The following is a 72,089-nucleotide window of genomic DNA, read 5'->3' on the forward strand; positions in this document are numbered from 1 at the left end:
CATCAGGGATACCAAAGTGGGCAGAGAGGCATGTAAATATTATATTGCAACAAAAGTATTATATTGAAACAAACATAGCTCAGGGGATGTAATTATAAAGCATTTGTGATTGTTTCCAGGAGTCCCTTAAGATGAGCTCTATAAGGGTAGTCCCTCCTCTTCTCCCAGATGAAAATCAGGCAGGGACTATGACTTAGGATTCAGTCTTAAGGCACAAAACCCACTCTTAATTTAGTAATTAGAATGTCCTGTCCTAAGGACTGTCACAACCAACCCTCTACCACCTCTTATTAATGGGATTTCTTTCCCCTTCTGGGTCTGGTGGGGGAGGAAGGTAGGAGGAGAGATAGGTTGGGACAAGGTATTCTTTCCATTTCTTTATTACTGTTGTGGGCCATGTAGTGCTGTTCTTCAGTCCTCGTGAAAACTTAATACTGGCACTTTCTCTCACAAGTGCTCTCGTGGGTTCTTTGGAGCCTCCACTCCTCCAATTTCCCAATTTTCCCAGCATTCCTTCCCTTGCCTCAACCAACAGCTGAGGACTTGTGTGTTTAGTTGGGCTGGTCATGTCCTATTCCCTCAGCTCTAGGAATCCTATGATACTGCCAGTTTCTCTCTGTCTTTACTTTGGGTAACTTTCTTTTCTTTCTTTTTATTTTAAAGATTATTTATTTATTTGCCAGAGAGAGACATAGAGAGAGAGGGAACACAAGCAGGGGGAGTGGGAGAGGGAGAAGCAGGCTTCCCGCTGAGCAGAGAGCCCGATGTGGGGCTAGATCCCAGGACCCTGGGACCATGACCTGAGCCGAAGGCAGATGCTTAATGACTGAGCCACCCAGGTGCCCCACTTTGGGTAACTTTCTAAGCCAGGACCTAAGATGATCCTAGATAATTGCTCTTTCACTCATTTGGCCACATCTGTTCCAAGGGAAGCTTTCATTGATTCATTGCTTACTTCCTCTCCTCCATCCTCCTATCACCCCATCACCCCAGTAAATATTGGGTCTACATACTGATCTCAAGTCAGCAGCAACTACTTCACTCTTTCACAAAGAACCTGCCAACCCACCTCTAACACTTTAGGTTTCCAAGCAAGAATTAGGTGCTGGTCCACTGTATCCCCCAGTAGTGTAGGACATATATTGAATCCTTCTACTTGTGCCTTTAAAACTCTGTCTTTTGACTTGAGATTGAGAGTGAGCACCACACCCTCCCCCTATAGCTCTCTCCCAAAATCTTCCTCAATATCCACTCTCACTTTTCTTAGCTCTTCCTAATTTTTTAAAGGGATGCTGTCATCTTAAGGGCCACAAAATTTATTTTCTGCCATTCTAATTTTTCAAACCTTACTTTGAACTATAGCATCTGTAATTTTCATGCTTCAGCTAAAACACCGATAGAGAATCTCATTTCAATACACAATTATGTAATTATTATTAAGAAGGAACACTTATTCCCTGGCTTTTCTTATTTCCATGGTGGGGAGATGACTTAGCTGCTTTCTCCAGGAAGGGGCAGTACATCCTTTCCCGCTGCTACCTAAGGATAGGTATCAACACTGGTTGATGAAATTGGAGACAGCCCATATCCTTTTCATTCTGGACATATTTGTCCTTAACATCCCCTGGGGAAGAGTCTCTTCTGTCACAGCACTGAGATTTTAAACCATAATGGGGGGTAGGAAGTCCCACTCTGCTCTCTAATTTAGTTGATACTGGACAGCTGTATCTAGAGGGAATACATTTGACTTTTTAAATTTTATTTATTTATTTATTTGTGTGTGTGTGTTTAGGCTCTTGGCTAGAAATTCTGGGTGGAATATATGCTAACTAACATCCTAAAACTAACTCTTCACATTGGTTAAGTGTGGCCTAATTTTTGATGGGTAAGAAAAATATTTTTTTCTGTGCAATAATTCAGTATTTCTCACAACAGTTTGAAATAAGTGGACATTTTATTGACATTTTCTTTAGACATAGGTGCTTTTTGAGGAAAATAATCAAAATGTTGAACAAGCAAAGAGATGAGAAATCAGGTCTGTAACCAATGAACAAAAGGGTGGATGACATTAGAGTCTGAGAGTTTAGCTGGAATGAAAACATGTAGCATAGGAAAATACATTGGGGGCTGTTATATAGTGGGCTCAATAGAGTAAGAGCACAGAGTACATAATGGGCTTTGTGAAGTATTGTCAAGCTACTTTGGTCTGAGATTTTAATAACCGTTAAATCCCATGTTAAGAAGCTTGGACTTATTCTCATGGGCAAAGAAAATGTAAGGCTGGGCAAATATATGAGAAAAGATGAGGGTCTCCAAAAACTGAATGATGTACTAGGATATTATTTTAAGCCCAGAACACAGAATGTTGTTGAATGCCATTGGTGTGGATGGATTTTAATAGTAATGTTTCTTACTACCATCCAAGGTGGGACACCCCACTGTGGATTGAAAGTGGGCACATAAATCTTCTTTTTAAAATGTATCCTGCATGGTTGGTAAGAATATTAGCAATTGTTACCATTTATTAAATGCTTACTGTGTGTCATATAAATAATTACCAATCCTCACAACATGGCAATTTATTCTCATGTTTCCTTTATAGATGAGGAGGCAGGTGCTCAGAACAGTTAAGAAAATTGTCCAAGTTTCCAAAACCATGCCTGAAGCCTGGTATGGTCTAACGTCCTTTCTGGGTGGAGACTCTGATGCCCAACTTCGTCCCTGCTACCCCCCAGTATTGAAGTCTCTGAAACAAGTGGAAACAGGCTTACTAACTTAAATCTGTTCCTCAGATTGCTGATAAAAGCTGTGGTCTGAGAAGTGAGCTTGCATTGTTACCTGATTGACTCTTAAGTACTATAAAAATACACCCTGGAAGTTTATGGGTCTGGACATAGATTGCATCCCATTGCAGTGAAAGCTGCCACTACGGGTGTGGTGGGAAGGGCTAATGAGAGACATGATGCGGAAGCAGATCTGGGGATCAAAACATGATCTCGGGCCACATTCTCTAGTTTTCTGCAAGTTGATGATAAAAAGTGCCCTAGTTGGGGCACCTGGGTGCCTCAGCCAGTTAAGCGTCTGCCTTCGGCTCTGGTCATGATCCCAGGGTCCTGGGATGGAGCCCCACATCGGGCTCTCTGCTCAGCGGGGAAGCCTGCTTCTCCCTCTCCCTCTGCCGGCTGCTCCCGCTGCTTGTGTTCCCTCTCTCTCTGTCTCTGTCAAATAAACAAATAAAATCTTAAAAAAAAAAAAAAAGAAAGTGCCCTAGTGGCTGGTTGAAGGGTGAGACCAAACAGCGGGAAGTGCCTTTGGTTTGCCCCCAGTTGTGAGAAGAATAGGAAACACACTCCTCTCCACTCTTCCCTAGCAGACTTTTGAAAACAGAACCAACTGTGCATAGAAACCATGCTAACATTTTCTGGCCCAATACTGTACCATAAAAACCTGAGAAAATAGGAAAAACAAATTCAACTGCATATCAACCACCCCCCTCCAGCTGCATATCATATGCATATCATAAGTCTCATACTTTCTCTCAGGACTAACTGACAGTGAGGTAAAATCTATCTGTAACCCATTAGTAACTGGTCATTATGCTTCTCCTAAATTTCTACTTCCCGCATTCTTGTATGTCCATACTTTGCTGTATTTTATTTTTCTGCCCACGTTTTTCTTTTCTTTTAACCTTTCCCATTTTAGGAATGATTTTTTTAAGTATTCTTCTCTATTTTTCAAAAAGTCTCATCTCGAGAAGCCTGCATGGTTTCTCACACTTCATGAGTTGTCCTGGTAGAAATGTTAATTGCTGGGAATGCTATTTGCCCTCCATTCTGGGATGCTGAAGTCATTTTGCAGTGGCTGTCATCAGAGGAAAAGGTAAAAAGTTATGCTGGTCCCTCTTTCCCTCAAAACCTGAGACAATAAGGATTAAGACACATGGAATGTTGAAGTATTTTGGCATGACATGTAGAGATGAAAGGCATTTAGAAATTGGATATGAATATAGTTATTAGTCAAAGAAAATCAGATCTTATCTTAAAGAGGAATAAAGTAAGTGCTAGGTTATATATTTTGTTGTAAAATAGATTAAATGGCCTTTAACTGTATACAAACTATAAATACATTAACAATATTAGCTAGAATCTAATTTTAGGAGATGAGTGTTTTCTTCTGTCAAGGTAATGGAATAAGGCTATAAGATGAATAGTGTCAAAATATGTACAAACTCAATGGCTCGCATAAATCAATTTTTGATCTATGTGCTTGGTTATAAGGCATTCTCCATTTCAGAAGATTGTTGCAATCTTCTTGGTGGGTATAGAAAATATTTTTCCTGTACAATAATTCAATATATCTCATAAAAGTTTGAAATAAATGGAAACTTTGTTGACATTTTCTTCAGGCAGATCTAAAATTTTTCCTACCAAACGTTTCTAGCTTCTGCAACTGAGAGATTTCCTTGGAAATTCTTGTCAGCAAGGGCCCCTTTCTGCCTTCACAGACAATGTCCTTTCCGTGCACGTACTACCAGAAGCACAGCTCAGCCACTGAACACCTGGGACCATCTCAAAGTTCAGCCCAGTCAACCTTAGTAAGGTCAGTCAATTACTGGAGGAGGTTGGTGGAAGGTGGGGGTGGTACCTGCCATTTGACCACAGTCCTGGCAAGCATGACTCTAATGCCAACAAGCTCAATGCTCCTCTGTGGGGCAGCTTCATAATTAAATGTTACAATAAGAGTGCTTTTCTAGGAAGGAGCACACTCTCCTTCCCAAATCCTAATTTCATATTCATTTTCAGAGCTCATAGCTTAGCAGAAAATTAAGCCTTAAGATTCTGCACCCTTAAGCAGGTAGTATGTGATTAAGATGCTGCCTTGGTGGTGAGTCTTTTAAATCCAGTGCTCTTTGCCACATGTATGGTTTATGAGTCTGGGCAATTGGCTGTCTGTATTCCTTCCATGTTATTACCATACATTATCGTCAGCATGTTCATGAATTCACCCTGCAAGGATAGGGACCGAGGGAGTGAAGTATGCTGATGGTCTGAGGTTGTCTAGGGCTACAGGGTGATGATGTTAAGATCCTTACACACCAACCTGGCTTCAGTGTGATGGAGGTGTCTCTCCTGAGAGGTAGTGTGATGAAAATTCAAATCTATGGATGACTGCCCAGTGGCATGTGCAGAAAAGGAAATATGGGAATGATAACTTCAAGGTGGGGGAGAAGTGAACCAAAGAATAGAAATGAACCAAAAAGCCAAAAATGAATAGAAAGAGTAATGACAAGGGATGATTCTCAGAAACTGGAGACCTTCATTATGGTTTCAGTTCTGTTCCTGAATGCTGTGTGACTTAGGACAAGGCGCTTAACTTCTCTGGGTGCCAGTTTCTCTCCTGAGCATGTTTTGACAATATGATTCATATGGTATTTTATAATCCTAACATCCTACTATTCTATTATTTCTACCACTCATTTTTATTTTAAGATGGTCATAGATTTTATTATAGCAAACCCAAACGAGTCTTGATTTTTGATGACATATGATAATGACTTAGCAAGAATATTAGTTTAAAAGTGGACAAACAAAAAGACTTACAATTCACAAAGTTCCTCTACCTTGAAAATGAACAATGTGCCACATCAGTTCCCAACCTACCCAGTTGGAGATATCAGAGGAAACATAGACTATAATCTACACAGAAAAATCTGTTCTGTGTAAATCAGCTAAACTGGTTAGAAAGTGTCTTCCAAAAATTCAAGACTATGTTGTTTCAATACTTACTATCTTCTTTCAATGGTTACTTCATGAATATTCTAATGTAAACCAGATGCTTTCCTTTGATTAATAAAACTACTAGGAAGACATTATTGGCATAATCAAAACTTCTACGAAAGCCTCATTGCTATTACCCACTGAGCCATAATTTGGAAAAGAGCAAAACAAGTAAAAATGCATATCAACCCAATGGAATAACCCAAGAGTTTTGCATTAATCAATCATGAAAAATCAATTCATCCAGACGAGGCGTAAACTAAAGATTCATACTATGTTTCCACGCAGACAGTCCTTCACAGGTATTTTGAGTTTTTACTAATTAATAAGAGAGCATATGTCAATGGTAGACTGAACATTAGGCTAAAAGTCAGGGGAATCTGGATTTTATTCCGGATTCTCCTGTTTTTTTTACTCCATGGCTCTACTCTCAAACTTTGTGCCTCTGTTTCCACAACGGTTAAAATAAGGATAATAATATTCACCTGACCAACGTGAGATTAAATTATGGACTTTAAAAGCACTAAAGCCCATGCATTTCTAGAAGAAAATACATGATTATTGCTATTTTACTGAGACTGAAGCTTTTGCTAAAAGTATCATCTATAAGTGTGTATAAAAGTCCTGTAAGTTTCTCAGAGCCCTTCAAAATTTCCAGGTGCGCCTATGATCTTGTAGTGGATGGACTCACCCTTTATGCCCTCTGGCCTTCCAGCTGACCTATGCCTTTTAGTCCCACAGTGAGGCTGAATACCAGGTACAAAACCTGGGGCTGGCAAATCCTTAAAACAGACTCAGACACAAAATGTCTCAGAAGCAGAAGTAAGAATGTTGTTATTCTGAATGTTGAATAAGAGCCCTTTCTCACAGAACGAATGTAAAGTAGTTGATGATTCTTGTAGAACACAGGACTCTCCCAGAGGGTGAGTAAACTGGCCCACTCTGCTAAAGTGATCCTTTTCTTAGAGTGAGAACTTCATCCTCACCTGAAAGGCAAACGATACCACAGTCTTCCTTCTCCATTATGGAACAGGAGTGTCAGAGGCTTCTTCTGGCTGTGATCAAGTTGCTGCTAATTCATCTCCCCCCTGACAAAGAGAGAGAGTGGTCCTATGGCTACAAGCCTGGTAAGTAATGGCAGCTTTGGAGGTCAGGGGAGTTCCTTTGAATGGGAATATCACTGAAGGGAGTATGTGTGAAGAGTCTGCCCTGCACCCTTGTTCTTGGCTTTCAATTATATACTATGAAGCCCAGAGAGTTATGAGCTTTACAGTGAATGTAAAATATGTCATAGAATTATGACATTTCCATTCCAACAACTCAAACCTTATTACCTTATATGTTTGTTTTCACCCACCGTAAATAAGACCTTTTAAGGTAAGCATGAACTCCCTGAAATGTGAGGTAATATATTCATTCCATCGTCTTGGTCATGAGAGCAGAGGTTTATGAAAATTCCCCTCAACTCATCAAATTTCTCTGTCTGTGGAAGAGGACAAGGTACTGCATATATCAGACTTCATGGGGTTCATGGTTTTTCTCGTGGGCATGTGCAATCCACTTACAACCCCTTGCAACACTTTTGTAAGATCAAATGTGTGAGGCCAGCCCGACCTGGTATTTTTCACACCATGGAGAATTCGGCTTCTTGTTAATTGCATCTACAGTCTCAAAGCTCTTTATAGAATCTTTCCTAAGTGGTATTAATAGTAATGGTAGTCCTTTATTAATAATGCATAATAACAATAGCTCTCATTAAAACAACATCAGTTAAGTGATAAGAGAAATGGTTAGAGTTGTGGTTAGGAAATGGGTCTGTAGACATCGATATTACTACAGTCATTTATTCTTTCCCTCACAAAACAAATAAATATAATGACTAAGATCTTAATGAAATTCTGCCACAGTCGCAAAACTGCAGACTGGTATTTCATTTGTGGGAGAGTTTCCTTGGTGGTATTGTGTGATGGGGCATCCCCAGGAGAAAAAACAAAGGATTATTTGTGTCATGTCTCTGTGTACCCTGTGGATTTCTTTCATTCTTCCCAGGTTGGAGTCCCATCAGTAGCGAAATTGTGAGCAGGGGGGCTGGTTCCTTGTCCTGAGTCTGTTATGTAATGCCATTTGGCTAAATGATAACATCCCTGTCTCAGTTTTTCTTATCTGTAAGATGGGAAGGATTATATCTACATGTTAGAAATTTCATTTCGTTTGCAAGGTAAAACCACACCCAAGGATGCTTTGTAAAGTGCTCCAAAAGATCACACCTCCGCTTCCAGCTTCTCTCCCATCTTACGGCGTTCACACCATTTCAGACACCCAGAACGCTTAGACTGCATTCAGCACCCATACAAGCTCAGCGCCCCCCAGACCACCACTCTCACTCCTTCTTTCTACCATCCAAAGCGTAAGTGAAGATAAATGTTCTTAACGAATTAATCACAAGATGTTGAGTGTTGGTTGAGGAAAGGGTCCTGTTACTTCTTCCCCACCTCCTTTCTTCTCCTCCTTCCCTTCCTTCTAAGTGGGTACACCACACCAAAATGCATGTGAGGTAAGAGACACAGCAGAAAGTACAGATGTGTTAAAACTATAAAATAATTAAAACAAGACAGGAAGGCATGATTTGAATAACGTAAGATGGATGGAGGAGAAATTATTTGAGAAAATCTAAGCTAGGGAAGCTGCTGAAATTCATGGCGAAGTTTAATATTGAGCTTCCAGGCAGACAAGACAAAGAGGAAAACAGCAAAAAAGTGTTTAAGGGAGTGACCAGTAGAAAAATGATCATATGCATATTTCTAGGTGCCTAAATTAGGAAGTGAATAGTATCTTCAATGCAGGCTTTTGTTGTTTATTGTTGTTAAATTAGAGGTAGTCTACATATGATTCTGTTAACAAAAATATTAATCATTGATAAAATACAAGCTGACTTCATTCATACAGAGACTCCTGGGGCATCTGCATTTTTAGAGTGGACTCTGATCTTAACTGAGCTTACTTACAAAATCAACATCTATGGTGCTAGGACATGGAGGTTGGTTTTGCAAGTGGGAATCCCTACCAAAATAATCATTTCCTACACTCGCTCTGGCTTTGCATTGTATATTTTCCCCATCGTGTGGGATTCAGTGTGCCTTCTGAGAGTTTTATGTCCACATCTGGTTTTTGGAATGGGGACTCAGAAATGGAGATACAGCCTTGGAGAGAATGGCCCAGAAATCATCTACACCAAGCTGTAGCTATCATTTTAACTTCCCTCGGAAGGCGAACTCCTTGGAATTATTTCACATATAACCTCTCAAAAATATTTTAAAGTAAGCTTTATTAATCATTACTCGGCTCTTTCCTAGGCCTTATCCCAAAGGTCTGGTAAGCTTTAAATCCCTAGTGACACCTGCTGGGCAGACCTCAGCTCACTGCTGCAGGCTTTCCATCAGCTGGCCTCTTCTTTAACATGCAAGTCTGCAGGCCCTGGGGTAGGGGGCTGGCGGCCGCCTCCTCAGCTTGCAGCCAGGCTGCTCATTTCTCATGCAGGTGACCTCTGCCAGAAAAACTCTGCACCAGAGTCTCCCCAGTATTCTCTTGGGGATTGACGTCCACCCTGTCTAGCCCCCAGGAAACAAACGAGGATTTATCAAAGTTGGAGGGAGAGAGAGAGGGCCAGCGAGAGAGAGAGAAAAAAGAGATCCAACAGCATCCGCCCCCACTCCCAGCCCCAAGTTACTCTAAGCTGCTTCTTTGTCTGAAAACTCCAAGGTGAAAGATGCTACTTGAGCCGTATGTTTTGTTTAAGCACAAACCAAATTATGCTATACTTGCTTATATCTGAACATATTGGTTTATCTTACATAGAGTTTAATTGATGCAAACTTGAACTTCAGTATGTTAGAATTTCAGAGAAAACACCATCCCTGTGATTTAGATTGCTGTATTTTTCCTTGAACAAAGCAAAAGAGGAGCAAGGCAAATTACACCTCAGCTTCTGTTTATTTTGTCCATATTCACCAACCATTACAAAAATAGTGTTTAACCTCTTGTAGTATTACCTCTTGTGTCCTTTACTGTCCAACTGCAAAATTTCTTTCTGAGCCAACATCTGCATCCTTGGACAGATCAACTAGTGTGTAAAGTCCGTGTTAGCTGATCAAGCATGGCTTTGTTTGCACTTACTCACTGCGCATCCAGCACTGCGTAAGTGGTTTTGCATATTAACTAAGTGCACAGTAACCTTCCTTTACCTCCTCAGAGCTCCACCCCCTCCCACCCAGCCCTCCTCGGGAAATCAGCACTGTTACTCGCCTCGGAGGAAGCTGCCAAGAGGTTGCCATGGCAACTGTTCTGCTTTCAGCAGCTACTTTTCTGGTTTAAAGGGTGGCGGGGGGGGGGGTGGGGGTGGGAGTGGTGGGTGGGGGGGACAAAAGAAAAAAACCTGAGGAACACTAGGCGGCTTTCTGATCGGAGTTCAGATAAAGAGGGTCACGGTCATTTTCGGGCACTGCCTAAAATAATCCAACGGTTAGAGAGCTCCAGCAAAAGAAGCAAACTGACAAACTAAAAAAGGTATGTACAGTGAAAGGGCAATAATTAAATTATTTTGGTAGTGTTCTGAAGCTGAAGCATTTCAAATTGGTATCAGTCCCTCTCATCTAGGATGCTAGTTTACGAGTCTCTTCATTTTTGTCCAGAGCAAACAAAGATGATGAGTTTTATGAGATTATAAACGGCAAGGGGGAAAAACAGCACCAGAATGGGAATCTAACATCTGAAAGTCATTTTCTAAAACTTCATTCAGCACAGGAACAATGCAGCATTCAGGCATAATGAGCTGAAAGTGCCCGGTGCTCCAGGTCAAGTCGGCAACCTCTGAGCTCCTCTCCAGGAGCCGTTTGCCAAGGTAGGCCACGGAACAGTCTCATTTCAAAGGAAGGGCTGGGCTTAGGCAGGGAAAATTGCAACAAGTCAAAATATGGAAAGCTGGGCACGCCAGACTGGTGGGTTTCGGCGACATACAGAGAGCTGTGCTAAAAACTGCGCCAGACACCTGGTTCCTGGGATTTCGGCAGCTATCCGTGAAAGAGCTGAGCAGTTGGGTGATTCCTGGCAGAAAGCTGGCAGGGTTTGGGCAGGGCCAGGTCGTGCGTGTGGCATTGATGCGGGCAGCCTAGGCCTCGTCCTCCCTGCTTCGGTTTTGCTCATCACCCCAGCACACACCGGCTCCCCACCGGCCAGAGAGCTTGCCAGAGTTCCTCCTCTTCCTTTCACCTCCTCCTGCACTATTTTATTCGGGGGTGATGAAAACCTAGTGCCCTTAACCTTCCTCCCACAGCCACTGTTTTCTGAATCTGTATCGTTTTGCTCGGAACCCAGTAACAGCTACAACACCTGGATAAATTTAAAGGAACTGTAAGATGGAGAGGCAAAACAAGTCAAAAGAGACCAAATGGGAAAGTAACATGGAGTGTCATTCTGGTGACAATGTCCTTAACGTTTGATGACAAGATTATTGATATTCTTAGTGAAGTAGCACTAAGATCTCAGAGGTGAACAGCTCTTAAGGACACATAGTAGAGGTGCAGCAAGGAGTCCTGAGTTTGGAGCAAAGATAGCTAGCTCTTTGCATGGAATGACTTGTTTCTGACTGCAAATATAGCCATTTCTGCCTAACCCCATGATAAGGTCTGAATGTTTGTGTCCCCTCCAAATTCATACGTTGAAATCCTAACCCCCAGAGATGATGGTATGAGGAGGTGGGGTCTTTGGAAGGGAATTAAGTCATGAGGGGGGAGCCCTGATAATTAGGATTTGTGCCCTTATAAAAGAGACCTTGCTGAGCACCCTAGCTCCTTCCTCCATGTGAGACTACAAGGAGAAATCTGCACCTGAAGAGGACGCTCACCTCACCCTGGTCTCAGACATCTAGTGCAAAATAAATTTCTGTTGTTTATAAGCCACCCAGTCTGTGGCATTTTGTTATAGGAGCCCAAACAGACTAAGACACCCCATATTGTGGCAGAGATAATAGACTTATTGTCAATTTTCTGTAGACTTTTGCCACTTTTTTTTTTTTTTTTTTTGGTCTTTGACAAGGAGAGGCATATTGAGGTAGGAAGGAGGAGGTGAAGAGGGAAGGGAATAAAATATAAATAGTGGAAATGAGAAATGGACTAAAACCAATTTCTTTAAAGCTGGATTCAAAAGTTTTACATGGTTTATATCCTGAATGATCTTTGCAGATGACAAGAGCGAGTGAGACTGAAATTTGAAGACATAAAATCACATAAGGCCAAAGACCAAAGCACTTTATTTAAGCAAAGTTGTGCAAAGTACCAGGAGCCAACCTAGAGAGGGAATAGATACATGAACGGCCCCCTCCATTGGAGCTCTCCTAAGTTAAAGCCAAGGACTAAGAGTTAAAAATGAGTGGGCTCTCCTGTGTATCGTTGATGTAGCTGGAGGCCCTATATTATATAACAGTAACAGGATAGAGAATGACAGTTCCTCACAGACTACAGTAAATGTGATTAAATTATCTCATCAGCTTCAGACTCCTGAGTATTTGTACAATGCCAGAAAACCATCCGTTAATCTGACCTGTCTGCTAGACCCCTAGATGGCACAGGGAAGAGGTGTTAGTGTTCAAAGAAATTCCTCCCTCCAATGGCTGATTGGAGGGATACCGAGTCTGATCTATACAGCAATTGAATCCAAGAATGAGGCATGGAGAAATAATAAGGGGGTGGTGGTCAGGGGTTGGGGTGGGGTGGGTGGGAATAAAAGCAAAGAGAAAATTCGGAAATTTGTTTTAACTCTGCAACAGCTTCTATTCCATTCCTTTTCACTGACCTGATCTAATTCAAGCAGCTATTATCCCTGTGAAACACCGCCACAGCTGAATTTATTTTTATTTTGCCTGCTCAAAGGCAATGTAAAGCGAATTTGAGCACATCACCTTCAGGGAAAAGACTGCAGTGTATTACTCACCACCTTCCTCCTCCCCTCTGCATGAAAAGGTTAATTTGAATAAGCTGCTGCTTCCACAAATAGAACAGTAACCAGTACAAAGTGGAACCGCCAATGAGAAGGCTTTTCAGTGATGTCATACTTATACCTGCTCCTTATTATTTGCTGAGTTGTGACAATGTGTTCCTTGAATCTCACGTTTTATTGGTCAAGAGCCCTGTCATTCTGAGGGCTTCTGGAGAGTTTTAGACACTGCAGTTTCTTTACAAGCCCAGAATTTTTTCAGCTCCTGCAGTTCAACAAATTGCTGGAGAATATATTAATCCAACAAATTGTTGGAGAGGATTTTAAACACTGTTATCCTGAAAACAAGTTAAAAAAAAAAAAAAAAGCCTGTGATAGTTTAGAGCTGACTTACATGCCCTCCGATAATAGGTCCATTTGCAGTATAAAAGCAGCATAAGAAAAGTCTGATTTTTGTTTTAAAAAAAACCCACCTGAACAGAACTTTCATTAAAGTGTTCATACAATGATTATGCTAAGCTAAATATTGTCATCCAAGGCTTAATGGAAAACAAAATTATTCCATTTATTCGACAACTTATTGCCCCATTGAGCAGAACTTTCTTAAAAAGAACTAGCTCTAAAATGTACTAGTTTGTAGGACAGAAGGCATTAGAGGAAAGAAAAGTTATCCGGTTTATTTTTGTCCTAAATAGATTTTACTTTTTAAATTAGGTTTTCACGTCATTAAAATGTATGCTTCAGATTTCTCAAATTCCAGCATTTTTCTGAGGAAACTCCTGCAAACAGATTTGAAAACGATACTACCTTGTAGTGAGGATGACAGATAAATCAGTTGTGCATGAGTTCGGAATTATTCAGCCCACTGAAGAACCGTAAGAAACAGTCTGGTCAGCAGGAGATACTAGTGTGGTTGGGGGCCAGAAACAAGTGTTGGTGTTCTAACCTAAGGTGGCAAGTGGGCAAAGTCAGGTCCTCCAAGACTTAGAGGACAGAATCTAGCCATCCATGGTCAGTTGGTGAAGCAGAATGTATAGTTGGAAAGAAACAGCCAGATTTTAACGGGCAGTAAGAGACTAGAAAGAGTTCTTAGGTGGAAGGATGGGATGAGAAAGGATAGGTGTGTACAGAACCTTGGTCATATTAATTAATCTCTCCAAATTTCAGTCTTCTTGAGGGATAATGATGATAGCCATATACAGGATTATTGTGAGGATCAGACTGAGAAATGTATATTTTTTATTAGTGAAGTGCCTGTCTCAGTAAATGAAAGATTTGTTTGTTTGATGTTGTGACCTTATTGTGACCCTCGAGGTCCTTCGAGGACCTGCATGGTCTGGCATCAGGCTGACCATTTCCTTTTACTCTTCCTCATTCTCACTCTGCCCCAGTTGTGTTGACCTTCTTGACATGTCCCAAACATTCCTAATGGGCTTCGCCCAAAAGGCTTTGCCTTTGCAGGTCCTCTTGCCTGCAACTGTTCTCCCAGGTCTAACCTCTTGACCCAGATCTCAGCTTAGAGATCACCTCCCAGTAGAAATCTGACTTAACAGCATCCCTATGGCTCTTTCCCAGTACATCATGCTATGTTTTTTTATTGCCACTTATCACTACTAGATGTTACTTTATGGTTGTATTTTTTATTTGTTCATTATCTATTTTGCTCACTTGAATGTCAGGTTCATGTGAGCAGTGGCTTTGTTCCCCTATGTGCCCCAAAGCCTAGTACAGTGCTTGGGCATAGCAGGCTCTCAAAACTCTTTGTTAATGAATAATGATGGTGATGAAAACAGCAATGGGAACCATAAGCTCTTCAGGACACTGCCATCACAGGAATGTGGGTGTTCTGACCAGAGAGGGGATCTGAACACCACTGCCTCATAACACAGTTTAAGATGTATACATTTTCCTACTGAGCCAAGAAAAAGTATCTCAATTTCCCCATGACATCTAAAGGATCAAGTTATAAGACAATGAGAATATATAGCCCTGGTATTCTTTATGCAAAGGATGTCAGTGCTCATTAGGGTAGATGAAATGGCGGGGGGGCTAGTCTGGTACAAATCAGTGGGCCAGTGGTCTAGAAGAGATCTGAGGGCAAACCTCAGGTGAAGAGTTTAGTTGGTATAGCCTTTCTGAGGTCTATCATTGTTTTTCCCCTACAGACTCCTACAAACCTACTTGTGTTGGCTCTGATTCTCATGAATTGTTGGGTACAATCTTGGGACTTTGGATCAATAGCAATTAGAGAGCAGAATAGTAAAATTCAGGACAGTGTTCAAGACATTACATACCTACACACACATTAGTACACATATGTATTGAATGAACCAATTGAATGTTCAGAAAATATTTTAAGATCTTTCTGTTCTGTCCCCTTCTCAGGCAATCATGATGATAAAGTAGACTTTCTTCTGGATTTCTATTTTCCTGGTAACTGAAGGACATTATGAGACAGCATAGAGCTTATGTAAGCATTAGCCCTGCTGACATTCCAAATAAGCAGATCAAATGCTACCTAATCATTCGGTTACAGCTTGGATTTGGCAGTCTTTTATAAAGTACTGAATTTGAAGGAGCATCTGCCTTTTACATCTTGGCTATGTCAGCACCTGTCGCTGCTTCTTCTAGAAACTTCTTACCATAATAAAAGTAATATGAAATAAAATCATTGCTAACCAGAATGCTTTTGAGAGATTATAGATTGTAAAAATTATAGATTATAGAAAATTGCCTATCCTCTCTGACACCTTCCTCCTCTATTACCCTCAATTTTAGTTTTCCTACGTTAGTTTTTCTTTGACCTAGAGATTCATTAAAATGCAGATTGTTTTAAAATGTCCTGAGTAGGGCATGAAATTTGTCATTTCCTGGGTACATCTACGTGCTGGTCGTGGACCATACTCTGAGTAGCACAGGTTTAGATGACACAATGCCACGTGTTTGGTTCTGCTCTTCCAAATTAACATAAATATTTTAATGAATTTTAATGAAGCCCACATTTCTCCCTCACATACATTCTATCATGTCTGGGCTCAGAGATTTTATTCTGAGGTATATTCACATCCAATTGGTACCCAAGCCTCTCTGAGTCTCTCTAAGAACTGTTTCTCTCTCCACCTGCACATGGGCTGGCTCTCTGTGTCCTTCTTCATTTCTCTCCCTCCAAGCTGTGATAACTTCGAATTTATCTCCCAATCCTCAGACTTATCTCCGTCCAGCCCATCATTTTATATTCTGTCACCATACTTTCTTTTCAAAATTTTTTTTTGATGAGATTACTTCCTTGATTGAAGACCCCTGCTGGTTCCCCTTGCTTAAAATAGAGGTTGGCATTGGCCCCTGTCATCTGACAAACCTGGGCTGGAAGCCAAGTTCTTTCACTTTCTTTTTATGTAACTTTGGGCAACTTATTTAACTTCTGAGAGCCACTCTTTCCTCACCTGCACAACAGAGATAATACTACATGTCTCAGAGTGTTTTCATTTGATTTAGATGCCAAGGTGTAGATAAAGCATCTGGTAAGATGTCAACCATAGTAGATGTGTAATAACTTAATTACTTTTTTCTCCCCTTTCTTTCCAGCCTGACCAATTTTGGCTTCTCCAACATCTTATACAGATACTCTTGAACTCTGTTTTTCTTGTCTTTCCTCCCTAAACTACATATGGACATCTAGCCCCACTGGACATCTCATTTCCTAATATATCTGCTGAAAGACCCTTCCGTTCTCCTCCACCAGGCAAATTCCCTTGGTCTTTCAGGGCACAAATCCTCTGCTTTCTTCCCTAAAAAGACCAAGCCACACTCGGGCAGAATTTGTTACTCCCTTCTTGTCTTCCCACACCACTGTGATCACGCCTCTCTCATAGTATACTTGCTGTGATGTGTGGCTATCATTTGTACCACAGCTCAGGACTTTGTCTTATTTCCTGAACTTTAGTGACCAGAGCATTTGTTGAATAAAGGAATAAAATCCATGGGATATGTAGCTTAAAAAATGGATGTTTGAATATTATTTTCTAGAAACTATATATAAAGAAAAATAATTCGGAAAGTTTTCCTAGACCGAAATAACAGCTTAGAGTAATAATCCCCATTTTGGGATACATTTTACTATTTTCGAGGCTCTGTTCTAAATGCTTTACATACACTATCTCATCCGATTCCCTTAACTATCTTTTGTTGTAGGTGCCAAATCACCCATTTCATGGATGGAGAAAATGACATTCAGAAAAGTTAAATAGCCTCCCATGGTTACACAGCTTATGATTGTTAGAGTCAGGATTGGTGAACCTATGTCTTTCTGACTCCAAAGTTCATCTTCTATACAGTATTATCTCACGCAATTCACTGCCATTGCCTGATTTCAATTTCTTGAATATAGATTAAAAGCACGGCGAGAGGTCTTTACTAGGGAAGAATCCGTGAAGCAGATAAAGGCACTCTCTGTGAGACTCACATATTAAAGTGGTTTGGAGATAGTAGTTATTAGGTAGATAAAAAATATCTCAGAACTGTAAAATTCTGAAATCTGGACACCATGTAAATCCTTTCCTTTTTACTTATTATTTGTTTGGGAGAAGATACTAAGTAGTGTTGTTCCTGAGGGAAGACTATCTTAATGATGCTTTTCTCACTTTTAGAGATACTTTTCATTTTCAGCACACGGTAGTTTCATGCGCAGTCCTTACACAGATAATTTCCTTAACTAAGTCATGTAGGAGTGTTCATTCCTGTAGTCTCAAAGAAATCAAGCTAAAACTAAGGCAAATCATGAAAACTACTCTGTGTTATCTGGTCCTGGGAACTGCTATTTGTAACAGACCCTCCAGGTATTTTCAGTGGGGGAAATCTTGTCTACAAGAGCCTACTTACAAGGAATCATCATAAAGCTAATTGCATCTGCAATTAATGATAAATTTCTAACTTGATGAGCAATTGTGATTCCCAATATGTTTGAAGCCTCTTGGCAAAGCAACTACAAACTGTTAGAGAAGTTCTCAGTGGGGACTCTTGTATTACACGGTGAAACTTTATCTATCATCTATCATCTATCTATCTATCTATCTATCTATCTATCTATCTATCATCTATCAATCTATCATCTATCAACTATCATCTGTTTTACTGACCTCTTGGAAACCCTCTCAAAGCTAGAGTCTGTAGAATCAATATGGTTTCCGAGTCTGCTGAATGTATCTAGACCTGGTATACACCAGAATATTTGGAAACAAGAAAATGATACCTAGGAATATCCTAATACTGAAACAGGATTTCTCAAAGTGTATTCTCTGGAACATTAGTTCCATGGGCTATTCAGAGATGTCAGGTGAGAAAATAAAGTGTTCTAAGGCCAAATTAACAAAGAAACACCGAATCTAAAAAAAAAAAAAAAAAGTCAACAGGTTTCTTTGCTACTGGACTTCTCAGAATCTTTAATATGTCAATGTGTATTCTAATTTTCCTGGGATAATGTAGTTTCCGTCTTTTCAATTTGTTTTGTTCAGGTCAGGGAGTATCTCAAAACTAGTGTTCTGCAGAATAAACCCTGTGGAGCTGTGGGTAAGAGATTTTTCCCCCTAGGCCTTTGACATATTTTGTCTGGCTATAGGTTAACATCCTACTCAATGATGTGGCACCATTGGAGCAACTCTATGAAGACATGATGTCTAGAGAGTAATAAAAAAAGAGTCCTACAATTGGGTATTTACTGAAAGAAAATGAAAACACTAATTCAAAAAGATATATGCACCCCTATGTTTATTGCTGTATTATTTACAATAGCCTAGACATGGAAGCAACCTAAGTGTCCATCAATAGATGAATGGATAAGGAAAATGTTGTATGTACACACACACACACACACACACACACACACACACACACACACACACACACACAGGAATATTATACAGCCATTAAAAGGATGAAATTGTGCCATTTAAGACAACATGGATGGACCTAGACGGTATTATGCTAAGTGAAATAAGTCAGAGTGAGAAAGACCAGTACCACATTATTCCACTCATGGGTGGAATCTAAAAAAATAAAACAAAACTACAATCGAATAAACAAATAAAAAGCAGAATCAGACCTATAAATACAGAGAACAAACTGATAGTTGCCAAAGGAGGGGGTTGGGCAAAATGGGTAAAGGGGGAGTGGGAGTTACAGGCTTCCAGTTATGGAATGAATAAACCATGAGAGTAAAAGGCACAGCATAGGAAATACAGTCGATGATATTGTAATAGCGCTGTGTGGTGACAGATGGTAGCTACACTTGTGGTGACAATAGCATAATGTATAAACTTGTTAAATCACTAAGTTGTACACATGAAGCTAATGTAGCATTGTGTGCCAACTGTACTCAGATTAAGCAAAATTAAAGAGAGGAGTCCTATATAAACATACAAAGAAGCAAAGATATGTTAAACTTTGGTAACACCCATGATATAGAGCAATTTCTATAATTATAAAGATGGAAAAATTTAAGAATCAAAGGAATCCTCTATAGTATCATAAACACATTTTAAGCCAAGTGGATTCATTTGGAGAAGACTGAAATTTCATATTTTCCCCACAGTATTGCTAAGAACACTGTTCAATTTCAACTAATGTCAAATTATCACAGGTAATAGTGCATTGACAGAAATGGGACAATTTAGATTCTATGTAATCAAACACTGGTATTTCAGAAGTCAGGTTATCAAGGTCTCTAGGTCACTTTCTCTTTCCATTCTGAATCTTACCATCTGGAAATCATGACCTAAAAGTGCCTTGCAGTGTGGGCAAAAGTAACAAAATTAAGTATATTCTACTATTGTAGTAGCAGAGTCGCTGTACAAGATTCTAAACCCAAAGTTAACACAGAGCCCTAGTTTCATTATAATATTCACAAACGTTCCTCTCTCACTATAGACCCTGAGCGTTGACTGTCAAAGTACTTTTCCAGTTTTACTTTTCTAGGGAATTTTCCTGAAAAACACTGGGAATAATAAAGTGTGTGACCAAGAGAAGATAAGGATATGAGCTTTGGATATAGATGTAGACTACACGTAGGTGTAGACTGAGTTCATCTACTCTTTCCATTTTTGGTGCGGGAAACTTATCTTCATTAAAGATGCCCTTCTGAAAATTAACAATTCAGTTCCTCCATTGCATTAGTCAGGTTTCAAACACTCAATAGCCACATGTGCTAGTGGTTACTGTATTGAACAGTTCAGCTCTAAGACATTGCCATCATTGCAGAAAGTTCTATTGGATGGCAATGCTTATGTTCAGATCTCGGATCCATATGGGAGTTAGGAATAGGGAAAAAGAAGAGAAGCTAACATGGCAGGATTTTACCAGCAAGTGGTAGTTTGTGAAATTGTAGAAGATGGAAAATATAATGTCCTATCTTTTAAAGTTTAGAGCTCTATAAAAAAAAGAGTTTTGGGCACCTGGGTGGCTCAGTTGGTTAAGCGACTGCCTTCGGCTCGGGTCATGATCCTGGAGTCCCTGGATCGAGTCCCACATCGGGCTCCCTGCTCAGCGGGGAGTCTGCTTCTCCCTCTGACCCTCCCCCCTCTCATGTGCTCTCTCTCTCAAATAAATAAATAAAATCTTTAAAAAAAAAAGAGTTTTATGCACAAGAGTAAAAAACCATAAAAAATGTAGAAACACAGGAAAAAAACAGGTTAACCCTTAACTCTGTATTTAAACATACTTCTGCTTCAAAACCTATTATTGTTAAGGAAGGGAACAAGCCAGCTTCTTTCGAAGCACATCTCTTACATGACTCATCCAAATCAGGGATTCCTTTGCTCATTGTTTCATGAGAATTCACTTTCATGAGGGTCCACTCAGTCCACTGTATTTGTCCAAAGATTACAGTTGGAGTAACCTCACAGAGCAGGGTTTCCAGCAGGGAAAGAGAAGGCAATGTAATGGGTAAGGGTAAGACCATTGCAAACGGAAATTAGAAAAATTTAAAAAATTAATTGAAAGTTCATGGTTTCAAGGGCTCCAGGGAGACAGACAAGAATGAGGAAAACATTAAGAATGAAGAGAAGGTGTAGGAGAGCTTTCTGTGCTGGAGCCGAATGAAACACAGATTGAAACCAATTAAGGAAATTATTATGTAAGGGGTCACCGGAAAAACCAGTGAGCACTACTATTTTAGTTAATTTTTAAGCAAGGGCAGAAGAGAGAAGGCAGTATATAGGATCATATTTGAAAGAGGGTCACTGATATTAATGTATACTTTTCAATATGAAAAAAACTTTGGGTTTATATTTTAATGTTAAATATGTCTAATTACAACTTCAGTGATGTAAGATTCAGGAACAAAGAGAAGTGTAATTTTTCTATGAAGACACAAATAAAGAGGTCTTAGAGATACGGAATTATGTTATGATTTAAGAATCAGACATTCATTAATTCTTCATTCATTTATTCAACACATATTCACTGAGCCCCTTCTTTGTGATGGGTATTGTTGTAGACACAGGGGGACAAAGCCAAGCCCATGCCCTAATGGAGCTTTCCTTCCACTGGGGGAAGGCAGACAATAAACAAGTCAACAAAATACAGAGAATGTCAGATGTTTATATGTGCTCTGGAAAAAGTAAAGAGGGCTACAGGGGATCAACGATATTGGAAGTAGCGAGTAATGATGAGTGATAGAGGAGGCTGCTATTTTATATACTGTGGTCAGGGAAGGCCTCCCTGAAACCGTGGCCTTTGAGCAGAGATCTGGAGGAAACACATGAGCTAGCACATGTCCATCTAGAGGGACATTGTTCCAGGCACAGGAATTTGTTTCTGCGAAGGTTCTGAAGTTGACATATGTTTGGACTGTCTAATAAACAGTAAGGAGTTCAGTGTGGCTGAAACTGAGCAAGTAAGGTGAGAGGGGAGAAGTTGTGGTCAGGCAGGAAGGAGCAGAGTGCAGATCCTTGATCTCTGCAAGGGTATTGGGCTTTCTCTGAAAGAAATGGGAAGCCATCAGAAAGTTCTCAGCAGAAGGGCAATGTGATTGGGCTTGTGCTTTGCTGTCCTTGCATCCCATGCATGCCTTTCACAACACCTTTTTATTTGCTTGCCACATAAACTGGAGTGGATACATACAGTTATGTCAGTATTATGGGATTCGTTTCTACCAAATTTTGGGCAAATTTAATTAATGGTAGAATTTCCATTGCATTTTTACAATAACATAAACTTGTCTTAAGTTACACAGCAATTATCAGCAAAAGATAATTAAATTTAGGTTCCTTTACATCTCCTAATACTCCCCTCCTATTTTTTTTTTAATTAAACTCAAAGTTTTAAATGTTGTAAGATATTTTTTGAAAGAAAATTCCATAGACAGTTTTGGTGTAAAACATTCAACATGTGCATGCCATGGGAAGAATTCAAAGCAGAGTGAGTAGAACTTAGAAATTGTTATACAGTGTTCCTCTTTTCTACTTCTTAAAAAAAATTTTTTTTTTAATTTTTAAGGTTCAAGGAAGGGTCCAAGCAACCACTCCAGCCCCAAGCTTCTATTTCTGTTTCCTCAGCTCCAACAGTTCAGGGAGGTAAAAGACAAAGTAAGAAAGAAGAGAGGCTGGAAGTTCAGAAGGAGGTGCTGGGAAGTTCTCTCTTCTTTTCCCAAACTGGGAAGTATAAAGCATGCTTCCCACATGTAAAAAGTGTTTCTAATGGAAAAAAAGTGGTTATAACAAGAGGAAATCATGTTTAGTTCCATAAGAAGATCTAGCTGGGCATCTTTTCCAAGTGGAAACAATTTCAGATAATAGAATGGAGAAAATCATCCAGAAAAATATTTTAAAAATTTTCCTTCAGAATGAGAGGGCAATTTTGAAGAGGAGGGCAATGAAAATAAACCAATGGTCTCATCCTTGATAACAAAGACTTGTTTATCTAATCCAGTGCCTTGTACTTCTTAACTAGTAAATGTATCTCCATTTATTTTAGATATTATTCTCGATTGCTGGCATATGACTTTCTTTGGGTCTACGCAGTAGCCAGTATTTAATTCATAATGGCATGAACAAAAGTGGGGTTTTCAAAGATGACCTCCAGGATTTGAAGATCAAAGGAACTATGCAGAACCAGAGATGTAAAATTAATGTTTAGGGGGGAGGACAAGGATGGGCATATGGACTGGTTTCTTCATTTCTCCTTAAGATTATCTCTGGGCTAGTTTCAGACAGAAAGGCAGGCATCATCTTGCCTCTGTTTCCTGAATATGTCACTGAGAATTTTAAGGGTGTATGGTTTTAGGTGCATACTTCAGTTCAGAAGATACCCAATATATTTCTTCATATAAAATTCATCCTTGTGATTTGAAATTCATTTTTGTTTGCCATCTAATAATAATGTTGAAGAATATTAAACTGAAAAGATTTTCATAGTCCATTCAGTAAAGAAAAGCAGCTTCCAGAATTAGGTGTGGAAACTGGTTTTAGGAAGGTGAACAGTTAGGTCTGGGATTCAGGGATGGGACTGAGAAAACCAGGTAGGCTTTGAGCCTTGGTGGGCTGTCACTGTATGTGTCCATGCAGTTGCTTATACAGGACTGACATCGACAAATAGGGAACTTCCTGGGACATCCTTTGACTAAGGACAGTGCTTAAACAAATGTTTTCTTAATGAGAATACTTCCATCACATTTCGATAGGTCCAAGATTCAATATTTCATTTCCAGGTGTCTAGCTTTTTAGACAACATTTTGAAAGTCAGCTAGATCTGCTGCATTAAAAAAAAAAAAACTTTCAGATTCACATATCTTTTCTATTTTGTGGAATTCTACAGTGAGGAACAGCACATCTTGAACACTATTTCAATACAGCTCTTCACTGACCATCTTAACTACAACAGATCCCTGATTACTTTTGCAGCTAACAATGCAAACCCAGAAAAATCCCTAAATGGAAATCCTCGTCCTCCCCACCAGCAGTGCTGAGCACTGTACAATGAAGGCCACCCAAAATAAATCAGTGCCATAATTTCCATGATGACAGTCCCTAATACAGCATTTTGTTATTGTTTCTTTCAAATCACTAGAATTCTTCCCATGTGCTGTCATGTCTCTAGATAACAGCCACATGGAGATTAAACGTGAGTTTAAATGAACTTTTACATGCCTCTATATTTTCTTCTTGGATTTTATTATTTTTAGAGCCAAGTGATGAAAGGTTATTCCCTGCAAGATTTAGCCAGTTAAACGTGCAGCATAAAAACCTGAAGCCCTGCAGTCAGACACATAAAGAGCAAAGGGGAAAATGGGAAAATGTTCCATTGGGGCTGCAGCTTTTCAAAGTATGCAGGAATGATGTCATTTGTTTTTACAAAACCCAGTTTAAATTTGTTCCTGCCTTTCAAGAACTGCAGCAGAGTGCATCTGTGGAGACTTCCTGCATACCATATTTCAGGACGTGAGAGTATATGCTGCATCAAAATCCAGCCAATCGCAGGGTATGGTCTTGCCCTCCCCAGTATTCCCTTTGCCCCCCCGCCCCCTCACTTCCTTACCCCGCACCTGAAGCGAGTGTGTTCAGCCTGGGCTAGGTCCCTGCTCAGCACCCTCTAGCTGTGTTACAACCGCAGAGGCATCACTACATGCCTCGAATGGCTTAAAGGAGAACAATACCAAAATAAACACTTCCGGTTTCACACGCGCATTCATTTCATTGACAAATAATCTCCCAGGAAAGGTCTGTGTGTGGAGTCTGTTTTGGTTTTGTTTTGTTTGTTTTAAGTCTTAGCCTTTTGCTTTCGCAGCAACCCCCCCCCCCCCCCCCCCCCATGTAGTACTGGAACCACCACAAGAGGTAAGGAAACAAATCCTGGGCTCTTGGACTCTCACCGACAGATGCCAGACCTTCAAATTCAACACCAACAATTGCCTTTGAACAAAGCAAACTCCGTTGCTGTGTATATATTCACACGTGATGATAGGAAAATTAGCTGCGAAGTAGATACGGCATCTTACGAACTATATGAAAGGGATAGAGGGAGATGGTGGTATGAAGCTGCCTTACAAAAATCATGGCTCAGATACGGCGTGAAAAGAAAAGTGCTTGTTCGTGAGCGTATCGCCTTGCTTTTCCTCCATATGTACCTGGAGCATACTGACAACAGTGATCATCTGTGTGGCCTCTAGGGAGCGGCAGAACCGGGACTCTGGCTAAGGTAAACCAAAAAGATGTTTGTGGGAAGTCTACCAGGGAACTCACAGAGTGAGAGGAAGGCTGAAGAGATGACAGGGGCTGGTTTTGGGGGGTGGAGGCGGGGTCTCTGTAGCAGGACCTGCTTACTGGGCTTGCCCGTGCTCGGCTGCTCCACTAAGTGATGCCCAAGCTTCCCCTTCTCTCATCTCATCGTTCTGCCCAAGGGGCGAAGTTCCGGGAGAGAGTATCCTGTTGGCTCATTGGTCACATGCCCATCCCCTGGCCTGTGGAGGCTCTTGATTCACTGACATACAGAGACACCTCACAAAGGGAGGGGAGACACTCTCCCAGAGGAGGTGGGAGTACTGTTTCTAAAAGGGGAAATGGACACTGTTTGCTCCTCCCTATCACCAAGACCACTGCCTTGGGTCAGGGCCTCAGAATTTCGTGCCTGGATTAACCATCCTCCTTTACCTCATATTTAAATTCTTTTAATGGTTCATCATTTGTGAGTGACAAACCAGGACCTTCTGAAAATGAATAGAAGGGCTATTGATAATTATACCGAGATAAGAGGCATAAGCTGGGACCATCTTTGGCACACTGGGGTGTGTGGTCATCCTCCTTTTACCACAAACTTCTACTTCTCTGTGCTTGATGGATCAGAGTACTATTCTTTAAGACTTAACAAATCAAGGGAAACTGAAAGTTCTTTAAGGATAGAAACTTTGTTTTCTGGGTTACCAGAATCTTATTTTCTGGGTTACCAGACTTTGTGAACTTACAAATCCTCTAGACTGTCTTTTGGACAGATATAACCTTCTGATTTCAGAAAAGCTGGAATTGGATTGTAACCTTCTGACCTTACGCATACAAAGAGATCTACCCCCTGGATTGTCTTTTCCAAGTCCTGTTCTGTCCACAGGATAAATCACAAGGGTGCATTATCGGTCCCCATCCGTGCTCAGATCATGCCCTAAGGTTCTTCCTTAAGCAATATCTTCCTCGTAAAAAAAAGAATTTTAAAAATTCCTGAATTTTTCTGCATCATTGCATCACAGAGTAAGGATCAAAGAGGTTTCCTAGATCAAGCAGAACCCCAAGCGGACTCCTTCTAGGCTTCTCCAAAGGCCTGGCTGGCAGACTAATGAGCTGTGCTTTAATCCACATGGATACCCTTTCTGCTTCCAGCTGGGTGCTCTGAGAATTGGGAACCCAAGCCTAATGAGCTACCACGTGCTACCCCAAAGCTCTGTGATAAAGGCTTGGGATTTCAGCTTAGACCATGGCCCCAAAGCCAAATGCATCCTGTATCAGAAACCAGGTCATCCGAACTGTTGTTCTCATCATTCTCCACCTTATCCATACCGTTTCCTTTTCTTGGAAATGTTTACTCTTTCCATCAGTCATTCTAGAGCACCTCTCACTCATTCATTCAATTCTAGAACAGGACTTTTATCCCTTCTCATGACCGTGTTGGCTTCCTGTACAGAATTTATGGTGCAAAAAACAAATCATAGGATGCTATGGAAATAGAAGATTTTATCTAAGTCCCAAGTGTCAGTACCAAGTACTGCACCAAAGCAATGTTATGGAAAATTATGGCTAAAAAAAAAAAAAAAGGAAAGTGAGTAATGTTTATATTATGCTGACTGACACATTTTTAAAAATTTCTATAAGGTTTACTTTGTAATACCAAATGCTTTGAGAGGAAAATGAATTAACTGTGGAACAAAAGAGAAGAGGATAATTTTATGCAAGGGGTGAGCATCTATTAACCATTTAGGAAGTACGGTAGAGAGATGACCTCACTCTTTGGAAGTAAAGTAAATGCAGATGCAGTGGAAAGTGATGTGTAGTTGAGAAACTCAGTCGAGGGCAGAGCAGAGTAGCTTTTAAGTTAGAAAGTTGCAAAGTTTTTAGTAAAAGAATACATGCATCAGCACCCATCAGATACCGAGTTCTACAAAAGAAGAAAAAAATATTTCTCCTGTTAGAAAATCTATAACACTTAACATTTTCTGTTTCTCCTCATTGCTGAAGATAATTTCCCCCCAACTCTTACTTGAGATGCTCTTCTCAGAGTCTGTGTCTATATGATCAGAGGGAAAGGGAAAGATGACTAATCATCTGGATAATTCAATCAGTGTTATTGGTAACATGTTATTAAACTCCTCCCCTCCCTGCGGGCCCCTCCCCTGACTCATTCTCTTTTCCCAGTAGCATTCTTGATTTTTAAAAAAATTCTTAAATTATCTGCATAATTGTTTTCTGTAACTCATGTTGCTTGAATATACACAGCTTGACTGGTATCAATGAAAGTTCCTTAAAAATCTCCACATCTGCAGAGGGTATCATGGAGAGAAAAGAAAGAGGTACATATCCATTGGTTGTGCTGGTTACCTCGCTCAAATTTTTAAAATACTCCAAATTTAAAAATGGCGCTTACATATAAAAGCATCTGCACATCCATGTATCAGAATTAGCTTATTTATTCATATTTATTTATTTTTTCTATTTAACTTTATATAACTATCAGGCTACTAAAGGTCATCAAATCTTTAGGGTTTTTTTTTTTTCCTTTGTAAATTGTTTTTGACTTGATTAAAAATAGAAAACAGCGTGCTATCTCTCTATCTCTCTTGTAGGGTTTAACCTCTGTGGAGGCAGGATCTATATATATTCTCTATTTACAATAAACATTGAAACTTTGTTCCCTGCTTACAGTTCACTGGGGCTCACTTAATAATTTAAGTCAAGTTCAGTGTGAATCCTTAAAAAGAAATCTTTCCATCTCCCTGAAAATGTCTTTCTAGTAAAACTTGTTTGTTAAATGACTAGAACTCTCCTAACAAATAAAACATAACCCTGATTGCTGCTCTTCCCCTCTTAGGTGATGATAAATTACTGAGGAGTAAAAGCCTTCATACTAATGACAGAGGAAAACTGACTCTTAGATCCCATCATTTTGTTTACCAGCTGTCTTTACAATTCTATAATAACCCTAGCCCACATTAAAAAAAAAACTGTTCAGAGATAGTAAACTAGATGAGAACCAAATGATCTCTGCTGAAATTAGTTTAAGCAGGGGAACAGGCTGGAAAGAAAGATTTGATCCAGAAACTTACCTATATCTCAGGCATGATATCCGGTGACCACATACTCGGTGCTGAAACACAACTCAGGAGCATTACATCATCATGACAAACTTTCATTGGCTGAAGAAACCCCAAGGATAAGACAGGCTTTTAAGGTGCTCTGTGAAAACTCCTGTTGGCTTCTTATCAAGCTATTGCCAAAATATTGAAAGGCAGACTTTTCCTACACTAATACTGTCATGGCTGAACTTACAAAACATCGTTAACCATTTCTTATGCATGTTCAGCTCCACTTTAGTCAATAGTTTTATATTTAACTCTGACCTGTTGGGAGACTTTTTTTTTCTTCTTTAAAACAATTTTTAAAAAATCTTTGTTTTTATTTAGCTTGTTTTTACTGAAGGTGCACAGTATCACTCTGTGACTGGCTCTTATTTCCCCTGTTACTGTTCAGGCCATCTTTCCTATTTTTAAACTATATTTGAATCAATAAATCCAGTTTCCTCTCTATTACTTATTTGGTCTTTATTCTCTCTAGGCAAAGAAAGCCAGCACCCACAGTTTCAAGAAAGCATAAGTGTGTTTATTTATTGTGAGCAATTTAATTGGAACTAGTGCACAAAGCCCTTACTTCCTCATTTATTCATGCTCATTGTTAGTTTTTTTTTTTCTATTGAACTCTATGAGTTATTTATGTAGTGCTCATTACCATGCTGATTTACAGACCAAAACCACGTGCAAGGTTTCAGGGTGTGAGGAGATTTCAGGGACTGAGTGAAAGCGATGGAGCGATGGTCAGGGTCCCTGCACCACCTCGGCATCCATCCCTACTGCCTGGGGCAACTTCTGGAGTAGGGGCAAGTGCTCTCCTTATAAAAAGGGGAACATTTTAGCAATTAGATTGGTCATTCAGGAAGTGACAATATCTCATTACTAGTGAGTGTCAACCTTTCTCTCTCTCTTTCTCTGTCAGTTTGTCCATCTGCCTGTGTCTCTCTTTTTATCTCTTTCTCTTAAACTTCAGAGTGCAGAGAAGGACCGGGATGATGACAGGGGTGACTGAATCAGTGTCTTTTCAAGAGTCTCTTGCCTACTCTCTCTTAAGAACTTGACTCTCAAGACAAGTAAATACAGCAAACTAATACCCTGTAAAATTCCCAAAGCTTGGAACTGAGATATATGTTACTGGTGCATATCTGGCCTGCTCAGCTCTGTTGCAAATGTCCTCCTGTTCCTCTCAGACTCTGTCCTCAGCCACGTGCCTTGGAGGAGCCAAGCTACCTGTTGTAAGAGAAGGAGTAGCTGCAGAGAATATGACCTCCAGAGAGATCCTTTTACCATTATTTCTCAGACTCCAGTCTGGGGAGAACAACTCATGATCATTTTCCCATTATGTAGAATAATACTAAGCATTCAAGGCCCTAGAGTATAGTTTTGAGATATTTAGGAACATTCCTCACAGTGAGCAGAAAGAAAGAGGACTCTTGCTAATTTCGTGTCTGCTAAGAAGAAGGAAGAGGAGTACCAGTCAAGGGCTCTATGATTTGTAGCTAGGATCAACAAATTAAAATAAGTCATCTTCCTTGCCCTCAAAATGTTTATACCAGTGGGGAGACAGCATTAATTCACAATTACTGCTGAAGTCTGATAAAAGTATGATAGGTATACAATACATTGGTGGGCACCTAAATGAGACTGGAAGATTCTACAAGAGGAGACATTTGAGCTGAATTTTGAAGTAGGAGTTGGCAAGCTGAAGAGAGAAGGTAAAGAATTCCATTAGGAAAACAGAATGGAAAGGAAAGGAGGAATGGATAGCATGGCTTGTTTGAGTGAGAGCAAACAGTTTTGGTTTATGGGAGGAAAGTGCAGTGTGGAAGATAAGACTATATCAGTAGATATTATCAAACCATGGAGGTTTCGTGAGCTCAGCTAAGGGATATGGACTTTAGCTTGAGAACCACTGCAGGTCATTGAGGAACTATAATCACATTTGCGACTCGGCTGTATTAGTCTAGGGGTAGCACGGAATGGGTGGGGATGGACTGGAACCAGGAATACAAGTTTGTTTGTATTTCGGTTGCAGGAAACAGATGGCACTTTCAAAGGGCTTAACTGAAGAGAGATTACTGAAGGACTATTTACAGGGTGTAGACAGGGTTAAGGATGGTAAAGCACCCAGGGAACCACAAGAGCAGGAAGCTGTTACTGCCCTATGCCTATTACTAGAGAACGAATCCAATGGGAAGCCAAAGAGTAGGAAAGCCAGAAGTTGCATTAATTATAGGTTGATCTCTCGGGACAGAGAAGGGTAGGGAAACATTGAGAAAGTATCTTGAAATGGGAGGATGATGGGAAATAAAGAATAACTAGTGTAGCTGTCTAGCATAGTACTCCAGGACAGAAAGCATCAAGACCTCCAGTAAGGTAGTAGAGCTGGGCATAGTTAACAAATATGAGAACATTTAAGGAGATAGACTCAACAGTACTGGTGAGTGAGTGTGTGTGTGTGTGTGTGTGTATAGAGAGAGAGAGGGTGAAAGGGAGAGAGAGAGAAAATATGGAAACTTCTAGGAAGGACAATTTGTGGTTTGTTTTTTAGTCCTGACAAATGAACAACAGTTGTTTGTTCATGGGTGGAAAAGACTTTATAGATATATACTAGCTGCAGTCTAGGAAAAGTTACATTTGAATGCTTCTGGGATCTCTAGATAGAAATGTCTATTACGTCTGTCTGGAGCTCAGAGGGAAATCAAGAATCAAAGATGGGCTGGTACACTGAGAAGACATGGGAATGTTGAGGCCAAGGCTGCGGATGAGGTCCCCCAATGAGAATGTGCATAATGTACAGAACACTGACATTTAAGCGGTAGCTGGAGTAGAGGGGTCCAGGAAGGAAAACAGAAAAAAATGTTCAGACAGGAGAAAAATGAAACATAGAGAAGAGCAGTGTTACAAAATACAGGGAAGAGAAGAGCTTTAAGAAGAAGTGGTCTAGAGGACAATTCAGGAAAGAAGTCTAGTGAGCTAAGGATAGTACAAATACCCATTAGTTTGAATGTAATATGGAGGTCATTGGTAATGCTGGAAAGAATAGGTCTAGTACATGAGTTTGAAGACTGCCTGCAGGCCAAATCTGGCCTGCCACCTGTTTGTGTGTGGTTGATAAGGCAAGAATGTTTTTGTATTTTCAAATGGTTAAAAAAAAATCCAAAGTACAATAATATTTTGCTATCCACAAATATTTTATTACAATTCATATTTCAGCATCCATAAAAAGTTTTATTGGAATGCATCTAATATCATTTGTTTATATATTGTCTGTGCCGGTTTTCATGCTGTAACAACAAAGCTGAGTAGTTGCAACAGAAACCGTATGGCCTGCAAAACCAAAAATATTTACCATCTGGGTCTTTACAGAAGAAGTTGGCTGACCGCTGCTTAGCAGAATGGTAGTGCTGAGGCCAAGTTATAGTGGAAGGTGCGGTAAATATCGGATAGGAATCAAAGAGCTCAAACACAGCTATCTTCTGCAGAACCTGGCTATGTAGGTACGGAAAGAATCGGAATGGTTGCTGGAAGTAGTGGTAGGATTGGGGTGTTTGTTGTTGCTTGGTTTTGCTTGTTTGTTTTATTAATGGAGAATACAAATGCTTGTTTGAGACAAGATAAGATCAAGATAGTTTACAGGTTTGCAAGAAAGGAGGGGAATCATTCAGAAACATGTCCTCTAGCGTGCAGGAATGAGTGGAGAAGTTTGCCCCTTCAGAGGGGATGGGGAAGGCAAATCTGGAAGCCCCATGCCTCTCCATGAAGCCGGAAGCAGAGTCATTTGCTGAAGCCTGAAGAGAGTGATGACACTTATGGAGTTTGAAGGAGGAAGTGAAATGTTTGAGACTGAGGAAAATGGGAAAGGAAATTGAACAGAAACCTAGGCAGCAGGACTCTGTGGTGATACCAAATTAAACTTGTTTGAGTTTCTTCAGCCGGAATAGGTGTCGGAATGGGTGTCTGAGTGGAGAAATGAGACAGTTCTATCAATTCAGGTTTGGGGTCTTGTCAGGCAGGTGTGGCAGGAGTAAAACATTAAACGAGGTAATCAGTTAAGGATAACGGTAAGAGGTTTTTACAAGAGCGGGGTCGTAGTTTCCTCCCTTATTTTCTGCTAGCATGTGTCATCACGTGGCAGATGCACAAGCTTCGGACCGATTGGACCTATCTCATGAATAGCTGGAGAGAGACAAATATGAGAAGAAAATCAACCGTTGGGGACCAGAGTCCTCATGGAGCTTAGAGAGTAGGGTAGTGGGAGTGAAAAAGTAGGAAGCTGGAAGGGTTGGGGGTAATAAAAGAGTTTGGACTTTATGGTTGCCTAGTGCATTAGTCAGCCTGGGCTGCCATAACAAGATATTACAGACTGGATGGCTTATGCAACAGAAATGTATTTTCTCATAATTGTGGAAGATGGAAGTTCAAGATCAAGGTACCGACAGGACTGGTTTCTCCAGAGGCCTGTCTCCTTGGCTTTCAGATGGTTGCCTTCTCTCTGTGTCCCCACATGGCCTTTCTTTTGTCTACTCACACCCATTTGTGTCTCTTTCTTCTACGGGCACCTGTCTTACTGGATTAGGGCTCCGCCCTTACGAAGGCATTTAACCCTAATTACCTCCTTAAAGGCCCTATCTCCAAATACAGTCACACTGGGCATTAAAGCCTCAACCTGTGAATTGGTGGGGGCAGGGGACAAAATTCAGGGCTAATACCTAGGCAGAGTGCGGCTTAGGATAGTGAGTTGCTGAGATGAAGAGTGAATGAAGATCATCAGAATTGAGGCACCCCAACAACTATTACTCTCACAATAGTGGGACCCCACATTTTGTGGTTTTTTTTTGAATTATCATGTTTCAGAGGGGTTTTGACTAAATATGCAAAGTGAGGCTAGTAGAATAATGATAACCACCAGTAATGATATTAAATATAATTACCATATTTATTTATAAAACAGGCAAGATATTTATCTATAAAACTTGATTATCAGCTAAAACTGTCCAACATTTTAAGTCAAGTTGAAAAGTCTTTCCTTCTGTATGTGTATGTATACATGTATGTGTGTGTATCCACATAGCTATCACACTCACATTTTTTGTTGTTGTTGTTGCCTCTGGAGAAACTTGTTTGAAAGTAAATGTAATTGACATGAAAATTCACATGGAATAGTCTATTTTTTACATGGAATAACAAAAATATGGAAGAATTTTATATGTAATAATCTAAGTCTGTAAATGGTCAGCGACATGCTTGGTTTGTGTTTTTATGTATTTACATGGCACTTATTTTCATAGCTGGTAAATGCCCGAAAAACCTAATCAGGCATTACTTTTATGTCATTTCTCTAAAGAGGAAACTGAGGCTTGAGAACACTATATAATTAGCCAATGGTTAGCAAAACACTGGCAGGAAAGAGTTTAGCCACTATTTTTTGCTACCTGTTTCATTGGCACATACTTAATTATTTCTTTCTCTAAGTAAATGAAATTGTTTTAAGGTTGACTCATTAGACACATCTTCCCTAGGAGGCACAAAACTGCTATTCTAAAGTGAAAAAGCTAAGATACTATCTTGTTAGTCTTCAGCTCAGAAACAGGGCAAGGAATGCTACCCAAATCTGTGGCTCAGAGTCTTATGAGCTGGAGGCTAGACTTTGGGCATGTCCCTTCACTGCTCAGGCTCAGCTGCTCATCAGGCACAGAGGGGTTTGGTACAATCTCTTCTCTCTAAACTCCTATGTGCCAATAATCTTTGCTTTCCAAGAATTCTAAGGATATCCAGGGAGCCAAGTCTGATGCAATTATAGTCCTTGAATCTGGAAGATACTATCAAGGATATAACACAGTAAATAGTTTATGGGAAAGAGTGATTTCTGAAAACTGCTTTTGTATACAAGTGTGTTTGCATATGTCAAAAGGTATTGTGGAAAGTCTCAAAACTAGATTAATTGTATTTGACTTAATTCATACATATCCTAGATGAGAAAGCAATGGAAAACATTGATTAATCAGATATAATCAGTATCAAAATTCAAAGATGATTAGAAACCACTGGAATAAGAGCTATTACAAATAGATTAAAATGATCTTATTTTTTTTAAAGTGAGGAAAAATTGAGGACATGAAGCATTGCCTGTGTAAAAATGGGAGGAATAAATTTAGTTATAAAAAAATAAAAAGAGGCCTGAAATTTAAGAAATGCCTTGAAACAGTAAACAAATAAAATTGATGACCCTACCACTAGATTCTATCTCAAAGATAGAGTAATGTGATATAAAAATAAGGTTCTCCAAAAATTCTTGAACTATATTCTAGGCAACATAACATGGTTATGAAAACCCTAAAACACTTGCAAGACATTCGTAACCAGTATTTCTTGGCTCCAACTGTAACAGATATTGAGCAGTTTCAAGATAAGTTCTGAGGCATGCCATAAATGGCAATTTCTAAGTATAAACTTTCTCATTAGGCCAAGAATGTACATGCTTTAAGAACCTGGAAAGAAAAAGACTGGAGAAAAGAATAAAATAGGAAAGACCATATCAACACAAGAACATATGTTGATTATCAAGATTCTATTTAGTGGAGAAACAAAACAAATAAATTTAAAAACTGATGGCAGAGAATGAGGAGCTCTATCAAATTTCATTTAAAATCTGAATCCAGGGCGCCTGGGTGGCTCAGATGGTTAAGCGTCTGCCTTCGGCTCAGGTCATGATCTCAGGGTCCTGGGATCGAGTCCCACATTGGGCTCCCTGCTCCTTGGGAGTCTGCTTCTCCCTCTACCTCTCTCTCTCTGTCTCTAATGAATAAATAAATAAAATCTTAAAAAAAAAATAAAATCTGAATCTGGAGCAAAAATAAAGAAACAACCTTAGGACTAAAAAGTTAATCAATTAAAAGCCTAACTTAGGGGCTCCTGGGTGGCTCAGTTGTTGGGCGTCTGCCTTCGGCTTGGGTCATGATCCCGGGGTCCTGGGTTTGAGCCCTGCGTCGGGCTCCCTGCTCAGCGGGAAGCCTGCTTCTCCCTCTCCCACTCCCCCTGCTTGTGTTTCCTCTCTCGCTGTGTCTCTCTCTGTCAAATAAATAAATAAAATCTTTAAAAAAAAAATTAAAGCCTAACAAATATTTTCCCCATTGTTACATTTTTTCCCCTTATTGAAAAAGAAAATGGCATTTATTTATTTATTTTTTTAGAAAGAGCATGTGAGCTGGGGGAGGGGCAGAGGGAGAGGGAAAGAGAGAATCTCAAACCGACTTTGCACTGAGCACAGAGCCCAATGAGGAGCTCGATCCCACGACCACCCTGAGATCATGACCTGAGCCAAAATCAAGAGTTGGACACTTAACCGACTGAGCCATCCAGGTGCCTGGAAAGGAAAATGATTTTCTAAACATCATTAATTTAATTCTTTTTTCTGGATATTGAGTATGTTAATCTTACTTTCCATTTTATCTTCTATGAAGGTTCCAAGCTAGCAAAGAACAGCAATACTGTTCAGCCACCTCCATTGCTTTCATACATGTGTACGCATGTATGAATGCAGGATGCTTACCTGCCTTCCCACTGCTCCTTTTTACCCTCTGTCCTATAGCAAACATTGTTTTTGAAAGTTTAAAAATATTACTACTACAGAATCTATAGATTTAATGCAATTCCTATCAAAATACCAATAGTATTTTTCCACAGAACTAGAAAAAATAATCCTAAACTTTGTATGAAATCATAAAAGACCCTGAACAGCCAAAGAAATCTTGAGAAAGAACAACAAAGCTAGAGTTATCACAATTTCAGATTTCAAGATATACTACAAAGCTGTAGTAATCAAAACAGTCTGGTACTGGCACAAAAAACAGACACATAGATTAATGGGACAGAAGAGAGAGCCCAGAAATAAATGTACATGTATAGGGCCAATTAATCTACGACAAAGGAGGCAAGAATATACAATGGGGAAAAGACAGTCTCTTCAACAAATGGTTGGGAAAACTGGACAGCTACATGCAAGAGAAAGAAACTGAATCACTTTCTTACACTGTACATGAAAATAAACTCAAAATGGATTAAAGACCTAAATGTGAGACTGGAAACCATAAAACTCCTAAAAGAAAACATAGGCAGTAATCTCTTGGACATTGGCTTTAGCAAGATATTTATGGATATGTCTTCTCAGGGAAACAAAAGCAACCTATAGGGACACACTAAAATAAAAAGCTTTTGCACAGCAAAGAAGCCATCAACAAAATGAAAGGCAACCTACTGAATGGGAGAAGATACTTGCAAATGATATATCTGATAAGGGTTTAAGGTTCAAAATAAATAAAGAACTTATACAACTCAACACCAAATATCCCCAAATAATCTGAATAAAACATGGGCAGAGGACCCAAATAGACATTTTCCCAAAGAAGACATACAGATGGTCAACAGACAAATGAAAATATACTCAACATCACTTATCATCAGGGAAATGAAAATGAAAATCACAATGAGATATCACCTCACATCAGTCAGAATGTCAAGTATCAAAAATACAAGAAATAACAGGTGTTGGTGAGAATGTAGAGAAAAGGGAACATTTATGTGCTGTTGGTGAGAAGGTAAATTAATGCAACCACTGTGGAAAACTGTATGGAAGTCCCTCAAAAAATTAAAAACAGAAACACCACACAATCCAGTAATTCCACTACTGGGTATTTACCCAAGGAAAACAAAAACACTAATTTGAAAAGATACATACATCTCATATGTTTATTGCAGCATTATTTACAATAACCAAGATACGGAAACAAGCTAAGTGTCCATTAATTGATAAATGGATAAAGGAGATGTAGTGTATACATACAATGGAAGATGGCTCAGCCAAACAAAATGAGATCTTGACAACAGGGTGGACCCAAAGGATATTACGTTAAATGAAATAAGTCAGACAGAGAAAGACAGATACCATATGATTTCACTTATATGTGGAATCTAAAAAATAAAACAAACAAGTAGAAACAGACTCATAAATACATGGAACAAACTGGTAGTTGCCAGAGGGGAGGAGGGTTGGGGGGATTGATGAAATAGTTGAAAAGGATTGAGAGATACAAACTTCTAGTTATAAAACAATAAGTCCTGGAGATGGAAAGTACAGCACAGGGAATATAGCCAATAATATTGTAATAATGTTGTATGGTGGAAGATGGTTGTGCTGAGCATTGCATAATATGTAGATTGGTCCAATCACTATGTTGTACACCTGTAGCTAATATAACATTGTATGTCAAATATACTTCAATAATAAAAATTTAAAAATATATTTATTGTTACATTTTAACAAATTAGCTCAAACTTAATCTTAGAAGGCTCTGGGTGCTTTGGAATGAATTGGGAAATTAGTTGGGGAAAACAGGAGGTTCCTTATTAAATTCTAGGAAGGCTGAATCTTAAGAACCTTTGTGGTTAATTTCCAGACATTACCTTCTGCAATTTCTCCAGAAATCTCCCCTCACTTTGGGCTCTGATGCATGATTGTTGAGTCTTCCTAGGATCGCGTAATGCATAAAGTCATTAATCCATACTAGATGATATTCAAAATTACTCAAGAGGTTTCAGATTCTATAACACTGCAATTTAAATTTGCTCTGTGAGTCTGCCTTGGTGTTCATGTTCTGTAGGGGAAGTCTTATGATCCCTATTCAAAGCAGGCATTCTTTATGGACTAAATCCAGTTTTCCCAGGAAGGTTAACCTGTCTCCCCATCTGTGCCATACAATTTACCAGTTGTACCTCTCAGATGTGGTTACCTATAAAGTATTTTATTTTCAGTTGTAGACTCAATGTGCATTACAGAAGGAAGCATCCTCTGAGGTTTGAATTCTGGTAGCAGCAGGGATGCACATGAAATTGAGATTTGTTCTTACCTAGGGATTATCTCTCATTGGTGACTAATGGAAACTTTTTGTCATAGAGAAATCAAAGTATTACTTAAATGATTGTGGTCTGTTTATCTACTGCAGCTATATTCAGAGAGTTCATTTCTAATGTTCATTTCTTTTGTCAGGAAGGAATTTCTGTCATTTATTTGAGAATATCGTACTTTTCTTACCTACCACACATCGACCAAACACTCTTCCCTTACACAGCATCCATCAAGCAACAGTTGTCAAGGAAAGAGAGAGAGGAGGGGAAAAAAAAAGAAACCTCCCACATAACTGGCAGTCTGCTTAGACAAAGCTCATGCCGCATTAGACAGTTGTATTAGAAGCTTCTATTTTAAACACAGGCAGGAAGGGTAGTGCTTATACTGGTTTTCCCTATTAATAACCAGGAATAATATATTAATTTAAAACTGTATTTTAAGAGAATATGGCTCAGCTTATTTATCAAACATAACAAATGGAACTCTTGCTGTACATATTATGAATAATTACATTAAAGAAATGCTTGACCTGGAGGAAAACATGGCATACACAGGATCTCAGAATTTACTAGAAGGCATGTTAGCTCATTTTCCTAATAACTTATTTATTTATTTATTTATTTATTTACAAACACCAACAGAGTAGTCTAACATGTTGGCTAATTAGGTGAGGTACCGATTAGATTTATAACATTTAGAACCCTGTACAATTATGACTTTACAATTACTGACTATGGGGAGTGCACTGAGTCCTATGAGAGACAAAGCAATAAACTGGAAAGAGTTTGTTTTCCAGTTAGAAGCGTATTCTGTGGTTCCCTCTTTGGTAATTGCAATTATACATTGCTGTAACAGTCAACCAGTCATACTTGATTTTATTATACTAAAGACCATTTTACTAGATATACCATATACTAAGATTAATTTTATATTTGATTCAGTATTCTATATATGTATGTGTGTATGGTAACACAGATACTAGACTTTCATCTGATTCCTATTATATCCTGTATAGCTTTAAACCACAATGTAAAGCACTGGTTTCTCCTTGCTCATTTAGTTCTGTAAGAGTGACTAAGGTTCTGCAGTAATTGCTTTGATGTTGGTGATGTGGAATAATTGCATTGGACTTCTGAAAAAATGTACATCTATTTGGAATATATTTAGTATGGGATTCCAAGAAGTTAAAGATGCTAAAGATGAGAAGGACTGTATGTCAAGTTATGACAGATAATCTAATTGTCATAATTATTTAACTGAATTATTATAGCTTAATTGAATTATCAAACATAATTTAATTATTATAAAAAGGTAATAATATACTATCCACAATAATATTTACTTAGTAGGGGCACCTGGGTGGCTCAGTCGTTAAGCGTCTGCCTTCGGCTCAGGTCATGATCCTAGGGTCCTGGGATCGAGCCCCGCATTGGGCTCCCTGCTCGGCGGGAAGCCTGCTTCTCCCTCTCCCACTCTTCCTGCTTGTGTTCCCTCTCTCACTGTGTCTCTCTCTGTCAAATAAATAAAATCTTAAAAAAAATTTACTTAGTAGGGTCAGAATTATTTGAAAGCAAAACATCTGTATGGAAAACACAAATCCACAGGGTCCATAATATTTTAACTTGTATATTGCCTAGCTTAATATACCTGGAAGAAAAGAAGAAAATGAACATTTATCAAATACCTACTATGATGTAGATATCATACTGGGTGCTGAATGTGCTTTAGGGCAGTTAACACTCTCCTCAACATTGGTAGGTAAAGAGGAAATGCAACTTGATCATGGTCAAGGAGACAGGATTTAGTCAGGTCTGTTTTAAAAAGCTGCTTGGTAATGCTTCTCCATTTAAATACACCAAAAGACACTTTAAAGATCATTAAGTTGGTTAAAAGCTATAAGAAAAATGAATGCTTCTCTTTTTATGGCGTATTTTTGAATATTTCCAGTAGTAATGATTAGAAGCTGAATACAGCTAAATGGTTGAACGTATATAATCTGCTTCTTCCTACAGAGCATGTTTCATCTCATGACTTCCCAAACTAATTACAATACTAGATTTATCTATTAATTTCCAAAAGAAAGTAAATACAGTTATGGTGAGAGTATATAAATACCAACTTACTTGGTCCTAGCAGAGTTTGTCCCCAATATACACAGCATTTAATACCCACTACCAACTCAGAAGCCAGGGATTCTTCAAGCACTTATTCTCTTGACTGCTTTGAAGTTCTCTAGCAGATCCCCCAGATACCTCAGGGTCTTCCTTTCTCCCAAGCTTTTTTCTGATATTTCATTTCCAATCATCCCTTTTCAGTTTTACAATTTCCCAATGAACTCATCAGAGCCACAACTCTGGATTTATTGTAATGTTTGTTGATGAATGTCTATATTTTTACCTGTGTGTATTGTTTGATATATTGAAAGATTCATTTATTCAGCACACAACTATTGAGTGCTAACCATGTGTAAAGCTCTAATCTGGATGTTCTGGGAGATACAAAGATGATTGATAATTGATGCTGCCTTCAAGAAGGCTAGTTACTATCTAATGGGCAAGATAAACATAGGGAGAACAAACTAGAACTCAAATCAGAATTAGATTAAGCTAATGGAGACTAGAGGAGGTGGATCTTCCCTGCAGATTTCACTATTGTATCTTGAGATAAATAAAAAGTAAAAGTGCTGCGTTTTTTTGCATCTAAGTAAATAGGAAAGAAGTGATATGTGTATAATGTTTGATCATGCAATACTAAAAGAAAACAAAACAAACCCTTAAACAAGGCTGTACATGTCTGTTACGTTTCCTACCCTGATCCCTAACTTCTTAGGCTATAAGTGCCTTGTGGGAAGAGCATATGTTAAATTATCTGGGTTTTTCTACAGTTTTACTGTAATGTGTCTAGATTATAAAAATGACACATAACTCTACTTGTCTTTTTAGGCAAAAGGGGCCTTCAAGTAATCCTGGGGGTCTTGAAGGAGCTAGCAATACATACATTCTATATTTTGTTATTATTCTCACTTAAGACTATGCAGTTTGAAACTAATATGATTTTCTCTCTTAAAACTGTCACTTGCATGAGGGTTGTATTCAATTAGGTTAATGAAATACAACATACATAAAACATGACATAGCTTTAGGAGATAACATTTGAATGTAATTTTTGTGATTTATTACAATTGGTGGGATGAATATAGTGTTAACCTCATTTTGGGTGATTTATTTAGATAACTTGAATACAGATTGAGTCTTCAAATTTTCTTCCTTTTATGCATATTAGTAAAAATATAAGTAAACTTAATACATTCTTTTGTCAGTTGGGTTAGACTAGGTTATGCTGTGGTAACAAATACTCCTAAGATCTTATTGGCCACAAAATGTTTATTTTTTTATTTAAATCACTTGCCCATCAGGTGTTGACTGGAGACCCTAGCTCATGTGTCCTTACTCCAGGGCCCAGGCTGATGGAGTTGACTTCATCTTGAAGGCTGTTGTTCACCAATGCAGGTGGAAAGAGAGTGTAGTGAATTCTGTACTATCTCTTAAAGCTTCCCAGCACTCCCAGAACAGGTCACATGGGGAGAAAACAAGCTCAATCCTACCATGTACTCTGAAGGAGAACCAAAAATATTTGGTGAACAGTACTAACGATTACCATAATCTTTCAGTCCCTCAAGATAGTAAGAACTGATAAAACAAACCTAGTATGTAAATCAGCATATCAGAGTGGAAAGCTATCCAGATAGGCAAACAGAGCATAATTAAGAGTTTTCTCGGTTCCCTTTGAGCAGACCTCCTCAGGAGTTAGCTACACTCAGTCTCTTCAGTTGGTTGCTTCTCATTTCTCAGCAACCCAATCTAATCCTATTATTTTCTTTTTATTCACTCTGTGGGAACCACAGTGGCCTCCTTTTTTTTTTTTTTTAACCTCTGTGAACATGTTGGGGACAGTTCCATCTTAGGACTCCCCTCTGCCCCCAACACCTGACATATCTGTTGATTTCCGTGGGGCTGAAGGTCTCTCTGAAAACAACCCAGTCCACCACTGAACTCTTATGGTTGGACATACGCCATTTTGGCTGATGGGCAGGGGTAAACCTGGTGGAAGTGGAATAGTAGGGGAAAAAATGGAGGCATCTAAAAGTAAAATGAAGACTTTCTCAAATAGAGTAAGCTAGACTGAACAACAAAGCCTGAGTGCTGGAGAGAAGAGGTGCTCTGGGTATGACAAGGCAGCTGATTGGGGAGTTCATTCCAGTCTAGCCACTATGATGTATCTGTGCATCTTGAGAGAAAGGTGTGTGTGTGCCTGTGTGTGCACATATAAATAAAGCCTCTAGCATGGCGGCTGGAGAGACCATTTTGAGGAAGTTTTGCAATGATACAGGACTAGTGCTCCAGTTCATGGGACACTAGGTCCTGTTGGCACCTGGGTAGCAGTACTGGAAATGGGAGAAAAGTTATGGTCTCAGAGTAACAGCTCTGGGAACTCTTGAGTCTGGGGTTACAGAGCCCCTGCTCAGCTAGCAATAGTGGGGAAGGTAGAAGCAGCATTGCTGACCATTTTGATGTTTAAGAAATATTTCAAGAGGGCCCCACCTGAGAACAGTGCATGGATAGCAGAAAGTAAATGAGACGTGGAGCTCTGGGGTGTTGTTGCAGCACTAATTTTGTGCATAGCAGAGTTATAGTCCATCTGGTAGCAGTACCATCAGGATCCAACATGGCTGCTCCTTCCTTAAGAATCTGGGGATCTTTGTCACCCTTCCCAAGGCCTCTGCTTTTTGTGATCAGCCCCTTAGCACCCATGTGCCATTATCAGAGATCCTGAATTTTTGGGTAGGCTCTTGCCACTTGAGGAACCACAGCCACTCTCCTGCCTTACCCACGCCCTTGTCACAGCAAAGCTAACTCTCTTTTCCTTTGGAATCACTCCTCATGCATCTACTTTGCACTTAAAAACATAAGCCTTATTTTCATTCAGCAAACCTTTTAGTACCTATAGGAGAACCCTCAGTGACCTAAATCATTCTGTTCTGCCCATTTGGGGGAATATATGCATGGTATTGCCACTTTGGGTTCTAAAGATGGAGACTGTCTCTAAGTGGCGCCAATATTATCATAGACAGATTGATAATGAGAGATACAGATACAAGGTGATAACTGTGGAAATATTACAAAAATTGGGTGTTAGACTTCAGAGTAACTCAGGTTTTGTGCTAAACTCACTAAAGCACAGTGTCTTGAAAAGTCTTTGTAGCAATTTGCACAAATTTGTTTTACGGAAAGGCAAGAGCTCTCAGTTCTAGGAATGTAAGGTACTGGTCTATTGTACCTGAAATTTACTGTATTCATTGGAGTATGTTGTTGAGAATCTTAAATACTCCCATCATCTCTCTAGCTTATTCCTGAGTTTAGACTCATTTAGACACCGTTAAAGAATAAATGTGTTTCCTCTTTTAGGACAAAGGCAATCAGCTTGGTCTGACACTTGATTTTACATGACCATTAGATCAGGTAGGGCAAAACCAAGAGTAATCAAATTCATAGTTCTCGGTACATGGGTCCTTGTGAATTTTTGACGACACCCACCCAAAGGCAAATATATTTTGAACATTGTTTGAAATATACAATGTAGAATAAAATTAAATAGATGTAAACCTCATTAAGTCATAAAATCCTCATTTAGCAAACTCCATGAACAGCTAGTTATTCATAAAAGATCAAATGGAAGTTGGACCTCTGTACTTTTGATCCTTGACATGGGGGTCCAGCTTATGGACAATGTCAATCTGTGGATTAATTCATTTATTTGTTCCATAAATATTAAGGTACTATATTAGTTTTGTATTACTGCTGTAACAAATTGCCACAAACTTAGTCACTGAAAATAACATAAATATATGATCTTCTAGTTCTGTAGGTCAGAAGTCTGACACGGGTCACCCTGAGCTAAAATCAAGGTGTTGGCAAGACTATATTCTTTTCTGGAGACTCTGGGGGAGAATCTATTTCCTTGCCTTTTCCAGCTTCTTAAAGCTGCTACATTCCTTGGCTTCTAACTTTCCTTCCTCCATACTTAAAGCCAGAAATGTTGCATCCCTTATTAACCCTTCTTTTGTCTTCACATCTTTCCCTCTGATCAAAGCCTGCAAGAGTTCTCCACTTTCAAGAATCATGTGATCAACTGGGTCCACCTGGATAATCCAGATTGTCTCCCCATCTCAAGGTCTATACCCTTAATCACATCTGCAAAGTTTCTTTTACCATGTAAGGTAATATATTGACAGGTTCTGGGGATCAGGGTATGGACAACTTTGGGGACCATCATTCCACCTACCACAGCTACTAGCATGTTTCATTCCTTTTTCTAGGCACTAGTTATATAAAGCAAAAACAAACAAACAAACCCCCAAAAGCCCCCCAACCACCCCCCCAAAAAAAACAAGGTTCTTACTTCCTGGAGCTTTTATTATTAGAGGGTGAATGGTAGGCCAAGATCTTGGTGCATCTGTGAAAAAATGTGTAGCAATCCTTTGGTAACATACCTTTCGCTGGGCCAGGTTAAATTGAGCAGTGTGAATAAAGACCACGGTTTGGAGGCAGGCACGTCTGGATTCCAATTCTCAGCCAATTGCTTAACTGAGAAAAAAAAAACTGGAATCTACCTAATCTTGCTGAGCCCAGTTTCTTTAACTATAAAATGGGGGAAAATATCCCCCATTGAACAGGACTGTTACTGAGGATTGAATGAAATTGCATGGGCAAAACACACAGTGCATAGGCATAGAGTGAGTGTTCAAAAATATCATTTCTCTTCTTTAAAGAAGGCATATCATTATATGAAATTTGGAAATATGACTCCAAGGTCAAACAACAGGACTGTTTTCACTTGGTGTTATTTAGAGGCATGAAGAAAATCTCCCTGACTCTAACTTATCTTTTATCACATTTCTTGAAACTTCAGAACTAGAAATATATTCTTATGGCTCATGGTTCACTTTCTAAGTGTGCTCATTAAATATAGAGTTGTTATCAAGAAGGATAAAGCATGAAGGTGTTATAAGTAATTGCTACTGTAATGTGAATTTGTCAAAGGAGGCTGATTAAGGCTGATTAAGTTAGGGGTCATTTTGTTTGTTTTGAGCAAAACAGAGAAAATAAGTTTATGTGAAAGTTCAACTCTCAAGAAGGGCAGACCTGATTAAGGTGCCTAAATTGGTAGCATTTGGACTTCTCTTTTGTGGAGAGGGAACATAATGGAGGAAGAAAGTGAGAAGGAAAACCAGGGAGATTTGAGTTCACATTTCCCCACTGATCTCTGTATCTAAAGATGTCCCTGCTACCTTAATTCATTAGACATCATCTATTTTGGGGACAATAAAGGATACAGAAAGATAACCTTAATTATATTATAATATTGAGCACAAGCTCACACTTCCCTTTAAGAATAATACTTCTAGTAAATGAACATTGAGCTTGAAAGTATCATCCACTGGGGTTTGGAGCTAGGTAGATTTCTGAAAGTTTATTTCTTGGAGCCAGGGGAAGGAGACTATGCCAGATTCAGGCATGACTTCCTTCTCTGTGAAGGTAGAATCTAAGTGAGCACTGGAGCAGAACCAACCTGACTGGGTCCTGGGGAGAGAGGACACTAGGAACCAGGTGATACCACAAGGGTCCATTATGGAAGACAGACATGGGAGATGTGAGTCCAGAAGATTGGATTACACCAGGAGCCTAGTTCTGAGGGTGGGACAGGCAGGTTGCTTATATCATGACAAAGGGCAAAGTTAAATGCAGATATTAGGGTTTCATTTCAATTAGAGAAGAGAAGGCAGAGTTAAATTTCTAGGACTGAGATCCATGCTTGATAATGGTTCCTATATTATTAGAAGATATGCATTTCACAAGGGAAGACAGGGAGCAAAGTAACACAAAAGACTCTGGTTTCATTAGGCTTGTGGGCAAATGAATGAACTTACATTAACTAGTTACAGTAGCAAGTTTGGAAACTTGCCACTCTCGGGTTGGGATACAAGCTATGACATACATTAGAGAGTAAGTGTTAAGATAAAGTCACATGGAGAGGAATTGTTTTGGGAAAGAGGCAGTATGAAGGAAAGCTAAGTGTGGGGGCTCTAGGTTAATGCCCCAGGGCTTCAGGGCTCTCAGCCCCTCACCTGCAATATGGACATAAAAGATGATATCTTACAGGTTTGTGATGAAATAAAAATGAGATAATGCCTGTGAAGCACTTAGTGCAGTGATTGACATAGTAAAACACTCAATACGTTTTAGGTACTACCACTTATTTTAATGATTCTGAGCCACAGAGCTATTTTTCTACTTCCTCTAGGGGCTGAGACTTGGGATTGCTGACTGTTGGTATTCAGACCTTCCAGCGTCAGAGGGGAGTTCAGGGGGTGCCTACACTCCTCTCTTTCCCCTATTGACTTTCTCCTATTGGGGATTAAAATTTAAGTTGGAGTACAGCAGTTTGCATGGATAGTCCTTCCTTCCAAATATTATCATAGAGAGGCATCTTCTTTCTTGCCCCATCATGAAATTAACATCATCTATCCAATAATTACTCCCATCAAATACTTGAGGGGCACATGTACATTAGGTACTCACTGATATTCAGAGGAAATAGGGCAAACAAAAGTTGATATTCTCTAAAAGATTTTGTCTGCAATTGAGAAATAGTCTAAGAAATGATAACCCCTGAACTTTGTGACACCTACCGTAGATACTTTAATAAATATTGTTAAGATAGCCAGCTTATTTTCTTTCTAATATTATCATGGAGTCAATTTTAATACCAAATTTTCATAGAGTACTGTTTCTATCAAGAATAATGACAAATTCTGTATCACTTTCATTCGCATGTTTGTCTCTCTATATAATCACTATTAAAATCATAGGCTTGAGTGGAAAAAGAAAAAAATATGAATGGCAAATCATACAGAGAAATCAAATTGGTTCAGCACATAAAATATTCCACTTTCAAATGCCTTGCAATATAAATGAAATAGATTGAGTAGTGCTATTTTCGAGGCTGTCCCCTATTCAGCATTTATGATGAACTCTCTTGAAATAAGAGAGAACATTCAGTCTTTACTGAAGTGTTCCTGGTATTTCTTAAGGAGATGACTGTCAGGGACTTTATAAGAAATAAATACCAAAGAGATCTGTGTCAGGACTATCATCATGATTAGGTAAATCTTAAATCTTGAAGAATTTAAATTAGAGCTTTGTTTTTTTGTTTTTTTTTCAACTTCTAAGAGGCTGTAGGTTATTAGTAAATTTCTCTTTGGGAGGACTTGAGCAGTTTGCACATTTAAATAAATATTACATGCAAAGAAACTCAATCTGGCATTTCTGGTCCTATGCATATATTTGAATCCATTAAGTTTATTAATAAGTGAATGCATATTTATTGCATCCTTGCCATGTAACCAGTTATGTGGCAGGTGCAATGAAGTTTAAGGTACAAATCAATTATAGATTATAATCTTTGTCCTATAGGAGCTTTTAATAATGTTGGGAAAGCAAACATGGAAGAGTATATATAATAAAATCTTGCACAGTGAAGGTCAAAACTATAAGAGCAATAGGGTCAAGAAATGGAGAAGTCACTGTGACTCATAGTAGTCCAGGAAGACTTCCTGAAGGAGGCTGCACTTGAGCTGAAAAAGAGGTGTCAGTTTTGAATGAGGGACAGTGGTATTCTAGACCTGAGAGAGGCTAGCAGGGGTTTGAATGTGGCACCAATGAAAGCAATTGAGAAGAAAGGCCTGGCCAGGAGGACACAGTGGGAAACAGTGGATCAGTAGACGCTAGAAGTCTAAGTTGAAAGGCATGAGAAGCAAGGTACGTTCCAAGACTCAATCTGCCCTAGCCTATGTGGTCTTCTAAAGTAGATACGTTACCGAAAGCCTGTATCTCCCACAATAAATCACGGGAATAAAAGCTATGGCCTAAGAGGATATAGCCAATGATATTGTAATAGTGTTGTATGATGACAGACTGTAGCTCCACTTGTGAGCATAGCATAACGTATAGAGATGTTGAATCACTATGCTGTATGCCTAAAACTAATGTAGCGTTGGGTGCCAACTATACTCAATTAAATAAAAATAGACACGCATGAATAGACAAAATAGACACATTTTCAAAAACATAGATGCCATTATTTATGTACAATTTGAACTTGGATACTGCCAAATAAAGGTGATGAGCTTAAATGTTTTTTTTTTTTAAACCTTGTTATCATGTAAGTAAGCCATGTGAATTACTTATTTTTAAATCTTCTCCTGACACTGAAATATATACAGATAAAATGATATGATGTTTATTTACTTCAAAATAATCTGACAGTGGGAGAGGAAAGTAGGTGAGGATAGAGATGCAACAAAATTGGTCATGAGTTGGTGACTATTGGTGCTGAACTGTGGGCACATGAAATTTGTTATACGATTCTACTTATTTTTTGTTTGAAATTTTCCATAACAAAAGAATTTTTAAAACATCCTCCTACTTTATCTGTATGATGCATCATTCTTGTGAAATTGATGTCTATCTCTCCTACCAAATTTTCTGACTCCCCAGTGATGTATAAAACCAGAAAAATAAACTACAGGAAATTAAATGCGCACACACACACCCTTAAAGAAGAACATGAAAAATATTTCTACAACCATCTATTATAATAATTTCATGTATAATTCCTATTAGCTTTAAAAAGAGTAGGGCTTCAGCCTTGCTGACTTTTAATATTGTGGATACAGTCTACTTCAATGCTTTGCATGGGAAATGCATGAATACTCTTTTAGTCTTATGATTTTGTTGAGCAAGTATCAGCACAGGGCACTTACTCTGATTTGAACTGTGTGTTTTGCTAAGTGTTGGAATCAGTATTCATACCTTCATGCAGTAACCCATTCAAAAGCTTTCTAGTTAAATCATAGTTTTTTGTGATGATCATCAGTTATGTACCAATTATTTTAAAATTATTTACCGTGCAGTGGAGCTGACTTGGAACTACTGATTAATGTAGCCAAAAGAGCCAATGAACAATTTGCTAATTTGGAGGGCTCTTGGGGAAATAGATTTGGCTTGGATTAGAATCCCAACTCTGCATCTATGAGCACTTTAGGCAAATTATTTAACACGTTTGGTCTTAAATTTCATCTATAGCTGGACTAAAACTACTTAGCTCACAGAGTTGTTTAGAAGATTAAATTAAGCTTGCTTTGCCAGATTCTCTCCTCTCATTCACTCTTGAATCCCCTTCTGTCAGTTTTTACCTCCACCACTCTACTGAAAGGCACTATGACCTTCACATTGGTAAGCCTATAAGAAGCGTCTCACTATCTTGTCTTACCTGTTCTATCATCTATCCCCCTGGATAGGTGTATAGCCATCACCTCCACTTGATTTAGGTCTTTACTCAAATTCATTTGCTCAGTAAGACTCTCCCTGACTATCCAATTCAAAATTTCAGCCTCTATGCCTATATTTTGTATTCTTGTTTCCTGCTGTTCTTAGCAATTTAATACATTTTCGTATTTTTCTTGTTTACTTTCTGCCTTATCTCCTCCCTGCCTGCCTCCACCTCTCCTGCTCATTACATATAAGCTCCATGAAGGCAGGGATTGTTATCTGTGGTTTTTTTATAATTTATTTTTTTTAAAATTTTTAAAATTTATTTATTTGACAGAGAGAGAGACAGCGAGAGAGGGAACGCAAGCAGGGGGAGTGGGAGAGGGAGAAGCAGGCTTCCTGCGGAGCAGGGAGCCTGATGCGGGCCTCGATCCCAGGACCCAGGGATCACGACCCGAGCCACAGGCAGACGCTCAACGACTGAGCCACCCAGGCACCCTGTTATCTGTTGTTTTTATTTTATGTCTTTATTGCCTAAAGTGGTTGGTAGTACACAGTCAGCACTCCATAAATACTTGTGGAATGAATGAGTGGATGAGACAATGTACTTGTGCCAGAAATGTGTCTGCACATAATAGATGCTGAACACAAAGTAATTTACTCTTTCCTTTTTCAACAAACAGAATATTGAAATAATTATTTCAATTAATGTTGACAATAATTCTAGATAAATTAGATCCCTAAACTAGTATGCCGGCAGTTCAATGATATGGCATTGAATATTGTCACAGATATTATGATTTTAAAAATCCATGAATTTATATTTTCAACATACATTAATTGAGGGTACATCATGTACCAGGCATTGATCTGGGCTCTAGTAAAGGGAAATAAAATGCATTGCTACCTTTAAGGAGTTCTAAGCCTAATGGGGAGGTAGACAAAAAAAGAAATCAACACATCACAGTAAATATAATCAGGGAAATATGCAGGACAAGGGGCCTTAATCCATCCTGAGGGTCCCAGAAAGATCTCCAGAGGAGACAATAATTGAACTAAGTGTTAAAAATGAGCAGGAACTAGGGAAGTGGAGGATAGAAAGGCAAGCCATACAGGGAAGCTTGCTCGAGCAATGAACTGAGAAAAAACGTGGTATGTGTGTGTGTGTGTGTGTGGTGAGGGGAGCAGTTGGGATTAGATTTAGAACTGTTAGAATTTTAAGTGTGCTGTGGCTGGATGCCTATTTTTGTTATGTCTTCCTTCCCATACTTGTTCTTTCTTTGTGACTAATGTATAGGTAGAGTACAGTATATAGGTATTATGTTTCATCTGCAGTTGTAAACAGTGCTTTCCCTTTCTTACACCTTAGAATACTCTTTCTGTGGGATCAGGACTCTTTGGAGTATATAATCATGACATGAGAAGATAATTTTGCAGTTGCAATTATCACTTAAGACATGTAGAGATGACTAAGGGAGGTTAAATATTCAGATTGAAAAAAAATGATTTGCTGTGTCAGGGGAAAAAAATCCTCTTGCTTAGTTTTTCCAGAAACTTGTGTATAAAAGACAGTTTGTTCAGTATTGAGTTTTGCATGTAGAGAAAAAATTTCACTTGAACAAGCCAAATGAGACTTGTAAAAACAAGAGCCTAATACTCTGGTAAATCACAATTAGGTACAATTTTGGAAATTAAGAATTTGAAAATTAAAAGCCATGAATATTCAAAAAGAGACTTTCTTACCATTTTATAAAAAAGGAAGAGGGCTAAAATTTTTATTTTATTTTCTTAAGAAAAATAATCTTATATTGGTTAAAAAGGAAAATTGTGATACTTATGTAATGACTTTGTGCAACTATCTTATTAGCGGCAGCTTAGTAAGCTCAAGAGAGTACTTTTGAAAAACACCATCTTCTGAGTATTCATCACAAAAACCTTATTAGGCAAACACAGGCGAAGCTACATTAATTCTATTTTCTAAGTGAGCAAAAAACGCATTTTAAAGGAGACTTACACTAGCATTCCAAGTGGGATACAATAATCCAGGTCATCAGAGAGCTCCTGTAATTGATTTGGCCATCTTACTCAGGAACTCTGATAAACTGTTTTACTGTTACAGAAGATGGCTAGTTGTTCCCCATACTCTGTTTCTCCCTTTGTCCTGGGCTCCTACCGTACATCTAGCAGCTAGATTCCATTGCTTCCTTACAGCTATGTGTGGCCTTGTGACTATGTTTGAGCCAAGCGGATATGAGCAGGAGTTATTTCCCTGGAACTTGACTCTTTCCTCCTTTCGTTTTTTCTGGAAAATGGAGGTGTCCCTGGTGCTGTTTTGCCCAAGAAGACAAGGATGGTACCTTATGGATGATACAGTTGGAAGACTGAGCTGCCCTGTCCGTTTGCATTGGCCAATCTGCTGTGTAAGAAAACACGCCTGCCTTACTTCAGTTATTGTATTACTGGCTTCTTTGGCACAGGTACTTAGCTTATTCCTCAATTAATACAATTAAATATATTTCTTTGTGACTAAGTCTTAGAAGGTCCAGACAGTAGATGAGGTCAGCAAACTAAGCAAGTTATTGAAGTCAATGTATCTAAAAACAATACTAAATTAATAAAGTATAAAGATAACTAACATTTTCCTTTATTTGTAGTTTGTTTGTTTGTAATTAATTCATCAGTAACTTTTAAAACAAATATTTAAACACTTTCTGTGTCTAGATTTTATTCATAAGAAAGCATTTCTTTTCAATATAATTTAAGGGACACCTGTGTGGCTCAGCTGGTTTAGCATCTGCCTTCGGCTCAGTTCATGATCCTAGGGTCCTGGCATGGAGTCCTGCATCAGGCCCCCTGCGCAGCGAGGAGCCTGCTTCTCCCTCTGTCTGCCACTCCCCCTGCGTGTGCCCCCTCTCTCTTTCTGACAAGTAAATAAATAAAATCTTCAATATCATTTAAAATTTTTCTTGTTCTCAAGGGACATGTATTCTAGGACAAAGAGAAGACAATAAAGAAGTAAATGACAAATGTGCAATAAAACTTCTGATTTTGAGAGGCACACCACTGAGTTGTTCCTTTAAATAATCCCTTCCCCTTGAATGACGGCAGGCTTGTGTTAGCCACCAAATATGGCAAAGGTGTTGGGGTATCACTTTCACGATTATGTTACATTATATTAGATTCCATTTCAGAAGATTGTAGACAGATTTTCCTGCATGCCTTGAAGAAGCAAACGTCTATGTTGTAAGCTATGGATCACATAGTGATCCTCCACCATAGTATGGTGACTTCTGGGACTTAAGTGTGGCCCCAAGCTGACAGCTAGTCAGAAGTGGGTCCTCAATCACACAGCTGCAAGGAGATGAATTCTGCCAACAACCAGGGTGAGACTGGAAATTACCTCTTCCCCAGTCAAGTTTCCAAATGAGAACACAGTGGTCCACACCTTCATTATAGCCATGTGAGACCCTAAGCTAAGCCAAACCTAGACTCCTGACCCCAGAAATTGCAAGACAATAAACATGTGTTGTTTTAAGCAAATAAGATTTTATAATTTTTTTTTTTAAAGATTTATTTATTTCTTTGACAGAGACACAGCGAGAGAGGGAACACAAGCAGGGGGAGTGGGAGAGGGAGAAGCAGGCTTCCCGCTGAGCAGGGAGCCCGATGCGGGGCTCGATTCCAGGACCTTGGGATCATGACCTGAGCCAAAGGCAGACGCTTAACGACTGAGCCACCCAGGCGCCCCAAGGTTTTATAATTTTTTACACAGTGGTAGAAAACTAATACACTGTTAGTGATGCATTTTATGAAAATGACAACCCAAAACCCCACACCAATCCAAAATACTACATAACTAATTCAATTTTGGATCCCTATGGATGAAATCCTCACTCACTCCTCTCAAGTTATTTTCGTACAGCTCAGGATATAAGATGATAGAATTATTCACTAAAATAATTAAATTATATAGCAACAATGATAGCAAAACAGCTCATCTTATATTACATCTCCATCTGGATAGCTGCTTGTAATAGAAATTTCTTTCTAATTTGGTCTTCTTTATTTTTTTAGAAATAGTCAGCTGTACAATAAAATTATATGAACTATTTTTGCTTATTTTTAAAATAAGCTATTGCATTTTTGACTCAGCAAATTGTAATAATGAGGATATAAAGAAAAATAAACATTTATAGTTTATGGAAATTCTGTTACAACAATTAAAAAATTATTTATATTTCTTGTCCTTACAAATCATATAAAAAAGACATTTTTCTTAAGAAAGTATAAACACAAAATATTTTTAACTAAATACAACTAAAATTACTTTGAAAATATTCTATTAAAGTAATAACCTGTGGTTTGAAGGTTTAGAACACTATTAATGTATTAATATTAAGAAAAACCGTGTTTCCCTTGGTGGATATCAAAACCCATTATTCTCTGAGGGCATATTTACTTAACAGCAAAATTTTGTTTCAGTAAAAATGCAAGGGGAGGGGCGCCTGAGTGGCTCAGTCGTTAAGCGACTGCCTTTGGCTCAGGTCGGGATCCCAAGGTCCTGGGATTTAGCCCCACATCGGGCTCCCTGCTGGGCGGGAAGCCTGCTTCTCCCTCTCCCACTCCCCTTGCTTGTGTTCCTGCTCTCGCTATCTCTCTCTCTGTCAAATAAATAAATAAAATCTTTAAAAAAAATGTAAGGGGAAATATACCTGGGTGCAAATTTCTTACCAAGAAGGCTTCTAACTTACATGGAGAATTTTATTTATTAGTTTCTTAAATTCAATTTCTATCACCAGAAATTTTGATTCAGCAGGTCTGGGCAAAGACAAGGTTTCAGAAATGGTAATGGAGGAAAGTGGAAAGCCTGTGCATCTGAGTTTTTGTTAAGTCTCCCTGAGTATTCTGATACACGCTCGCGTTTGTGATCTACTTTATTCAGTTTATTGAGTCTCAGCTCGGTAGGTGTGATGTGAAAAGCAATTGTTTCTAAATTCTGTGATGCTGTAATCCAAGAACCAGTTACCTGTCACCATCTTTTAAATGAAATTTGCAGTTTCAAGTCCCAACTATGTCTTAATAATTGATATAAATTATGTCCCTGATTAGTAGATCTTCTCCTCCATCAGTGAATTTAAATTCTTAGAACAGAGGAGAAGAGAATGGGAAGAAAGGGTTAGGTGTGTGTGTGCACATGTGTGTATACAAGCCTTGATGGTTGGGTGGATGACAGTAGGAGAAAAAATAGTTATGGACTGTAACTGAAATACCCATGCCTAGCTCTCTAACTTGTATTCAATCTTCAAGTCACCTCCCCTATGAAGTATCCTTCATTCCTTGGCAAAACCGGGCTCCACTTTATCTTGGCTCTCATAGCACCCTGTAAATAACTCTCCTACATGTGTCATGGTATTTTATGGCTGCCTTTCAGCTCTGGTAGGGATTCCACCCTGTCTGCCTGCGTAATCCTGAGCTCCTAGCACAGTGTGTGGTATGGAGGAGGTTCTCAACACATGAAAGAAATTGGCCTTGAAAAATAGCAGAAAGGGGTAAAAATAGAAAAATATGTGGGTAAGAAAGAAGAAAGGGTGTATTAGATAATATTAACCTTAGTAACTTTTTGGACTTCTTATTCATTTAGAGTTTGTTGCCTGAGGCTCTTTTTTATTCCATTCATTTTTGTCCCCCCATTTCTCTCATTTACTTCTCATCCTACCATTCTGATACATAAAGTTTTAAAACTGACGGTGTGGTTATTAATAGTTTTCCTAAAGTTGATAGAATTGTTTAAAGTATAAACAATTATAACTCCCTTCTTTCATACTCCATTCAATAGTAAAAGTAAATATAGTCACTATCCTAGTGTGCATATGGATAAATGAAAGAGTATGTTCTTTTAAGAGGGAAAGACAAACTGACATTTGCTGAGCATTTATTGTATCCCAGGTCCTGTGTTGGACATGTACTTAGATTATTTCATGTAATCCTTCTATTAAAGTATGAGGCAGGAATTATATTTCACAAAGGAGAAAATAATATTACAGAGGTTATAGAAATGGCCCAAGGTCTCACAGCTGGTGAATAACAGAACCCAAACTGGAATGCAGATTTATCCTAATAAATTCTAGTGCCTTGTAGCCTAGCCTGAACTTATTTGCAAGGGTACAGTACAGAGCCACCTGTGCATTTTAACATATCAGAGAGGATGCACCTGCTGTGGGGAAAGTCTAGCCTAACCTAACTCATTTATTTTGCTTTGCATATTTTAAATATTTTAGCACCTTCTCCATTTCATACAAGTTACCACCCTATACCCAAACTGTAATCTCCAAATTCTTGGTCAGTAAATGTCTTCCACAGCTAAAAATGCCCCATTTCTACTCTCAGAACATTTAGCTTTATTTTATAAAATGTATTAATATATTTAGGTTTCAATGTCCCATCCTGACAGTAATTTGAATTAATATGCAAGATTTCCATACATATGAGGATTTAGCTTATATACAGTCATCTATATTCATATCACATTAATCATTTCAATCTAATCTCTGAAATAAACCTTATATTTTAAACAGCACTACTTCCATTCCCTAAAGAAACCAAGTGAGTTTTTTGTCTTTATATCCTTGCTCACCAAATTTTCTGAAACACCTTCAAATATATGTCTAACAAAATACTGTCCATCTTTCAAGGACCCACTAGAAAGTGCTCATGCCTCTGCATTGAGTAAACATCAGGGAGAAAAAGATGCTGGCACTTGGTAGTGATCCACTTTGAAAAGCACAAGATGGGAAGATATACTGACCTAGGAGGGCAACAGAAATTGTCTAAGGCCTAGTGTCCAAAGGACACAGCAAGACCAAGTATGGTTTAGAGCAGGTGCTAAGAGATCACTCCAGCTCTGTACCTCTTGGCTACATCTGGTTGGTATATTGATTAATTCATTCAATCAATAATCCATTGAACACTTATTATCATTTATGTATTAGGAACTAATAGGAATCAAATAAATAAAATGCATTTCCTTAGAGTGAGGAAGAAAGATAAATATTAGGGATTTAAGTTGAATAATATTATTCAATATTATTCTTGAACGGACATTGTGTGGATACTGCTGGTAGTTTTATCTATCACTGACTCAAATCTCTCGCACCAAGACATTATGAAGGACCAAAGAGCATACCTGCCTACTTTCAGCTTTCCAAGTGATAGTTCCCTGATGAGGATCAGCTGGCCCTGAGGCACTTGACGAATTTTTCCATGTGACACATGTTGAAGTAAAGGGATGGCTTGTCAAAATCCTTGTTAGAGGTGAAAAGGGTGGGGACAAGGGGGTAAAATGGAAGTCTTCAGATTCCAGTTCTGGAGGGGGTATAGCTCAGTGGTAGAGCATTTGACTGCAGATTCCAGTTCTGGAAATGAGACTTAATTCCATTACAGAATTTTTTTTTTTTTTAAAGATTTTATTTATTTATTTGACAGAGAGAGACACAGCGAGAGAGGGAACACAAGCAGGGGGAGTGGGAGAGGGAGAGCAGGCTCCCCACTGAGCAGGGAGCCCGATGTGGGGCTCGATCCCAGGACCCTCGGATCATGACCTGAGCTGAAAGCAGCTGCTTAACGACTGAGCCACCCAGGCGCCCCTCCATTACAGAATTTGATATGACCCTTCTGACCACATTTCCTGCCCTGATGGATGGTGGGTCAGGAACTGAATAGAACCTATCTAACAAGCCAGGGAAGGAAGTATGGGCCTAAGTGGTCTCAGCTGTCAGCTGGAGAGGGACAAGGACAGTTCTACTGTCACTTCCTCTAATAAAATCCTTACAGTTACCCGAACTGGAGTGGTGGTTTATCACACTCTGTTTATATCCACTTGTTACTTGCCTGTACGCAGCAGTGCCCGGTCCTCAGGCCAGAAGGGTTTAAAGGAAATGCATTGCACTTCAAGTATTAGTCCTGGAAGGAAATCGGGTGGTCTAGACTCTGTGCCCAAGGAAAACAAAGTTTTCACAACTAAATCCATATGTTGTTGATGTGAGGCCTTCAAAAGGGAGGGTTGGGAGGAGCATATCATGAGCTAGGGGAAGTGTGGTAGTGATTGTTTTCCTGGGAGACTTACTCAACATAGCAGAGGCTTTTGTTAGAGATTCTGGTACGGGGAAAAAGGAAATGACAAGAGCTAGGCAGGGTATTTGGACCCCTTCCAAACTATGCAGATTTGAAGGGTGGGTCTCTAATTTTTTTTTTTTAAAGATTTATTTATTTATTTTAGAGAGAGGGAGAGAGAGCATACAAAGAGGGGGAGGAGCAGAGGTGGAGGGAGAGAGAGAATCTTAAGCAGGCCCCACGCCCAGCTCCAGACCTGACACAGGGCTCAGTCTCATGACCCTGAGATGATGACCTGAGCCGAAATCAAGAGTTGGCGTTTAACCCACCGAGCCACCCAGACACTCCATGGGTCTCTTATTTTAAAGAATAATACTGGATTATTACTATTATAAGTATGGAATGAATACGATGACGATTTGCATACCCTTAGAATATACCTTTCTCTTCCCCATGCCCACTTCACTGTTTTGAGACCGGATTCTGAGTAGGGAGAGCAGGCAGGCCACAGAATTAAATGTAGGCAAAACTGAATGCTGGTGATGTTAGATGGTGTGTACTGAATTCCCCTTCCTGGCATAGATATCCAGGCTCTGGTTTAGAGGCTCTTGGGACAACGGGAGCTGAACCCACATGGTTTTGCTCCCGCTCAGCTCCATCCTCATCTCCAAACATTCGGCTTCTTGCTCATCTAACTACAGCCTCAGATAGGGCCAAACATGTTTCCCTCAAGGCCTTTGCACGTCCTACCACCCTTGCCTGGAAAGCTCTTCTTGAAAAAGTCCACACATTTTATTCCCTCACTTTAAGACTCCTTTAAAATTCCATCTTACTGAAGCAGACATCACCCTCTTTCTCCCCATTCTCTTCGGTTTTCTCCATAGCCCTTTTTTATGACCTATCACTCCATGTATTTCTTTGTTCATTTCCTGTTTCCCTACCCTGGAGTGCAAACTCCACGGGGGCAACAGTTTTGCTTTGTTCAATGCTATGTTCTCAGGACCTAGAACTGTGCTGATGCTCCGTAAATATTGGATGAATATATGCCTGGCCACCAAAATTTTGATGTAGGATGTAGATAATGATCAAGGCCCACCAAATGGTGGGGCCAAAGTGTTTGTCTTGTTATGTGTTTTAGGATTCTTTTAGGAAACATATTAGGCCTGAGTCTCCTCTGTGGGGTTGAGAAGAGACATACTACATTCTGAGTCGCTGTCCTAGGCAGACACCGGAGGAAACCAAGCAGGGAGTATACGTTGCGTCATCTCTGGGGGTACACAAGTGGGTTTATATTGGTAGATTATAAGCTTCTTGGAGGTGCTCATGTCACACTTATGTTATCTTAATGGCAACTAGCCTAAGGCTACACAGGTATGTATACTCGGTGACACTGACCGAATGAATAATTTGATACTGAAATTACAAAGCTACATAGTTTTAGGAATTATTTAAAGGATATCTGTAAAATGACCTCCTTGAAATCACAACTCGGGTTTTGATTTATTATAAAATGAACTATTATACCATTTCAGGAATGAGATGGTATTAACCTAAAACAGGAGCCAACATAATATTCAATCAGATAAATGGAATGCTCTGTCACGGGACTGTGAGAGTTAACTGAGTCACCACACGGGAGGCATTTAAAACAACTGGATGCATAATAAGATCCTAGTGTTGAGAAGCTGTCATTATTAGCAGTGGTCATTATTAGTGGTAGCGTTCTGTGCATGTGTGTGTGCGTGTGTATGTGTGTACTGTCTTCTCAGCAAATCTTTTACAGTAGAAGCCATGTAATATATTTATATGCACAAGGAAGAGGCTCAGTACAAATATATTGGATGAATGAATCATCGATTCCACTTGAAGAAGTTTTCTATCTGCAAAAAGCTTTGGAATGGTGCTGTTGCTACTTGGGGCGGAGAGACAGAGAAGGGAGGAAAAGCAGAGTTGTATGCTGCAGAATGCGGGCTTTAGGGTTTCACAGTGCTGGACTTCAGTCTCATGCACTAACTGCGTTTACATGGAAAAATTACCTAATTTTTCTAAGATTCAGCTTCCCTGTCTATATAATGCATAACAGTAACAACAACATGCCCCTTGAGATTGTTTCACGGACTAGGTGAGAAAGTACAGTGCACGATGCACAGCACAGTTCTTGCACTTTATTTTGCCAATTATTATAATCACTTAGGAGTTCAGAGTTGTATCTTATAAGTAACATACAACATACCTCTTTCTTCCTCTTTCAGTTTATGGAGTTAAGGACACTAACAATAAAACAGGTTAAATCAGTAGGTATTTCTGCTTCATTCACTTGGAAATGCATTCTGTTCTGTTTTGGGGCCGCTCCTGAATTCTTATCTTACATTATTATGAAGAATTTCACTTGTTTGGCTTGTAATCCACAAATTAGGTTAGTAGGTGGTGGGGAGACCGTGTCTGATTCTGTTAGAGTCCTGGCTGTGTCAGTGATTGTTCCTTATATTGGGCATCCTGGTTCTACAGATTGTGACTCACTGAGCTGCAGGTTGCATTCTAGACTGGGGTCCCCAGTCTCCCCGCTTTCACCAGCAGTAGACCCAGGCAGGATCTTAAGCTCTCTGCAAAGCCATTTCCTCATGTGTAAAATGAACACAACAACCCAAGTGCTCTCGAAGGCCTGTTGTGAGATGAACATGGGCTAATGTACGGGTAAGTGCTTAGTAAGCTGTCAAGTGTTGTATAATTTATAAGGTAATCTATGACCAATAAACCAACAATGATTTATTGATTGATGCCAGAGTGAGTGACTAATTTCATCAAGGCCTAAGGCATTTAGGAAGTTATATTTGTGTAGTATTTTCACAATCTCACGTAACTTGAATTAAAATGCATTTTTAAAAATGATTAACATGAGAAAACTATTTCAAAGATACCGTATGCTCTCTTATGTGAAGTCTCACACTTTGATCTCATTTTTGGTTATTCATCATCTTTGGAATTTCTGCTTATTTCATGTTAACATTAAGGAAAAATAACTAATTTTGGGTTTAGCTCTGTCTCCTATGTGAGGGTTGTAAGAGAATATTTACTACTCAGATGGTTGAGATGCACCAAAAAATACATTTGGTCCTTTATTAAGGACACATAATGGCCAAGATCAAAAAGAAAAATGTGGTAACATGTTACCTGTAATCAATTCAAAGATGCTAGAATGCTGCCACAGACTGAGTGCCTCAGCAGTAGGGAAATCAGTTGTTATTAAATACTTCTGTTATCCATGCTTTAAAAAGAAAATCATCCTGTATGCAGCACAGTTGGTCATTTTTCTCTGGCATCTAATCTATTACTAATGACCAAGCCCTTTGCTATAACAAAATGAGAATCAGGACAATGTTGATTTAGTAAACATAGGAGTAACTATGTTGATGCATTTTTTTTTTTAAAGTAGGCTCCATGTCCAGCATGGAGCCCAGTGCAGGGCTTGAACTCACAACCCTGAGATCAAGACCTGAGCTGAGATCAAGAGTCAGACACTTAACCCACTGAGCCACCCAGGTGCCCTTATGTTGATGCATTTTTAAGGCTCACGTGTTTTTTGTTTTGTATCCTTACCTTTAATAATTCCTACCATAGTTTTCTGTCCCTAATGGGAACAAAATTTCTTAAATCATTATTTCAGCACAGAGTGTCACATACCACTGAAATAAGGAAAGAATCCTGAAAAGATCCATGAAAATATCAGCATCTGCTTTCCTAGCTATAGAACTGACAGCATCAAATTATATAACATGGAACAATATTTTCTTTTTTTTTTTTGTATGAAAAATTCCAAGCATACACAAAATGAAGTCTAAGGAACCTCAATATGGCCATTACCCAGACTCCAAAATTATCAAGATTTGCCACTTGGGCTTCCTCCATCCTTTCCTTTTCTCTCTTCCTGCTTCGCTTCTTTCCTGTCCTTCTTTCCTTCCTTTCTTTACTTTGCTGAAGAATGTTAAAGCAAATCCCAGATATTATGCCATCTCACCCCGACGTACTTCAGTGTGCATCGTTACCAAATGTTGCGTCTTTTCTATGTAATCACAATGCCATTACCACATATAATTAACTTTAAAATCTTATTTCCTTATTATCATTCAGTCATCAGTCCATACAAAATTTCCCAGACTTTCTCAAAAATGTCTTTCTGCATTTGATTAGTGTGAATCAAAATCCAATGAATCCGATGTCCACAAATCACATTTGGCTATTTTAGCTCTGCACCTATTTTGATTCTCCCTCCTTTTTTTCATGCACTGGACTTATTACTGGATAAAACTGGATTGATTGTTGTTTTGTAGAATTCCTCACATTTTGGATTTATCTCTTTGCTTTCTTGTGGTGTCATTCAATTTGTTCCTCTGTCTTCCATGATTTCTATAAATGAAAGTCAGTTCTAGAAGCTTGAATGGATTTAGGTGCATATTTTTTTTGGCTGGGTTACTTCATGCAAAATGTTGTGAGCCTCATGTTACGTTGTATCAGGAGGAACCACATTTGTGCTTTCCTGTATTCAGTGGGACACCCAGACCCTCTGTGGTAAGGTTTCAATTGATTTTTCAACTAGTGGTTTCATCTACTGATGATAATTGCTTGAATCAATTATTTCATCAAGGGCTGCACAACATAGTTTCTAATTCTATCATTCCTACCATATATATGTGTTGGCTGCAATTCATTTTGAAGAAATAACTTTCTCACATCATTTAAGATTATTTGGTTATCCTGAAACACAGTTTGTACAGAAAGGCAAGATAAATGACTCTTTTTTTGGTCTAATTGCCATTCTTCAGAATAGTAGCCTGTGCTGCCAAGTCCCCTGTTTGAGTCTAGCTTTTCTCTCCATTTACATGGCCATAGCCTTGGTTCTAGCCCATACTGCCCTTTGATCCTACTAGTCCTGTAACTTCAATAATTTCTTCTCCTAAATTTGTTTCCATTCTCCCTCTATTTGTCTTTTACTAAAAAGAAAAAAACCCAAAAAACAAAAAAAAATATGGTGCTTCTAGACCTACCATGAATTCTGATTGCCTTCAGAATAAAAGTTGCTGTCCTTTGGTAAGACACTTGAAACCCTGTGGTTGCCAGTCAGCCTACCTTCTACTCTCAACAGCCACCACACTCCAGGAACACAAGGAAGCTCAACAAACACACCTTGCATTTTCCTTCATGCTTCTTACAGATTCCCTTAAATAGCAATACCACCTCCCTATTGTTTTCTCCCTAAATTCTACTGATGCTTCAAGACTCAATTCTTACGCAACTTTCCCAGTGAAGCCTTATTTGAACCAATCTCCTATTATCTCTTAACACAAAGTGATCGCTCTCTCCTTTGAATTGCCATGGCATTTTCAAGAGCCCTGATTTTGACAACTATTTGCTGTTCTTCTCTATTTGGTTACACATGTGAATCTTCCTTAAACCAAATCACACATTCTAAGATTTGCTTGTGTAACCTTCATATCCCTTGTATACAGGGTGCTCAGAGTATTATTATGGAATTATTTGCATGTGATCCCTTTTGATTTGTTGCCTTTAGATCAATTATGTGGAGTTAGCATAATGAAAAATAGTTACATTTTGATAATCATGACCAAATATTTTACCAAAACATATTGAATACTTAGGAATCAGGCTACATGTTTAATGCCTTACAAGCCTCACTGCTTATTCATCATAACTTCCCTGTGAAGTAGCTTCTGCTATTATCTCCATTTTATCAAAGAGGAAATTAAGATTTAGAGAAATGACTTAACTGGCCAACATCATAAACCAGTGAAAGAAAGAACCAGGATTCAAATACAACTATTTCTGAAAAAAGACTTACGTCCAAAACCTCACATTAAATGCTTCCTTCCCTCAAGACTGTTGAATGGAAGAACTGGTGTGAGGTGTGAGAAAGTCATTACACATTAATAACTTGGTAGAAGCTCCATAAGACCAAAATGAAATTTTGCACATTTGCAGATTTATTAAGGACAATAATTCCTGTAGTGGACACTTAAAGGTAAGTCTAGGAATATCATAAAATGGTAAAGAAGTCAAATTTGGAAGAAAAGTAAGACTATTTATAAAGAAGTATTCTAAATTGACTAGGGATTTTCCATTACTTTTAACATTCAGATTTTCTAAAGTACTGACCATATACTAAAGAAGATGAAGTAGTAGTTCTAAGAGAGAAGCCATACAAACTTTAAATTTTGGCACATGTATTCAACAAATATATCAATGAATATTTAATCTGTGCTGAGTGATGTAAGATACAAAATTGTATAAAATGTCTACACATTGATTATAATCTAATAGAGGGGATAAGAAATACACTTGGCAGTGGACAAAAGCTAGCAATAACCCATCACTGCTATAGCAGGGTTCCAGTTCCAGCCTTAACTTCTACGGAAATTCTCTGGAAGGAGAGAAAACTCTCCGTGCTATTGATGCATAGTAAATGGATTTTTGCTGAAGAATACACCTGGTGGCAAAGTTAAAGAAATATGAACAGTTTTCCTATGATCAGTCTTGTATCTTATATAATTATTTAAAAGACTTGAAAAAAAATCCCTTTTTTTGTGCCTCAGGCTTAGTTAGTTAACTAATCAATATGTCCAGTTTGGTTGGAATTATGTAAGAAAGTCATATACATTTTTAAAACATCTCCATGATTCCAATAAAATTACAGATAATGAGGTTGGTCAATGAAGAGTTTTTATTTTTTTAATTTAAATTCAATTAGCCAACATACAGTACATCATTAGTTTCAGATGTAGAGTTCAGTAATTCATCAGTTGCATATAACACCCAATGCTCATCACATCACATGCCTCCTTAATGTCTGTCACCCAGTTACCCCATCCCCCCACCCACCTCTCCTTCAGTAACCCTCAGTTTCTTTCTCATAGTTAAGAGTCTCTCATGGTTTGTCTCCCTCTCTGATTTCTTCCCATTCCATTTTCCCTCCCTTCCTCTATGATCCCCTGCACTATTTCTTATATTCCTCATATGAGTGAAACTGTATGATAATTGTCTTTCTCTGATTGACTTATTTTGCTCAGCATAATACCTTCCAGTTCCATCCATGTCAATGTAAATGGTAAGATTTTATCCTTTCTGATGGCTGAGTAATATCCCATTGTATATATAAACCACATATTCTTTATCCATTCATCTGTCTATGGACATCTGGGCTCTTTCCAGAAATTGGTTACTGTGCACATTGCTGCTATAAACATTAGGGTGCAGGTGCCCCTTCAGATCATTACATTTGTATCTTTGGGGTAAATACCCAGTAGTGCAATTGCTGGGTTGTAAGGTAGCTCTATTTTTAACTTTTTGAGAAACCTCCATGCTGTTTTCCAGAGTGGCTGCACCAGCTTTCATTCCCACCAGCAGTGCAAGAAGGTTCCCCTTTCTCCGCGTCCTCGCCAACATTTGTTGTTTCCTGTTTTGTTGATTTTAGCCATTCTGATTGGCGTGAGGCGGGATCTTATTGTGGTTTTGATTTGTATTTCCCTGATGCCAAGTGATGTTGAGCCTTTTTTCATGTGTCTGTTGACCATTTGTATATCTTTTTTGGAGAAATGTCTGTTCATGCCTTCTGCCCATTTCATGACTGGATTATTTGTAATGAACAGTTTTTAACACCTTCAAAATAAAAACCTGAATTCGATATGGTATGTGAATACTCTATGAGGATACTGCCTCATGCTAACGACGACGACGACAACAACAACAACAACAACAAAACATATCATCATGATAGAGCAATTCTGGTTTTTGCCTTCTACCTTCTAAGAGCTAGCTGTTGTTGAGATTTGCATAAGTCATTCAATCTGTTATTTAAACTGAGTAGCTAGATTATCTTTAAAGTCTCTTCTGTCAGTTAAATTATGTGATTGAATATCATCTCACTTAAGCACAGGCTTATAATGGAGAAGATAGTGGGGAGTTCTCTGATTAGTGTAAGTCTTTTTAAAGGTTTATCACTGTATGGCAAAAAGAAATGAAATGCTCCCATACACAAAGCTAGCCATCCTTTCCTGCTGCTATTTAGGCTTTTGGCTGTTACGTTAAGGAAGGAGAGTATTTTTTTCCCCCAGAAATGAATGAATAGAGGTAATGAACAGAAGTCATTTATCTAATAAGTATTTATTTAGGGGCTCCTGGGTGGCTCAGTTGTTAAGCATCTGCCTCCGGCTCAGGTCATGGTCTCAGGGTCCTGGGATCGAGCCCCGCATCAGGCTGTCAGTGGGGAGTCTGCTTCTCCCTCTCCCACTCCCCCACTTGTGTTCCCTCTCTTGCTGTGTCTCTCTCTGTCAAATACATAAATAAAATCTTTTAAAAAAGCATTTATTTATTAAGTTCCTACTATGTACCAGGCACTGTGTCAGGTGCTGAGGAACACGGTAGCACACAGATGGACAAGGTCTCTGCCCCCATGGAGCTTCCAGTTTGGGGAGCAGGGTAAATGTACACGATGCTGCAAAAGGGCTCTTTCTGTCCTTGTTTCCTCCCTTAAAGGTAAGAAGAACACAAGAACTACCAAGTAACTATACTCTTAAGGAAGGGAGAGACCACACATGAAGCAGATGCCAGGAGTAAAACATTTCCGCCACTACCAGCATCAGCTACTGTTAAAGAATATTCCACGACACTTGTTAAGATGCTGAGGCAGACTTTATTCAGGACGGTGGAGACAGGTGTAAAAACCACTGCAATGGGATTTTACAGAAGGGGAGAGAGATTGGGCTCAACTCCAAATGCAGCATGGGCAAGTAGGAATTTATGGCCAAGGAGCAGAGTGGGAGTCATTAGATAAGTGGCATCAGGAGTAAGGAGGGATTTTGGCTAAATTGACTTAACACGATTCTTTGCTAAAGACAGGCCAGGATGATCAGTCATCACCCGAGCAATGGTGGAGGTTGAGGAACCTGTCTAGATAGTGAGGGTGATCAGATATTGAAGGTTCTGATTAAACTAACTTAGCAGGTGTTTTTTTAAAACTAGATTTTATATGGAAGTATACAGATAGGCCTAGGGGAAGGTCCAAGAGTCTGACTAAAGTTTGGTTAAGCAAAGAATCTTTGTCTCTACCACTCACCTCCAGCCTATAAAACAGTGGAGATTCAACAGAAAGCATGAATGAGAGGGGACCCAGGGAGGGAAGGGGGCAGGAAGGGAGAAAGGGAGGGAGGGAGAGAGAGAGAGAGAGAGAATCCACTAGAAAATAGTTGTCAGGAGCTTTAAGAGAACCTGGAGGTCTTGACATATGTGCCCTGGGAGGGGACTGCCATCTCACTCCTGCCAAGAAACTATGGATGGGGTTGGAAGTGCCCCTGTCTGGTAGCAAAGAGAAAAATGACTGTGTTGGGAAAAGGTTCACTTCTACCCACCAAAATGTTGGATCAGGAAGAGTGAGTTTTCTTGTGGATCTCATGGCTCCATGAGACAGCCCAAGCACACAGCCTAGAAGAACAGAGGTATTTCCCAAAGAAATGAGGGAGATGGATCACTGAGTACCCTCAATGGGCTAAGGGTGGGGGGAGCCTAAAGTTAGTTGGTGGAATGGTGTAACTTACCTCAGAGAGATGGCACTGTGATATGATTCCCCCTCCCTCGTGAAAACAAAACCCCACAAAGGTGCTCCATTAAAGCAAAGTATGATTGTACAGTAGACTCCATCTAGTATATCAAACTGTATCTGCACCCAAAGAGTGTGCTGTTTCCCCAAAGACCCCCCCCCCCGCCACTTGGTTTGATCCTGACTGGTGGAGGATCAGGGAGCTGGAGTTGGGAGAGAAGGGTAAGATGTTCCTGCCATGCTCTGCTACTAAACAGTTCCATGTCTGAATCAGACCTGAACTGCAGGGAGAGAGCTTTCATTTGAAGGATGTTAAAAAATTGTCCTTATTTCATTGATCTCCTCATTTTCATATCTGACATGAGATTTTTGTAGTGACTGAGAGGGACTTGAAAAGCTGTGGAACCTGCCTGAGATTTCATCCAGGGAAGAAAAAAGAAACAAATTCAGAGAGAGAGTTTAGAGGGACCATCTTAGAAAGGGTATGGTTGCTTCATGATCAAAATTCTGTACATTTAACAAGGAGATTTCACACCAATCACACAGACATATTTATTATAAATTACCCGAAGCATTATAATGAAAATGTAATAATACATCAGGATGGGAGTTTAGACTGACACCCACAGACCACTGCTTTCAGAAACTGAATATAACAAAGATGGTGAGCCCTGCTTTTTCCCCCCTTCCCTCCCCCGTCACTTCCTGTCCTCCATCTCCTCATTTGTTTCAATCACTTCCAGCACTTGGGGACATTTTTAGTTTAGTTTGTTTATTTCAGATTCAGTCCTACAGTGGGGCTGTATAGAGATAAATATATCTGTAAGCCAGAAATATCACAAACTATCAAGAAGAATCATCAGATTGCCTTGTCATGTTGCTCTCAGTTGGAAAGAAGTGTCTTAAAGCTAGAGAGAATTATTCTTAATATGCAGTTCTCTTCTAGGGACAGTATTTGATGTTAGATCTTTGGTAATGTTGTTTTGCAGCAAGGGACCTTGTATAGGAGACTTGTATAGGACCTTCAAAGGAGAATTTAAGAATGAACAGGTTGAAGAAAAGTGAATGTGAAAGGTCCCCTTTTCAGTGATGTTAAGTAGGAAATGACAGTGTATAGAAACCAGTGTGTTTTCTTATGGGTTTTGCACATTTTATTTTTTTTTAAGATTTTATTTATTTATTTGGGAGAGAGAGAGAGAGCGAGCATGAGCACGGGGTGGGGGGAGGAGGGGCAGAGCAAATGCAGATTCTCTGCTGAGCAAGGAGCCTGACTCGGGCTTGATCCCAGGACCTTGGACCCTGGACCCTGGGATAAGCCAAGGGCAGATGCTTAACTGAATGAGCCTCCCAGGCACCCTGGTTTTGCACATTTTAAAGTATCATAAAAACCATCTGATTGCCAAAATACATAAGCATTGATGTCTAACAATGATTATGGTTATAATTTCATGGGATTCTTGAAGTGTCCCTCAGATTCACCTACTTCTGTATCTATTCATCTTTTCTCACTTCCTTCATCCTTTCTCAGTCATAGGCAGAGGTGTTTATCCTCATGATCAAGGTCATACTCTCCCTCTCTGCTTTAGGATCTCTTCCATGACTTTGATCCATGAACAATTCCCTCTCTATTCTACACTTCTGTCTCTGATGGCTTCTTCTCACCTGGGAAAATGTGATTAATTATCCTGGTTCTGTATTAGGACAAAAGCCATCTTTGGCTTTGTATCTCTGTGTAGTTACTATCCAATTATTCCTGTGTTCTCAGTCATTTCCTAGTGTGGTCAAATTCAATGGACAATTTTCATCCTTATTGTACTTATCATAACATTAGTTAATAATGTCATGATAGTAATAATTAGTTAGTAGTAATAAATAATCTCCCCAAATTTCAGAACCCTAACACATCATAATCTGAGTAACCTTGCTCACATCATAGTCTGATGGGGGTGTTTTCAGTTAAGGTGGCTTTCTTCCCTGTGATGATTCAGGGGCCATGACTCTTTCCCTGTTGTTGCTCTGCTATCAGCCAGGGCCTTAGAATCTCTGCTTCTAGCCCTTAGAGGTAGGAAAAACAGGATGCTTTGGCACCCACAATCTATTGATAAAAACTAGTCAAATGGCACCACCAAAATGCACTTAAGTCTGGAAAATAAAGTCCTGGCAGGTGTTCAGTGACAACTTTCTCCTAAGGAAGGGAGAGCACAAGTTTTCAATGCAGAGTGTTATTGCACTACCTATTTCTTGAAACTACTCTTTTACATAGCTTATAATACTTTTTCCTGCCTCTCCTTCTATCTCTGATAATTTCTTTATTTCTTCTGTAACTATTCTTTTTATTCCTTCTTCTCACATCTCACTGTGTGTCAGAGCTCTCTACTATTTCTACTTGACACTGCCCACATGAGCTCTTAGAGACTCAACTAAAATCTATATACTACCAGTTCATAAATTTGTTTCTCCAGCCACCTCTTTTTAGAACTTTATACTACACATTAAATAACTTTTGGACACTGGAAGACCAATAGTCTCCTAGAATTTGTTATGTCTGAAACTAAACTTATTTTCTTCTCTCACCCTCAGCCTCAAACTGAATCCTGCTGCTCCATTAGCCAGTTAATAACATTACCATACAGCAACCAATATAGAAACCTGGGAGTCATCCGAAAGCACATTTCCTATCCCATGATTCTCTGTCTTTGTGCATTCTTCCCTCCACCCCATTAAAAATCAACCTCTAAATATTAGTGGTACACCAACAGCATTTTGATGATGTCACCTTTCTTCCAACCCTCCTATATTACCAGGTACCGGCCTCATGATGCCCATTCTAGAGCTCAGGAATATTGTCATAGAATCTAAACTGTATCTCAGCCTCCAAGTTTGTGGCTTTCAAATTTACCATCCATACCGCTGTCAGCATAGTCTATCTAAAATGAATATCAACTAAACCTGCTACTCCCCTCAAAATCCACCCATCTTTCTCCATAATTTATCAGATAGCATTCAATTTCTTTGGCACATTATATAAAATCAGCAATTAGCTGGATCCTACTTTTCTTTTTTATGTCAACTGCTGCTCACATCTGAAGTCCAAAAATACTGAATTAACTGCTCAAACAATATATGTTACTTTATTCCCCAGTAACCTTGTTTATGCTTTTTCTCCTATGTGAAATAGTCTCTCTATTCCCCATTTCCCCTTCCTTACCTAGTACTTATGACTTGGTTCAGACATTACATCCTCTAGGAAAGATTACCCAAGCCCTTTTAAGCAACCTGAGTCCCTCTGTCTTTCCTATGCATCCTTAAAATTCATTATCATTAGCTTTACCATAGTATATTTAAATTACCTATTTATTTTCCATGTTGACATAGGCAATGGGTTCCTCAAGGCATGATCATTCCTATAGGCTCAGTGCTGAGCAGAGTGCTGCCCATAGAGTAGGTACACAGCAAATGCTTGTTGAACTGAAATTGAATGTTATCACTTTTTATTTCTATCATTTCACCTGAAATATTTTTTTGGGTCCAACTTTCCTAATAGTTAGAGGAAAGACAGCACCTCTCTAATATCCTGTTTGGCAGGGATAGACAATTTCTCATTTAACCTTTTATTTTTCAAACTTCATTTATTTTTTTGTCTTTTAAAGTGCTTTTTTTTTTTTTTAAAGATTTTATTTATTTGACAGAGAGAGACACAGCGAGAGAGGGAACACAAGCAGGGGGAGTGGGAGAGGGAGAAGCAGGCTTCCCGCCGAGCAGGGAGCCCGATGCGGGGCTCGATCCCAGGACCCTGGGATCATGACCTGAGCCGAAGGCAGACGCTTAACGACTGAGCCACCCAGGCGCCCCTAAAGTGCTTTTAAAAACAAAACTGTATATCTGCTTTTGCATTACAAAGAGGAATATAATAGATAACTATTTTTATTCATATAAAATAAGTTTATTGAAACAATGGATTGAGATACCAAGTTTGTGAAATATTTTGAAAGACTGCTATTAAATTTTGAGTTTTCCACGAAATAGTTGTATTAGTCTGGGTTCTCCAGAGAAACAGAACCAGAAACCTATTTCTTCCAAAGAATTGGCTCACACAGTTATGGAGATTGAGAAGTTCCAAGATTTGTAGTCAGCAAGCTGGAGACCCAGGAGAGCTGATGAAGTAAGTTACAGTCTAAAGTCTGAATCTGAAGACATTAGGAGACTGATGTTCCAGCTTGAAGACAGTCACACAGAGAGAACAGATTCTCCTTTACCCCACATTTTTGTTCTATTGAGGCCTCCAATGGATTGAGGCTGACCCTCATCGAGAAGGGCAATCTGTTTCCCTCAGTCTGATTTAAATGCTAATCTTATCCAGAAACACCCCTCACAGACATACCCAGAAAAATGTCTGATCATATATCTGGGCAACCCATGGTCTAGCAAGTTGACATGTAAGACTGACCATCATAATAGTATATTGTGAACATTTCCTATATCATTAAATATTTATCAAAGCCATAATTTTATTACCTACATAATCTTAAACCTTATGGATGTACCACTAATCACTATTATATTTTTCTTTTACTATATATGAAATTGCTATAAATTTTTAGCAACATAGGTAATAATGCAATGAACATACGTATATAATTCTTTTATTATATATCTATCATTTTATAGAGAGAAGTTGATGAGTTGTCTATCTGCCCATCTTTGCTTCTTTTCAGGCACTACTTCCCCACTCAGTGTGGTGGTGGTGGGGCTATTCAGCCTTTTTACTTAAAGACGTGCTGGCACAGTAGCAGAAATTTTGAGTTTTGCTCCATGCAATTATTTGTGGGTCAGGTTCACAGAGACACTTTATCTTCAACATGTGACTTCTAAGGGTACACTGGGTGTTACCACCCAGGAGGATTTATGGACTTTTCCTGGAAGTGAGGCAATTGTGTTTACCCACATTACATTGGCAGGAACTCAGTCATTTGGCCGCATCAAAATACAATGGTGGCTTCAAACT

At 39.1% G+C, this 72,089-nt stretch overlaps 1 long non-coding RNA gene across 1 annotated transcript; it reads left to right on the forward strand.

Moving 5' to 3' along the window:
• The first annotated feature begins 10,242 nt into the window (after positions 1-10,242).
• On the forward strand, positions 10,243-52,287 carry LOC145720822 (uncharacterized). The gene is made up of 4 exons (XR_014144030.1): positions 10,243-10,340; positions 10,573-10,674; positions 51,687-51,848; positions 52,135-52,287. It is a non-coding gene; the product is annotated as an uncharacterized LOC145720822 (long non-coding RNA).
• Positions 52,288-72,089: the final 19,802 nt, after the last annotated feature.

This window comes from Leptonychotes weddellii, chromosome 3 (genome assembly GCF_054177405.1).
Source record: "Leptonychotes weddellii isolate Sample4059 chromosome 3, ASM5417740v2, whole genome shotgun sequence".
In the NCBI taxonomy this organism is placed as follows: Eukaryota; Metazoa; Chordata; class Mammalia; order Carnivora; family Phocidae; genus Leptonychotes; species Leptonychotes weddellii.